Raw genomic sequence first — 72,089 nt, forward strand, 5'->3', positions numbered from 1 at the left:
ATCCTCCTGCCCAACCAAGTGAACTTTCCCCACAACGTCCTGTCCGCCGCGACCGGATTAATCTTCTCGGTCGCGAAGGCGGCATCATCCTCCACACGAATGGGCTCATTGATCCGCCGCATCAATGACTCCATGGTTGTAGGCTGATGCATCGTGAGTGAATCTCGCAGCCTATGTCCGACTGGGAGACCCCGTTTGTACTGAGTGATCGCCAGATTGGTGGGGCAGCCGAGGATCTCATTGTAAGTTTCCTAGTATTTCGTATTGTATGCCTTCAATGAACACCCAGACTCCATCTTGACGCCCAAGAGATGGTCGACCTCCTTCGGCGTTCGTGTGTTGGTTTTGAATCTGGTGACGAAGGCTTCCGCTAGTTGCTGCCACCCCTCAATACTCCCCTCCGGGAGCCTCTCGAACCATTTCAAACCCAGCTCTCCCAAGCTTGCTGGGAATATGAGGCACATCAAGGCGTCATTCCGCCGGTGTCCAGCCATTACTTGCCGGTAATGGCTCACATGCATGTATGGATCCGTCCTTCCATCGTACAAAGTGAACTTTGGCAGGTGGAATCCGGCGGGGAGTGGCGTACTCTAAATCTCTGGAGACAGCGGCGTGGCTGTAAGTCGCGCCAGCTCTTTGTCCACCAGCACTGGGGCCATCACTTTGGGGGCTGGCATCGCCACTTCCTCACTGTAACGCACTGGAGCGCTTAACCTCTGCAATGTCGGCACTCTCCGAGCCTCCCGACAGCGCGCCCTCTCTTCCAATACATCCCTTAAGTCCCTGGAACGTGTGGAGAAAGAGGATCCCGACGTCGGCGTCGGGCGTGAGGGGCGGTATGTGTTGTCGCGAGAGAGGGACCTACCCTCCCCTTGGTTGGAGCCTCCAACCCCATAGTTCCTGGTGATGGAGAGAGAGTGGGTCCTCCCCTGGCGGCGACTGCTACAACGAGGGGACGGGGTGCGCTCACTGAGGTTGCCCTCTCCAGCAACACCCTTCCCTTTAATCTGGCATTTCAGCAGCTCCATCTCCGCCGCCATCTTGCGAATGACGGCGTCTTGGTCCTTGAGTTTATGCTCCAGGCGCTGCACATGGGACTCCCCCCGGCGTCTGCGGCCCCTAGGACTCTGCAAGCGATCAGCACTCCTTCCGCGTTTGTCTCGCGCACTTCGCGAAGGAGTCTCTAGGCCCACCATGGCTGGAATATTCAGAGGACCTTCTCTCAAGCGGACGTATTCAGGTGTGACGCCATCGACGATGGACAGTGGGGCTTCGCCGTTGTTGGCCATGGAAATGGTTGAAGAAGCTCTGAGAACAAGGGTTGAATGTCAAAAAACTTCCCACAGACGGCGCCAATTGTACGGGGGTGAAATATCCTTTGCTTTCCGTACTCCTTGCACTCCAAGCTGCTCTTGACGACGTCTACCTGGTAACAGAGAAACGGTGAGCTGCCCGGCAGTGGTGTGCCAGATAGACCCTCCGACGATCAAGTCAGTCCACTTGTGGAAGGAGAAGACAGATAGAGAGAGAATATTTTCTTTCGGGGAGAAGTTGCATACCTCTAACGTTCATCCTCCTTCCTCCTTTAAAGCTGGCCATGCAGCCTCAAGATTATGCGCATACTACCTCTGCTGTCCTTTCCAAGACAAGTGGCAGTGCTCGCCTCTCACCACCTTACGCGTGTAAAGGCTTAGTGCTCCCACCAGTACATGCAGAATTGCTTAACGGTATTGAGGCACGTGTGAAGCAGAGGTCCCTTCCCTTGTGCCATTGGCCCAGGTGGCGCACTAACTGTAGTACCACGACCGGCCTATCTCCCACGAAGAACTATCACTACAGGCGCTCAACCGCACTATGCCCCACCGGACTGCCCCTTGGCAAAGGGGCGGCGGGGTGATGCTCATGGGCCGGGCAGGTATTGACCGGCGTATCGTGGCATACTGGTCGCGAGGCATGCTGGCCTCCGTCTGTTCTACCTTCATCCGAGGTTATGTTGAATCTTCCCATCTCGGCTCACCGGTCAGAGACGCGCCATCCCTCCCTGGTCCACAGTTTAGCCCGAGCTATCCGTAGCCCGGTCTCGCCATTTAGCCGTGTGCGCTGCCGAATGTTCGCTAGTCGCAGCTCGGCCAGGCTTGGTTTCCGCCCGGTCAGCCGATCCTCGAGACCGAGCAAAACAGACCCGTCCAATCTCTGCTCGGCCGTACTAACGGCGCAAATCTCCCCTCTCAGGCATTAACACCTTTACCCAACTCACATTAACAATAGAGATTTATAACATAGGTTAACTACCCTCTATTTTAATTTACCAAATCAAAATATAATTTAGGGCTTTTTCTTCTTTCAACTATAACATACTAATTTACACTCCAATTAGCCCAAAACAACCATCAATGATAAAATAACCATTTTCAAACAACCAATCCTAGGTTCCTTCTCATGATTTCAAACAAATCCAACGTGGATATGATTTTCATGCAATACAAAACTACCACATGTCTATCTATAGACGAAGTATTGAAAAAGAATAAGGAAATCCCTACCTCAAATGTAGAACCCAAGGAGAAGAAGAGCAAAACTCGGAAGTGCTCCAAATCCTAAATTTCTTGGATCAAAACGAAGCCCTCGACGATCAACACACTTCTTACAAAGGCCCAAGGTGAGGAAAACACTCCTACTAGATCAAACCCTAGAGAGAAGTTAGGTTTTAGAGTGAGGAGCTCTCAAAAATCGGTTTTGGGAAAGTAAGAAAGAGAAAAGAAAAGTCAAAAGTGATTCAAAAAGTGATTTCACGGACTGATATAAAACATGTCCGCTCGAGCGTACAACACCCCGCTCGAGCGTCAGACACAGGTTCATGCTCAAGCATCCAAAGATTCGCTCGAGCGCCGGATGCACCCTCCCAGAATTTTCTGCAGACGACCAAAATGCTGAGAGAAGGAAATTCACGCTAGAGCGTCCAAACTGCCGCTCGAGTAGAGAGGCAATAAAAAATGCCCGCTGGAGCGTCAAAGAGCCGCTCGAGCGGAGAGACCAAAACCTGGGCAAAATTCTAAGTTTTAAAACACAACCAACTTATTCCCAACTTGCCCAACACAACCCAAAACTCTAAAACAAAGAGTAAGGGATAGGAATGAGGATAAGACAACAGCAAATCTACGGAACCGAGTCCGGATTACAGTTAAACAACAATAGGGAATACAGGAATCGCTATAACCTCCCCTCCTTAAAGAATTTCGTCCCCGAAATTAAGGATATGCCAAAACACAAGGCCAACGGATCACACAACACCAACACCCGAGTACTAGGAGAGGAACTATTCTCCCTACAAACCTTCGATTCACTCTTACCAAGGAAGGGATTAACCAAGGGAACACGTTCCAAATGACAACACTCAAGCACGAAAAACTACAATAAAACCAAACCTTCCCGAAACAATTTACCAACATCTGACTAGTGCTTCAAGCTAAGTCACTACTCAATAGCCATAATTTCCAATAAAAGGGTAATCAAAGCAAATCTTTTGCATTAATATAAGGAAAACATTTTCTTGTTCATGAGGCGTTTCACAAAGATAGTCGAATTTTCAATGTTGACATTCCGAAATAAACCTTGCATTTTCCATGTGAAACTCAGAAGTTTTGTAAACATTTTTCACAAATATGGTGTTATCCAAAACACAAACCATCCACAGTTTATTTGCCAAAAAGATTCATTTGGAATTCCTCAAAACCCTTGAATTAAATCATTTTCTCAACAACGCTTTTAGGTGGCCCAAACACTAGGAAAATTTTGTTTTCCATATCCTTTCAAAATAATACTAGCAATGTCCATCACTCACACAGTGAGGCCAAAACGAACACAAAACCTAACATTTCTATAATGATAGTTAATAGAAATAACAGCAGTGCTATCAACACACAAGGCATAAGAAATTCATGATTTTACAATTTCATTCCACCTTCTTTTACTTAACCAATTTAAAATCATAAACATGGCTCAGAACTTGGCCAACAATTAAAAGAGACCACATCTCACATCAACAATACGTCCTTAATACACAAATGATACACATTTTGGTTTTGTATCAATGTAACATAGAGACACTTCTATACTTCACAATTGATAACGATATACATTTTAGTGCTATATCAAATCAAACCGTGGAGTACATCCCTCATCTCCTCCCACACAATACAATGTATATAAGCAATTATCATATACAAGTTCAATCAATCAATACAAAACTTGATGTATTATTCCAACCGTCAGATTCAATGACATAACATGTTCGATTAGTTTCTGTTTTCCCTAATCAACATACAAGTCTACAACAAATGAGACTAACCTCAAGGTGACAGATGTCAACTTAAAACCCGATACCAACAAGCTGACTAATCAACTCAATAAACTCCACACTCAGTAATCCACACACTGATGTGCCACTAACCCCAAACACGGAGTTCCCCACACTAACCTCCAAATTTTGGAATCTCAACGGATCTCCTAAAATCGAACCACATCAACACTGTGTCTAAGGGAATCACTATCCCCCCCCATGGCTACATAGCAAGCCTGCTCATCTCCTCGACCGAAGACCGACATGGTAAACCTCAATTACAACAACCCAATCACGAAGGACAATTTGACCAACGCTATTCTCGTCACCCTAGAACACAACCTGTTCTTCCTCTTAAGAATGCTGCCAGAATCCACTCAAACCATACCCAACAATTGATAGCCAATCACAATACGAACACTACCCCTATACAACCGATGGGGTCACCACGGACTCATTAACTAGTAAAGCCCAAAACACTAATCAACATACAAATACCATTCCCGCTAACCCAAGATACAAATCTCACATTCCCTCGAACATTCTCAGATAACTTATCAATACTACACAGCTCCCGAAACCATCACATCAGTCACATTCACCCACGGGTTCCCGATCTCAAAAAATAATCTCTAAAAGTGAACAAGGCCCACAGGCCGTCACCAGACTATCTCAACATACAGTACCAAGCATACAACAACATCAGGATCATTGATCCCATTAACAACTTCTCAATAGATATTGTAGGTGTAGACACCCCATTTTTGACCGTCCTCAAGACTTGGACGTCACCGTTTGAACACTCGGTGATTATCCATGTTTGTGTTCGTTTGGAGTTCCCAGAAGTCCCGGCTCGCGCGCCCTGCCTCAGGATCTCCGAACTTGACCGTTTAGTGTCTGGTTTCACACCGAACACTTATGTTTTGCCTTGGAGGGGCAGGGAAGGCCTTGTAAGGCATCCCCACACACTGCCGGCAGTGGCTAGAGGCCACCGGCTGGTCTTTTTCTTCCACCGGCACTATTTGTTGCCGGTCGGCACATTTTATTGCCGGTCGGCATAGTTTGTTGCCGGTCGGCACTCTTTTTTGTCGAAATGACATTTTTGCGCAGCCGGCCACTGTTCATCTACTTTATGGAGATATTTTGTGCCAGCTGTGATAGTTGGCACCAACTCTGCCTCCCTCCATACACGTGTGTGGAGGGATCCCCCTTTAAGCAAGCTTGTTGTATAAGCTTTGCAAGAGGGAGTCTTATAAGAGGAAGGGCTTTCCTCTTTGATCTAGGTTAGAAACTTAGAAGCAAAAACCAGAGCTTAGAGATATAGATACATTCTATCTCTATATCTCCCTCTCTCTCCTCCTTTGTGTGTGTTTCCTTGGCCTAAAGGTGGATTTTACCTTACTTTTGCACCATTACACACACTATTACACCTTACTTCGAGATTGAGAGACTTGGGGGGTTGATTCTTGAGTTTTTGGACTGATTTTGATCAAAAGAAGAGGGATAGACCATTTGTTCTTCAAGGGTTCTTCAAGGGTGAGCATCTTGCTTTATATTCCCCAAACTTGCAATAGTCGTTTACCTATCTTGCTTGTTGATTTAGCTTTTGTGTATAACATAAAAAAGGCTTATATTTTCATGCTTTAGAACTTTCATTAAGGTTGTTTTGTGTTTTGAGTGCAAACTCACCCTATTAGGCCTTGTTTGGCCCCTTTTGTTGCCTTTTTGGTAGGGTTTTGTTTAATTCAGTGTTTTGATCTCTTTACCACTAAAAACCAGTGTATTTTTAGTAGTAAATAAGGTGGTTTGAAGTCTTGCATAGGGGAGGGACACCCCTCTCCCTTCATTGTCTTGTTTCCTTACATTTTGGCCTAAAAGGGTAGCACGTATGCTTGATCATCTTGAGCCTTATTTCATAAGATTTTTGGATGTTTTAGGTCATATGTAACCTCTGTTTTTGGCCGGATTTGTGCCTCCTTGTATGCTTGTAGTACTTGATTTGCATTGCTCTATTTAGCTTAGAAATACATCTCATGATTAGGCCATGATTCTTGCATGTGTTGGCTTAGGTCCATGAAGATTTTGGCATTGTTTTACCATGTTTAAGGTCTGTTGGACATCCATTTTAGTCATGCTTGTCTTGTTTGATGTAATCTCTTTGTGTTTTGGCTTGTAGGCTTTGAGCATTTTGACCTCTAGCATGTGTAGTTTGACCATCCTTATGATTTGGCATCATTTAGGATCCTATTTCAGCCCAAGAATCATGTTTGCATGCTTGCATTTATGATCTCTTTTGTGCCTTGAGGGTGTGCCCTTTTATGCCTACATTTGAGCCTTGGTGCATACACTCCTTTGGAGTCATTTTAGTTGCCATGTTAGGAGGGTTTGGGGTCCTATTTTGTCTGCAAAAACTCTGTTTTTACTTGTCTAAACCATGCCATGATTTGGTCTTGTTGTTGGAAATGAAGTGACCCTTTTGGTGCCTTAGCCTTGGGTCTATTGGCTTGCATGTTGACATGAGAGCTTGCCCATCATTTTGAGCACTTTTTGGTGTTGTTTTGAGATGAATTAAGGCCTGCACCTTTATCACTTTAAGGCCCTCTTGCATGCTTGTCTCATGTTTGCTACATAATCGTTTCATAAATGTGTAGTCCCATGCTATCTTTATGGTAAATTGGTCCATGTTTGCATCACATTTGCACCTTGCATGCTTAGCATTGCATATTTGTCATGATAGTTCCATAACATTTGCCATGACTTGAATATTTGGCACCATGTTGCATTTGAATCATGTTTACATAACATGCATTGCATTGCTTGGTTTGGGGTGTCAAACCAAGCATGAGAATCAAGGAACATTCATACTACAAGTGATGTAATGTGCTTTGATTCTCGGTCACCGAGGCCTTTGACTCCGACTTGATAAGGCTTTGGTTCTCATTTTGTTTGTTGCATGCATCCTTACATCAAGTGGCAAATTTGATCCCTTGGGCTATCATGCACCATTGATGGCTCGAGGATCGAAGGTCATACTTCCTTGAGTTCAAAGCATGATAGGATGTATGACCATGCTCACATGTGCCTGAAAACCCCATGCCATGCACTATCTGTTCTCTGTTTGCTGTCAAAACTGTCTTCTGCAGGAAGTTTCTGCCGACCGGCAGAATTTAGTGCCGACCGGCAATCACTGAAGTGCCGATGAGTCCAAGAACAGCCGGTGGAAATTGTAGAGTGCCGGTGGGAATTCTGTCTGGCCGGTGGTGCTCTGCAGTGTGTAAGGAACCTGCTCCAGGACTTTGGCAACTTTCAAAGAGACAAGGCAGTACAAACAGAGGTGGCAGGGGTACGGTACGGGTTTTTCGGGCGAGCCGAGTTCCGAGCATGCATCATTTGCGCATCCCGAGGCAGAGGCTGCGGCCACCCTCTTCTTTCTTTTGCATTCTTTCTTTTAATTAATTAGAAATTCTGTAATAATTTTATTTGCTTATTATTTGGGACTGTAATATTTATTTGTACCCTCCGAGGGAGGGCAATTATGTAATAAGTGTGCGTGAGTGTGTGTATGTCTTCCAACCTCACGTCTTTCTTCCCTTTTATTTACCTGCTTATGATGGTAGATTAGGGCATGTTTAATTTAGCATACCTTATGCTATGCATGCGTGCATTCATGCATTTGTACTGCATGCATTAGGCTCGGTACATCACGCTAACTGCATTTGTACTTCAATTTACAAATCAAATATGTGATAATTGATCGCATCACATATGCCATGCTTAGGTTAACCGAGCCTATCTAAATTGCATCCTGTATGTGTTGCATTAGGCAATTTAACATGAACTAGGACACGCACGTTTTGCTACCTAGTTTACTGTTTTGGCATGGAGTACGATGTAAGTATTTATGCTTTAGCATCTCGCATGTGTGTGAATGTTAACATGACAGTATGCTTGCCATGCGGCTAAATGCTTATGTGTTAAACTGTTTGAATGCCTGTGGGTGGAGGTTGGATTGTTTGAGTTGGAAAAACTCATTAAAATCCGTGTTTTAGCCTACTTGCGAGTAGCAAAATCTAAAGTATTTCCAAAGCAAATGGATATGCAATGTTTATTCCCAAATTAGGCAATCCAGTCTATACTTGTTTGTTGTGCGCACAACATAGTAATTCTAGGCTAATAACCGGAGTAAGAACACATAAACATTTTCAAAACAGAATATCACGGTTAGTAGAGGCCGGTCTTTGGACCGGGCGAGAGGGGGTGCTCATAGCTGACCTTCCCCGATCGTACCCAAGTTCCCGAGCCGAGGCAACTTTGGTGATGACGGACACGTGGCCTTTGGCACCGAGTCAGGGTTTCCTAAATCCCCCCTTAATAAAATATTTAGGTGGTGACTCTGTATCTGGCAAAGCAGTCCATGTTTGGCACTTCTTTAAAAATTTGTTTTCTCTAAACAATTTGCCGGATTTGGACTCTTTGGTTCAGATATAGAACCGTAACAAAATTGAGTCCGACCTGTAGCGAGGCCCCTTCGCGGACTTGTTAAAGTTTCTGGCGACTCTGCTGGGGATGTTTAGAGAGCTTGACTCGAACTCATGATATCCTGTTTTGATTTCATTTATGTGTTTCTTTGCATTGCATGTGCATTGGTGCACCTAGGAACACAGTGTTTGCCATCTGCCATTCTTGAACGGTTTGCCGGAGGCTTGTCTTGTCAAGGCATGTCCGTAAGGCTGACCGGTTATGGGCTCTGACAGCATGGGAACACAAACCCCGGTTTACCGGGGCACCCTTTTCGACCATTCGACCTAGTGCATATTCGGATCCATAGTGACCATTCCAAATTAGGACAGGCTGCTTACCCAATGTTAGGTTGTTTGAAAACTGCTGCGTGCGTAGTGAAGCCCTAGCTCCTGACAGAATAGGACAGGGAAACCCTACCCCAACATAGGGGTGTTTTGGCTCTATCTTACTTGCTATGTGCTTTTAGGGGGTGCATCCCTACAGGAATGTGCATACCAGTTTGCAAGTCTGGGGCATCAGGCCTAAGGGCATTGATATCAGAATTCGAGAATCAGTTGTATCCGCGGGTATCAGATTCAGTATTTTGGGAACAGAAATTCAGGAAACAGTGATCAGTATCGGGGAACAGTGTGTTCGGCTTATCAAACTGTGCATTGTGAATACCCAACTGCATGTTGTATGTCTTTATTTTAAGCAGTTATGCCGTCCGATTGCTTGTTTATTTACTGCTTTATTTATGTTTTGGCTAGGTAGTTTAGCACCATTGCTTCTAACCCGGTAGACATTCCCCAAGCACTCTGGATCAGAGGTCGCCGACTCCATCGATCTGAGGATCTGATAGCAGGACAACCGGTGTACCACTCTCTACCCCCAATTACTAAACGGAAGGCAACTAGGCAGAGGGCATCGGTTCAACAGTCAGTTCAGAGAGCCTTTTCTACCCCGCCTGAGTTCAGTAGGGATCAGGGTCCTGTCTCACCTACAGAAAGATAACATATACCAGTAATCCAACCAGAGCAGAATAGTATGGCTAGCTTAGAAGAGATGGTGCACCAACTCCAAGACAGCATGAAAATGATGTAGCAGGATGCTGTCCAACAGGCAGAATTCAGCAAACAACAAGCCACAGTTATGGGTGAGCAAGCAGAGTTAATTGTGAGATTGCAGCAGCAAACTGGGACGTCAGCTTCACAGCAAGTCCCTCCCCCACTAAGGGTTCCGATACCCGAAGAGACTCCAAACGCCCGGAACGTCCAAGAAGATACGGACATCCCAACGGGGCCAGCTCCACCCCCGATTCTGCCTCAACAATCCAAGGCACCCACTCCTATCAATCTATTGGATTCTCCTTTTGAGTCCGAAGTAGACCCCGTGGCATTGAAAATGCACAAGCTTGAAAAGCTGTTCAAGAAATCTCAGGATGCGAAGTCCATTCCGGACATTGGAGACGGATATACTGACACAGCCGTGAGGCTGCCAGATCGGTTTAAGATGCCGCAAATCGATCGTTTTGACGGATCTGAGGATCCCATGGTGCACTTGCGACTATTTTCAGACGTCCTAAGGCCAATGGGCCTCACCAGATTACAGAAGCTGTCTTTATTTGGCCGGACCCTGTCGGGTGTAGCGGCCGCATGGTATGCAAAATTGGAAGATGACGTCAAGAGAAGTTGGGACGAGATGGCTGAGGCCTTCATCCTGCAGTACTCGTATAACACACAAATCGAGATCACGACCCGGGATCTCGAGACGACGAGACAAGAAACCAAGGAGAGTTTCTCAGAATTAGTAACCAGATGGCGGGCTAAGGCTTCGATGATGACCTTAAGACCCACGGACAAGGACCAGATTCGGATGATTGTGCGCAATCTTCAGCCGAAGCTAATGCAGAAGATGATTGTAATCCCCTTCCCTACTTTTGCTGATCTACATGAAATGGGGGTGCAGATCGAGGATGCCTTAAAACAAGTCTTGATTGATAATGACCGGGAGCAACCCTGCAGAACTTTCAATCGAAATACTACTGCAGGCCCGAGTGGCGCTACAACTACCAGGACCTCCGAAGTAAGTATGGTCACCACCAACCCTTCCCCAAGAACTACGGCAGCCATACCATTCTCCAGTGCGTCCGGAAGCAACCCTCAAACAACCAAATACCCTCCCAGAAATACCAGAACCTTCGCTCCGCTTTATATGCCCTTATCCAAAGCTTTGGGGGTTTTGATCAGAAAAGGGCATCTGAAGCCCCTAGAGCTGCGGCCCTTACCCGAAAGACTCCCCGCCGCCCACAATCCAACCAAGTATTGTGCGTTCCACCAGCAGCACGGTCACGACACCGACCTGTGCTTTCGATTGCGTCATGAAATCCAAGATCTTATTGATAACGGGGTGATTTTACCCCCTGAAAAACCCAATGTCACTACAAATCCTCTCTCCACACATAACCAAGCTCCACCACCCAAAAGAATCAATTTCATCCACACTGGGGTCGTGCTCTACGATCCTAGTGTCTATATCACACCTTCCTACATGCCTAAGCCAGAAGTTTTCCTTCCTGATTGCACCAATTTGTGCATGATGGACGTCTCCATAACCCAACCCAAGCCAGCGGTGGTGACCGTCAAGAGTAAGAAGGGGGTTGTTGAGCCAGAGTCTGTGAAGTCTGGGAGTGATGTTGGAAATGCCTATAGTCCGAGTGACTACATTTCACCGATGGGCCAGAATGGACTAGATGTGAAGTTTCTAGTAGAGGGAGAGTTGTGTGCAATCCGAGGGGATAGTCCAGGACAGGGAACGGATGATTTGACAGCTGTGGAAGAGGATCTTGCCAAGTTCCAGTTTTACGATAACCAAGATCCAGAAGACCCAACCGTCAACTGGTTCGATTATGAGGAATCGGCTGAGGCCACGGGATGGTTGGACGATCAGCCAGATGTGGTAGGAGGGTTTCAGTCAGAACAAGGCCCGGCAGGGGCAGAAGCGTCAATAACAGCTGGAAAGGTCGAAGAACAGAATACATCGCCGGAGAGCGCCGGTGTCGAGAATTTCGCTCAGGAATGGAGCATTTTGAGTACAAGGGTCATTGAACAATCTACTGCATTGACACAGTCAGAACAGGAAAGATTCGAAGATTCTGAGAGGGTCAGGAAGGCAAAAGGCCACGCGAGGGTTGAGACTGTCACAAGCACAGAAATGGAGAATGCCGCGAACATAGGGATAAAAGGTACTGCAAATATCGGGACAGTTATGCTAGAACCAGACAGATGCCTGTCGGCTGCAGATGGTATGTGGTGGGAAGACGACGATCTATGTCTAGCCCACACGGACGAAGATTGGGAAGATAACCAACCAGATGATACCTGGTATATCAGCGAGGTCGATCACATGACCAGGAGTGGACGGTACTTCAAGCCTCCACACCTGGATCAACCGGAAGCGTCGGGAAAAGATAAGGAGGCAGAGAAGCAAAAGGAAAAGCAACTTGAAGATGAGGCCGTATTGAGACAATTGAAAAAGATACAAGCAGACATCTCTATCTGGGGACTGCTTATGGCTTCTCGAGTACATAGACAAGCCGTCCTTACAGCCATGGACAAAGCCAAGCTTTCCATAGACACCACGCCCGAACAGCTGGTGGGCTTAGTCTTTTCGGGAGGAAGTTCCCCAGCATTGAGTTTTTCTGACAAAGAATTGCCACCCGAGGGTGCGAACCATAACAAGCCACTCTACATCTCTGTGGAGTGCAGGGATAAATGGATACATGTGGTGCTTGTCGACACGGGGTCCGCCATCAACGTCTGCCCGGCAAGGAAAGCTTATGCGATTGGTTTGAAAGTCGCGGATTTCGAGCCAACGGCCCAGGTAATTCGGGCGTATGACAACACAAGCCGGGAAGTAATGGGAACAGTTAAGATTCAAACAAAGGTTGGGCCGGGACAGCACGAGATAGATTTCCATGTCTTGGAGGTTCCTGCAACGTTCAATCTGCTTTTGGGGCGGCCGTGGCTGCATCAGGTAAAGGCGGTCTCCTCTACCCTGCATCAAGTGGTGAAATACCCCTATGGAAAGGGAGTAGCCATTGTCTTCGGAAATTCATCAATTCATCCGCCGCCAGAAGTATCCACGCCAGTTCTAGAAATTGAACATGGCATGGAAGATGTGTTCATATCAGGTTTTACCTTGGCTGAGGCTCAGGTTGTACAGGACATCATGGCAGCTAATGAATGGGTATATGTCAGTGCCCAAGTAGTCTATCTCATGAACAAACTCCAGCACATCCCCGGGATGGGATTGGGCAAGAGCGGCCGAAAAGGTGTCGCAACATTGGCCGAAGTGCCGCATAACCCTCATACCTTTGGTTTGGGCTACCTACCCACCAAAGAGGATTGGATAAGGAAAGGAAAGGAAATGGCCGGAAGGGCCAGAGCGAAACAAATGGGGAAGCCCTTTGACTTAATGCACCAGCCCATTCGGGGGACCCTAAACGGACGCTTCGTCCGGGGGGAGAGGACTTTCCGTTCTATGGCTTCCCAGAGCCGTGGCTCAACGCGGAGAAGAAGCACGTACCGGGGTTTGAGATCTTCTTTGATTTACAGTTACCTGAGGATGACATCGCCGAAGGGCAGGCAGATCTATCGGTTGAGGCTGAGAAAAGTAAGGAAGTGCAGTCTGAGGACGCTGAAAATGAAATGGGGGCAGCGCTGGCGTGTCTGCTTTCAGATCCTCCGATCGAACAGAGGTGCTTGGGGAATAGCTCCTCGGTATGTGTGATTGGGAATGAAGCGGCTGCGGGCCTACCATCAGCTATTTTGGATGCGTCCATCGCACCTTCTCTCATCTGGCAATATGAAGAAGGCTTTTTATCTAGCAGCACTGGGTCAGGTAGTGAGCCGGAATCTGAGTCCACCGAATCTTGTGCGTCAGAATCAGGTTCCAGCTCAGCTGAGTCTGAGTCCGGTATTCCTGGGGGTGATAACCCGGATGCCACAGTCCTGTCTAGGTCGTCATTTTCATTTTCTTTTGAGTCTGTTGTAACAGAGGAATCCGACGGCTCGGAAGTATTTAATGAGAACGACGTGAATGTGGTTTCGGAGTATTTTTCTGTGCCTTTGATTTATTGCTTAAATCAGGATTTTCAAAATTTTGATGAAAACGACGAGGAAGAAATTCCTCCGGTTTTGCAACGATTAATTGATCAAGAGCAGGAAAGATTTGTTAAACCCTTAATGGATGAAATCACTACTGTGAATGTTGGTACTGAGAAGGACCCGCGGCTGGTCCAGATCGGGTCCATGTTGTCTTCTGAGGAACGCGAGCGTTTAGTCGCTTTGTTAAAAGATTTCAAAGATATTTTCGCGTGGTCCTACGAAGACATGCCTGGAATCGATCCTGAGATTGTACAGCACTGGATCCCTCTTGATCCCGAGGCCCGACCTGTCAAACAGAAGCTCAGAAGGATCCGCCCTGATTGGGCCATTAAGATCAAGGAAGAGGTCACCAAGCAAATTGATGCAGGCTTCCTGCTGGTATCCAAATACCCAACTTGGTTGGCCAACATTGTTCCGGTGCCGAAGAAGGACAGCAGAATTCGGGTCTGTGTAGACTTCAGAGATTTGAACAGGGCCAGTCCGAAGGACGACTTTCCCTTTCCGCACATTGATGAATTGGTAGATTTCACGGCAGGACACGCCTTACTTTCGTTTATGGATGGCTTCTCAGGCTATAATCAGATAGTAATGGCACCCGAAGACCGGGAGAAGACTGCATTCACTACCCCGTGGGGTACATATTGTTATAGAGTGATGCCATTTGGGTTGAAGAACGCTGGAGCTACTTATCAATGGGCAGCAACCACGATCTTGCATGATATGATCCATAAAGAGGTCGAGGTGTATGTGGACGACATGATTGTCAAGTCCAAAGAAAGAGAAGGCCACTACACCGCCTTACAAGAATTGTTCCAAAGGATCAGAGAGTTTCGGCTGCGGTTGAATCCCCAGAAGTGTACTTTTGGTGTTACAACAGGGAAGATGCTAGGGTTTCTGATTACACAAAGGGGCATCGAGGTCGACCCTTCTAAAATCAAGGTCATCTTAGAAATGCCACCACCGAGGACTGAAAAGGAGGTGCGAGGCTTTCTAGGTAAAGTGCAATTCATAAGACGGTTTATCTCTAAATTAACCTTGACTTGTGAACCACTTTTTGGTCTCCTGAAGAAAGGAAAGAAATTCCAATGGGACGGCCGATGTCAAGCAGCTTTTGAACAGATCAAAGAGTATCTACAGAACCCGCCCGTGTTGTCACCACCAGAGCCGGGGAGACCGTTGATATTGTATCTTTCGGTAACTGCGACTGCCATGGGCTGCATGCTCGCGCAAGAGTCAGAGGACAGAGTGGAAAGGGCCATCTACTATCTGAGCAAGAAGATGCTGGATTACGAGACCCGCTATACACCACTGGAGAAGGCTTGTTTGGCCTTGGTATGGGCTACCAGGAAGCTGTGGCACTACCTGTTAGCTCACTCTGTAATGTTGGTTTCACGTTTGGATCCCATCAAATATCTTTTCGAGAAACCAGCACTTACGGGTAGGCTAGCCCGTTGGCTGCTATTGCTTTCTGAATTTGACTTGAAATATGTAACACGCAAGTCAGTGAAAGGAAGAGCGGTAGCGGAGTTCCTTGCCGACCACCTGGTTGAGGGGGATGAAGCGGTTGAGTACCTATTCCCAGATGAAGCCATTATGCACATCGAGGATGAAACTTGGACGATGTACTTTGACGGAGCGTCAAACCAGTATGGGTATGGGATAGGGGTGTTGCTGATAGCGCCTGGCGATTCCCGTATCCCTTTAGCATTCAAGCTCCAGTTCAATGTCTCGAACAATGAGGCAGAGTATGAGGCATATATCGCTGGTCTGGAAGCAGCCCTAGAACTAGGAGCAAGACAGTTGGACGTCATTGGGGACTCGAACCTTGTTGTGTCTCAAGCAAAAGGAGACTGGAAAGTCAAGGAGGAAAGGATGATAATTTACCACCAAACCTTGGATTTGTTAATTCCTCGGTTTGAGAAGCTAAATTTCACCCACCTCGTAAGAGAGAACAACAGGTTCGCAGATTCACTAGCAACTCTATCTTCCATGATAGACATCCCGTCCGGAGTCCGGATGCGTCCAGTCATCATTGATCAGAAGTTTGCAACAGCATACGAGTCGATTTCCGCCATAGATGAGGCTCAAGACGACAACCCCTGGTATTACGACATTTGGAACTTCTTAGAAAAGGAGACGTATCCACCAGGGGCAAGTGCCAAGGATAAGAGGGCCATTAGAAGAATGGCTGTTCAGTTCATCATCTGCGGGGGTAAGCTGTACAAAAGGGGTCATCTGGGAATGCATAAGCTCTGTGTAGAAGCTGAAGAGTCGAAGCGCCTAATGGAGGCCATCCATGGAGGGGAGTGCGGTGCGCACATGAATGGAGTAATGCTGGCCAGAAAGATCCTCAGACAGGGTTACTACTGGTCAACCATGGAGGAGGATTGTATCGGCTTTGTTCGGCGATGCCACAAATGCCAGATCCATGCAAACCGTATTAACATCCCACCGTCCAAGCTATACAACATGACGTCCCCATGGCCATTTTCCGTTTGGGGAATTGATTTGATCGGAGCTGTTACCCCGAAGGGGTCGAACGGACATGAGTATATCCTAGTAGCGATAGATTATTTCACAAAGTGGGTCGAGGCCCAATCATACGCGGTGTTGAAGGCATCACACGTCGCAAAGTTCATCAGAAACAACATCATTTGTCGCTACGGGGTGCCAAACGAGATTATTTCGGATAATGGATCCCAGTTTAAGAAAGAAGTGGTCGACTTGTTGGAAAAGTATAACGTGGCTTTTCATAAGTCATCTACGTACCGGCCGCAAACCAATGGGGCAGTTGAGGCCGCCAACAAGAACATCAAGCACGTACTGCGGAAGATGGTGGAGACCTACCGAGATTGGCCAGACAAGTTGCCGTTTGCTCTGTGGGGCTACAGGACTTCAATTAGAACTTCTACCGGAGCGACTCCGTATTCGTTAGTTTATGGAATGGAGGCCGTTCTACCTATTCAAATTGAAGTTCCGTCTTTACGGGTATTGGCTAAGTGTCAGATAGCTGAGGCAGATTGGCAACAGAGCAGGTTTGAGGAACTCATGCTCTTCGACGAGAGAAGGCTGAAAGCACTGTACCACGTCCAGAGTTATCAACGCAGAATTGCGCAGGCTTTTAACAAGAAGGTTAAGTCCAGAAATCTAAAGGAAGGGGATTTGCTGCTCAAGGACAACCGAGCTCCCATCCACGACCCGAGGGGCAAGTTCAGACCCAATTGGACTGGTCCCTACATCATCAAAGCTATCTGGTCAGGTGGAGCTATGGTTCTGATGGACTTAGATGGCTTGGAATTCTCCCAACCGATCAACATGGACAAGTTGAAGAAATACTACCCTTGAGAGGCTCGCTAGGCCGAAAACCCGAAAGGGCGATCTAGGCAAAAGTCAGAGCACAAAAAATTAGAAAATATAAAAACTGAGCTCGCAAGGCTGAAAACCCGCAAAGGGCGGCCTTGGCAAAAGTTACAGCGCAAAAGGAGAGTGAAAATACTCGAGCGAACCTAAACCGGAACTACGTAAGGCTTGATTCCCATCCTTGGGATACGTAGGCAGCTTCATCCTGAAGTTCAGCCATAACACTTCCCTGATCAACTTTGTCCATTTGATCATCTCAGTCATCTTTGTCTATCAGCATTCGTTGGAATCCCCAGTACCGTGCTACTCAAACTAGGGGCAACTTTTCGTTGCTGTGCAGTGCTGCGGCGCTCTTCAGACTAGGGGCAACTTTCCAGTTACGGGGATCTGGGGTTGTGCATCTCAGTGACAGATCTCAGACGTGTCCAGTTCTGATCCACATCAAAAATGTTTTTGGGAAGTTTTAATAAAGCCGATTTCGTTCAAATAATCTTTTTACAACTTTGACCATTTTTGGACCAAAAACGGAAAATTTTCAGTACCACAACTTTCAATTTCATTGATTTCAAAATAGAGTTCTCCTGCTCTTGCATACAATTGAAGTTGCTTTTTTTATTACATCCATAAAGAAAACTTGAAAGTACTAATAAAGCAATAAATCTGGGGCATAGTCAAGTCAGGTGTTCCTGCGCCCCCTCCCAGAGCTGGTCGAAGCCTCTGATGCCAAGCTGGGCCCAATCTGTGCTTCTTCGTTAAGCCAATCCACGCACTCGTCAGACAAAGTGCAACTGAAAGTAAGAGCGGGGGCCAGGAGTTCTCTCATCCTCCACGCGGTGGCCTGCCAAGCAAGCTGTGCGCCTCGGGCTGAGAATGCAGCAGGATACTCTATCCCCTCTGGCGGGCAGGTCTGATCATGGCCAAATTGGCGTCGAATCCGAAATGGGAAATAGAATACACAGTGAGTGAGACCAACCAATTGAATCCCAGTCTGCCGGGGCATGTTGTAACTCATTGCCGGAAGATTCAGCCAAGGGCACCGCCAAGCAACACGGTCTGCGGACAAGCAGCACATCCAAGCGAACCACCATCCCTCATCCAAGGCATTGACTAGACGGTGCCGGAAGAAGTAGCCGCGAGCTGAATATGCTGGGCAAGAGTCCACAACCTGCAGTTTGTCCATCAACCATACCTGGGAAGGGATGAAAAATGAGAGAGTAAAGAATAGAGAGATGTACGATGAGAGAAAAGTGAGGATGGGGTTTTGTGAGAAAAGACCGAGCTTGAGGGCCGAGTGATGTAAGCAAAACATAAATGCGAGACTGGGTGGGAAACATTACCTGTAGTAGTAGTGGACTTCCTGCTAATCTGGTCGTCTCATGGCGATAAAAGGCGTCTAAGCCCATTAACGTTTCGGCCAGAGTCATAGTAATACAGCTCTTGCCCTCCCTCAAGCCTTGGGCAACCTCGATCAGCCGGACACTAACCCCTCCAGAGCCTGAGACAAATAGAAAATGAGATAGCATGCACAAATAGAGGGCGTGTTGCCGGAAGCCTTGCCAGTGATGGTTGTTGCGATCGCCAGCATCAGAAAATCGATTGGCCAAACTCGGAATGTCCAGCATCCCGTCACAAATTAGGGACCGAGCGTCACGCATACTGAGTCCGCACATGCGCCCTAAGGATTGGGCATGACCAAAATTAAGTTGGGGCAGGAGCTCCTCTTCGCGCTCGGACTCCATTAAGGCTCGGAAATCTTCAAAGGTAGGACATATTTCTTGCCCGGCGAAGCTAAAGACATGCGTCACCGGATTCTAGAACCTTGCCGCGGCATGAAGAAACGGGAGGTGCAATGGGGTGCGGCCCAGAGTGAATAGTGCATTTATGCCAAAACCCCGGAAATTCACTTTTTCCGAACCATCCAAGCTAACAATCGAAGATGTGAGATTTTGAGCAAAAAACTCCTCCATTGGAGCAAATCAGTGTGAAAATGAGAAAAACTACGAAGTTGGGATCTTTTGTAGGAGATAAGGTTGAGTGGGGGACAGGTGTCAACATTCTGGTGATCCCCTCATTAAGTGCCGGCCGGCCAAAACTTTTTGCCGACCAGCCGTAATAGTTTGCCGACCAAACAATTTTATGGCCGGTAGCCATTCTTTGCAGCCGGTGGTCTCTACCCCAAGCCGATGGACTTCCTTCTGGTTTCCTAAGCTGTTTATGCTAGGCATCGGGGAATTTCACCACCTCCAACCCCTCCCCGGCGATCGATTCTTGCGAAGGCACGCCTGTCCGATTGACAAGTTATTATGCATTTGCTTATCGAGTTGTATTCCACTCTTCTTGAGTTTTTGATTTGTTTATCGAGTTGTACTCACGCTTGTTTGGTCCTATTATGCCTTTGTACATTTGCTTATCGAGTTGTAAGTCGATTCACTACCTGATTATTACGATGCAAATTTCCAAAGTAAAATTCGTTCACATTGTGGTGTGATACCTTGCGATGCAATGCACAGAAAGTCCACAAATGCAACATCTTTTGAACAAAATGGATTGTTTCATTCCCATCACGTGTTTTGCAAAATGTGTAACTTTGAAAAAGAATAAAACCTGCCCGAGGCAGTGCAATGTGCTTAAACTACTAGTAAAAAGGAAAGTAAAGCATAGAATGACAAGGAAGCAAAGTATCAGAATTGATACCAGTAAAACTCCCCTTGCGGTTAACGCACCTTCCGCACCTCTATTCGGGTCGACCACGTCATTGGACGCCTTCACAATGCAGGAAAGCACACCTTTAAAACGTAAACCTTCGAGTTGACCTCAGGCCACAACTTCTGCGAGCAATGCTCGATGCGTGCGAAGAATGTCCCGCCTCGTATCCTTTTCATCCCTTGAGAATTCCACACATTGTTTCAATTATGCTGTGTAACAGTACATTTCATTACCTACGTAGCCCGTATGTTTTGATTGCGTAGACCGCATATTTATTAATTTCATTACCTGCATAGACCGCATGTTTTGAGTGCGTAGACCGCATCTTTATTAATTTCGTTACCTGCGTAGACCGCATGTTTTGATTGCATAGACCGCATATTTATTAATTTCATTACCTGCGTAGACCGCATGTTTTGATTGCGTAGACCGCATATTAATTTCATTACCTCCGTAGACCGCATGTTTTGATTGCGTAGACCGCATGTTTGTAATCATTTCTTTACTTGCGTAGACCGCATGTTCATTACATTACCTGCGTAGACCGCATGTTTGTAATCATTTCTTTACTTACGTAGACCGCATGTTCATTTCATTACCTGCGTAGACCGCATGTTTGTAATCATTTCTTTACTTGCGTAGACCGCATGTTAATTACATTACCTGCGTAGACCGCATGTTTGTAATCATTTCTTTACTTGCGTAGACCGCATGTTAGTTGCATTACCTGCGTAGACCGTATGTTTGTAATCATTTCTTTACTTGCGTAGACCGCATGATAGTTACATTGCCTGCGTAGACCGCATGTATTGCTTGCGTAGACCGCATAATTGTTCAATTTCTTTCCTTGCGTAGGCCGCATATTTATTGTTCAATTTCTTTACCTGCGTAGACCGCATGTATTGCTTGCGTAGACAGCATAATTGATCAATTTCTTTACTTGCGTAGACCGCATGTATTGCTTGCGTAGACCGCATTATTATTTTCATTACCTGCGTAGACCGCATGTTTTGATTCTGTAGGCCGCATTATATCATTACCTGCGTAGACCGCATGTTTCGTTTGGGTAGACCCCATATTAATTTCATTGCTTGCGTAGACCGCATGTATTGCTTGCGTAGACCGCATAATTTGTTGATTTCATTACCTGCGTAGACCGCATGCTTATGATCAACTTCGTTACCGGCGTAGACCGCATGCTCCACTTACATGTTTGTATTTCCACAACATTGTTATGCTCCCCACTTGCTTTGCGCTGTCACGCATTTCGAGTATACTACTATGCATGTTTCTAACGATATTGTACCTGTTAAGTTTGTTTTCTTTTCAGGCACGATATTGTATGTACTGTTCATTTAAGGCTGGTGCAACCAGACGAGCCGCACAGGTATTGTATCTCCCGAGTGAGACGTATTGAGAATTGCATAATTCTCTTACATCCTTTCTACATTGTAGTGTAGTTCGGTGTATGCTAGCTTAAAACTGTCGCATGTATGCTTCGTTACTGCTTTCTTTGCATGATCATAAGTTATGCTCGGCTTCGTGCATTGTCTTGCATTTTGCCCCTGCCTTCAGGCGCATATCTTGTTTGTCTCGCATGTTTGCCTAAGTCTTCGGCCTTGTCAAAAATGGGTCGTCTCTGGGCTTTGACATTCACTCCCGTCATTGTTATGATTTTCGAGTTCTGTCAAAGAGGGGCAACTATAGACACCCCATTTTTCACCGTCCTCAAGACTTGGACGTCACCGTTTGAACACTCGGTGATTATCCATGTTTGTGTTCGTTTGGAGTTCCCAGAAGTCCCGGCTCGCGCGCCCTGCCTCAGGATCTTCGAACTTGACCGTTTAGTGTCTGGTTTCACACAGAACACTTATGTTTTGCCTTGGAGGGGCAGGGAAGGCCTTGTAAGGCATCCCCACACACTACCGGCAGTGGCTAGAGGCCACCGGTTGGTCTTTTTCTTCCACCGGCACTATTTGTTGCCGGTCGGCACATTTTATTGCCGGTCGGCACTCTTTTTTGTCGAAATGACATTTTTGGGCAGCCGGCCACTGTTCATCTACTTTATGGAGATATTTTGTGCCAGCTGTGATAGCTGGCACCAACTCTGCCTCCCTCCATACACGTGTATGGAGGGATCTCCCTCTAAGCAAGCTTGTTGTATAAGCTTTGCAAGAGGGAGTCTTATAAGAGGAAGGGCTTTCCTCTTTGATCTAGGTTAGAAACTTAGAAGCAAAAACCAGAGCTTAGAGATATAGATACATTCTATCTCTATATCTCCCTCCCTCTCCTCCTTTGTGTGTGTTTCCTTGGCCTAAATGTGGATTTTACCTTACTTTTGCACCATTACACACACTATTACACCTTACTTCGAGATTGAGAGACTTGGGGGGTTGATTCTTGAGTTTTTGGACTGATTTTGATCAAAAGAAGAGGGCTAGACCATTTGTTCTTCAAGGGTTCTTCAAGGGTGAGCATCTTGCTTTATATTCCCCAAACTTGCAATAGTCTTTTACCTATCTTGCTTGTTGATTTAGCTTTTGTGTATAACATAAAAAAGGCTTATATTTTCATGCTTTAGAACTTTCATTAAGGTTGTTTTGTGTTTTGAGTGCAAACTCACCCTATTAGGCCTTGTTTGGCCCCTTTTGTTGCCTTTTTGGTAGGGTTTTGTTTACTTCAGTGTTTTGATCTCTTTACCACTGAAAACCAGTGTATTTTTAGTAGTAAAGAAGGTGGTTTGAAGTCTTGCATAGGGGAGGGACACCCCTCTCCCTTCATTGTCTTGTTTCCTTACATTTTGGCCTAAAAGGGTAGCACGTATGCTTGATCATCTTGAGCTTTATTTCAGAAGATTTTTGGATGTTTTAGGTCATATGTAACCTCTGTTTTTGGCCAGATTTGTGCCCCCTTGTATGCTTGTAGTACTTGCTTTGCATTGCTCCATTTAGCTTAGAAATACATCTCATGATTAGGCCATGATTCTTGCATGTGTTGGCTTAGTTCCATGAAGATTTTGGCACTGTTTTACCATGTTTAAGGTCTGTTGGACATCCATTTCAGTCATGCTTGTCTTGTTTGATGTCATCTCTTTGTGTTTTGGCTTGTAGGCTTTGAGCATTTTGACCTCTAGCATGTGTAGTTTGACCATCCTTATGATTTGGCATCATTTAGGATCCTATTTCAGCCCAAGAATCATGTTTGCATGCTTGCATTTATGATCTCTTTTGTGCCTTGAGGGTGTGCCCTTTTATGCCTACATTTGAGCCTTGGTGCATACACTCCTTTGGAGTCATTTTAGCTGCCATGTTAGGAGGGTTTGGGGTCCTATTTTGTCTGCAAAAACTCTGTTTTTACTTGTCTAAACCATGCCATGATTTGGTCTTGTTGTTGGAAATGAAGTGACCCTTTTGGTGCCTTAGCCTTGGGTCTATTGGCTTGCATGTTGACATGAGAGCTTGCCCATCATTTTGAGCACTTTTTGGTGCTGTTTTGAGACGAATTAAGGCCTGCACCTTTATCACTTTAAGGCCCTCTTGCATGCTTGTCTCATGTTTGCTACATAATTGTTTCATAAATGTGTAGTCCCATGCTATCTTTATGGTAAATTGGTCCATGTTTGCATCACATTTGCACCTTGCATGCGTAGCATTGCATATTTGTCATGATAGTTCCATAACATTTGCCATGACTTGAATATTTGGCACCATGTTGCATTTGAATCATGTTTACATAACATGCATTGCATTGCTTGGTTTGGGGTGTCAAACCAAGCGTGAGAATCAAGGAACATTCATACTACAAGTGCTGTAATGTGCTTTGATTCTCGGTCACCGAGGCCTTTGACTCCGACTTGATAAGGCTTTGGTTCTCATTTTTTTTGTTGCATGCATCCTTACATCAAGTGGCAAATTTGATCCCTTGGGCTATCATGCACCATTGATGGCTCGAGGATCGAAGGTCATACTTCCTTGAGTTCAAAGCATGATAGGATGTATGACCATGCTCACATGTGCCTGAAAACCCCATGCCATGCACTATCTGTTCTCTGTTTGCTGTCAAAACTGTCTTCTGCAGGAAGTTTCTGCCGACCGGCAGAATTTAGTGCCGACCAGCAATCACTGAAGTGCCGATGAGTCCAAGAACAGCCGGTGGAAATTGTAGAGTGCCGGTGGGAATTTTGTCTGGCCGGTGGTGCTCTGCAGTGTGTAAGGAACCTGCTCCAGGACTTTGGCAACTTTCAAAGAGACAAGGCAGTACAAACAGAGGTGGCAAGGGTACGGTACGGGTTTTTCGGGCGAGCCGAGTTCCGAGCATGCATCATTTGCGCATCCCGAGGCAGAGGCTGCGGCCACCCTCTTCTTTCTTTTGCATTCTTTCTTTTAATTAATTAGAAATTCTGTAATAATTTTATTTGCTTATTATTTGGGACTGTAATATTTATTTGTACCCTCCGAGGGAGGGCAATTATGTAATAAGTGTGCGTGAGTGTGTGTATGTCTTCCAACCTCACGTCTTTCTTCCCTTTTATTTACCTGCTTATGATGGTAGATTAGGGCATGTTTAATTTAGCATACCTTATGCTATGCATGTGTGCATTCATGCATTTGTACTGCATGCATTAGGCTCGGTACATCACGCTAACTGCATTTGTACTTCAATTTACAAATCGAATATGTGATAATTGATCGCATCACATATGCCATCCTTAGGGTAACCGAGCCTATCTAAATTGCATCCTGTATATGTTGCATTAGGCAATTTAACATGAACTAGGACACGCACGTTTTGCTAACTAGTTTACTGTTTTGGCACGGAGTACGATGTAAGTATTTATGCTTTAGCATCTCGCATGTGTGTGAATGTTAACATGACAGTATGCTTGCCATGCGGCTAAATGCTTATGTGTTAAACTGTTTGAATGCCTGTGGGTGGAGGTTGGATTGTTTGAGTTGGAAAAACTCATTGAAATCCGTGTTTTAGCCTACTTGCGAGTAGCAAAATCTAAAGTATTTCCAAAGCAAACGGATATGCAATGTTTATTCCCAAATTAGGCAATCCAGTCTGTACTTGTTTGTTGTGCGCACAACATAGTAATTCTAGGCTAATAACCAGAGTAAGAACACATAAACATTTTCAAAACAGAATATCACGGTTAGTAGAGGCCGGTCTTTGGACCGGGCGAGAGGGGGTGCTCATAGCTGACCTTCCCCGATCGTACCCAAGTTCCCGAGCCGAGGCAACTTTGGTGATGACGGACACGTGGCCTTTGGCACCGAGTCAGGGTTTCCTAAATCCCCTCTTAATAAAATATTTAGGTGGCGACTCTGTATTTGGCAAAGCAGTCCCTGTTTGGCACTTCTTTAAAAATCTGTTTTCTCAAAACGATTTGCCGGATTTGGACTCTTTGGTTCAGATATAGAACCGTAACAAAATTGAGTCCGACCTGTAGCAAGGCCCCTTCGCGGACTTGTTACAGTAGGGGTTTCGAAATTCCATACATACTCCCCAATACATGAGGATTAAACAAACAACACTATGCATACATATGCGATACATAAACATGGTGCCTCTGCATCCAACAGTACACCGGTCAACAACAGAATGATTCATATAATACATCACCGATCAACAACACAAAAGTTCCCTCTGCAGGGTAATAATACAGGGCTAGCTAATAAGTCACCCCTCGCGAGGCTCTCGAAGCCTGGCCTGCCCGTTTCTGGTACCGATAGCGTCCTTGACTGGATGGGTACAACTGAGTCTGACTGGGTTTTGAAACACCCAAAGAATTTACACGCAAAGGACAAAAACGTCTACCATGGCCCAGCTGACCACAAACAAAACAACCACCAGACCCCCTACTCTGAGACTGGTCTGAAATCTGCATCTCCCCGGACCCCCCAACAGAAGAGTGCGAAACCCCAGGCGAAGGAAAGGAATTAGCCCCTGACTGAGCATGTTTCCGCCTCCACCCCTTACTGAGCCTAGAGCGCTTAGGAACCGAAGGACTTACCGAGATGGTCTCTTCCCTATCCCGACCATCACTCACAACCATGGCCTCCACATGGGCCGCTGCCTCGACTAAATTATAATAATCCTTCCAAAAGGATCCAGCTATCTTCTCCCGAATATCGAAACACAACTGCCTTTCAAACTCATAACAACAACGCTCCTCTGTTGCCACCAACTCTGGAGCAAACCTCGACAAACTAGTAAACCGCATCTCAAATTGTGCCACAAGAGTATCACCCTGACGCAACTCCAAAAACTGATCCCTCAACCTTTCCCGAGTAGAAGGAGGGAAATACTTGGCCCAAAAGGCCTCGGCAAAAGCAACCCACGTGCTACCTACGGTATTCTTAGCATACTTCCACTAATAACTCGCATCCCCCTTTAATTGAAAGGTCGCCAAAGAAACCCTCGACTCCTCCTCTTCGACTCTGAGCATATCAAGAGTCTTGGTAATCTGCTCCAACCAACTCTCTGCCTCCAATGGTTTAGCCTCCCCCATAAACTCTGGTGGACCAAAGCGAAAAAACTCCTTAGTAAGCTTGAGAGCATGCCCGCTGCCGCCCTCAGTGCAAGCTAGGGCATCTTGCACTGCTCTCACAATCTCATGTGCGACATCCTCGCCGACAACCGATGCTGCAACGGCGGGTGCTAAAGGAACTGTTGTGCCCCTACCGACACTCCTACTACTCAACCGTTCTCTACTTCCTCGTGTAGACATCCTATAAAGCATAAAAGCAAATACCATGCTTAGTGCACAACACAATAGCCTTCTCTGAGGCACACACCACTACTATTAAGTCACAAGACTCACTTAGTCACAAAATATACATCTCTATTGCATATAATCATCTAAACATGTAAACGCATAATTGAATCAAGTCCACAAAGATAGCCACTCATCCCGAAACTCTCAAGGAATTCCTATCAGAAACCACGTTGATCAGGCATGTTTCCGAAAGGACCTCAAAGCAAGTTCACCGGCTATGAATACTACCCAAGTGGCTGAATCCCATGCTCACATAAATGCAACACACAAGTCCTAACTTTCATGATATCTATATGCAACGTCTTCACTATACGTAGTAAACCCACTGTGGTAAAAACCACTTCCCACAAGCCCAAAGTATTCAAACCCGGCTCGCTCTGTTACCAAGTTGTCACGCCCCACTTTTTATTACTCGAAGTATTACCAATTTCATTTACTTAATTCCATTTCAGAGATAACATGCGGACATAAACTCGTATATTCAACTCGTAGAAGTGAATAACATTGCTCTCATTCGTATACAAGTAAGTACAACATGAGTATAATAAATAAATTACCCTTGGGCTTACATCATTAACGAATCAAGAAGAAAGGTGCAACCCTTTTACACATATGGCATTCCGCCAATACAAGAGAGGCTCCGTGGCCAACAAATAAGAAGATCCAAATCTTGCAGTACAATCAGCTCAACACCTGAAAAAGATTCAACAACGTGGGATGAACATATAGTCCAGTAGGGATCTCAACATGGCCCTCAACAATAACAAGTTACAGATAGCTATGATCATGAATGCCCAATCTCATAGTAGAATAGTAATGTTACAGTTTATACAAAATATACATAAGTATGAACTTTCTCAAAAACAACCATTTCATTAAACGCTATAAGCGATCCATCCTTCCTTTTTCTTTCATTAACTCCAATCCTTCATAACATTTACAATTACTTAGGAAATAATCTCACTAAGCCCATTACTCTCTTCCATTTTCCAAATGACAAATTGACATTTTCGTTCGTTTCCAATACAATCATAACTATACATGCATATCTTTATAAAAAGGGAGATAACAACTCACTAACATGTATACAATCAACCAATGAGGTAACTTGGCCCTTCGAGACTGTAACCAACCAAATTCATGATATCCTCAGATACAATGGAACAACAACAACAAAACTTTGCTCTACCAGCTATGTGCATAGTAAGCCAAAGATACACCTCTCACAACAACATACCAGTTTACCAGGCGCTAGCTGGAAGGGTGTGGTACCTTAGATTCTCAGCGCAGTCAGTTCTCCAGGCGCTAGCTGGAAGGTCACGGTACCTCTGATTTTTAGTGCAAGGTATAACACCACCAACCAAAATACAACAGGGCATAACTAATAGGTATAACACATATACATAAACCATCAAAATACGAGCAATGTGTTAAAGTATATGAACACATAATTAATTTCTCCCAAGCAAGTATATATATACAATGTATCTCAGCACTTCCTCACATACAATGTTCAATCAACAATGGTATAATGCATACACGACAATTCAACACGACCATGTCATCCTCCACCGATGACCAAGGACAAAACCTCTAGATGCAAGTATTTAGTACATCTATTAAAGACTCAATTACTATGAGACCACAAACCCAATAACAACACTAACACGGTAGTTAAAGATACAACCCCCACGTGTGTGCATTTAACACTCAAGAAACAACAATCCAATTTTCATACTTATGTTGGAGATACTTTTCTCATTTCACAAAACAAATTCCATTTCCTTTCGTTTTCACAAAACCAACTCCATCCGTTTTGTTTCCACAAAACCAATTTTGGTGATAATAAATCCATAACTCACATTAGCCCACTACATTCATTTCAAAACCATCCTAAAGCCAAAGTTAACCCCTTAGGCATTAACACCTTTATCCAACTCACATTAACAATAGAGATTTATAACATAGGTTAACTACCCTCCATTTTAATTTACCAAATCAAAATATAATTTAGGGCTTTTTCTTCTTTCAACTATAACATGCTAATTTACACTCCAATTAGCCCAAAACAACCATCAATGATAAAATAACCACTTTCAAACAACCAACCCTAGGTTCCTTCTTATGATTTCAAACAAATCCAACGTGGATATGATTTTCATGCAATACAAAACTACCACATGTTTATCTATAGACGAAGTATTGAAAAAGAACAAGGAAATCCCTACCTCAAATGTAGAACCCAAGGAGAAGAAGAGCAAAACTCAGAAGTGCTCCAAATCCTAAATTTCTTGGATCAAAACGAAGCCCTCGACGATCAACACACTTCTTAAAAAGGCCCAAGGTGAGGAAAACACTCCTACTAGATCAAACCCTAGAGAGAAGTTAGGTTTTAGAGTGAGGAGCTCTCAAAAATCGGTTTTGGGAAAGTAAGAGAGAGGAAGAAAAGTCAAAAGTGATTCAAAAAGTGATTTGACGGACTGATATAAAACATGTCCGCTCGAGCGTACAACACCCCGCGCGAGTGTCAGACACAGGTTCATGCTCGAGCGTCCAAAGATCCCCTCGAGCGCCGGATGCACCCTCCCAGAATTTTCTGCAAATGACCAAAATGCTGAGAGAAGGAAATTCACGCTCGAGCGTCCAAACTGCCGCTCGAGCGGAGAGGCAACAACAAATGCCCGCTCGAGCATCAAAGAGCCGCTCGAGCGGAGAGACCAAAACCTGGGCAAAATTCGAAGTTTTAAAACACAACCAACTTATTCCCAACTTGCCCAACACAACCCAAAACTCTAAAACAAAGAGTAAGGGATATGAATGAGGATAAGACAACAGCAAATCTATGGAACCGAGTCCGGATTACGGTTAAACAACAACAGGGAATACCGGAATTGCTATACACACACAAAGATTGTTATTCAATGCAAGAATATCAAGAACCCTAAACCTCCAAAAAAATCAGAACCAATAATAAATCCTCAAAATTGGAATAATTTTAACATTCAAATCCTGCAAGCTTAGATTGGAATTATGATGGTTCTGTTATTAATAACACGCACAGTACAAAAATTGATGCATAATTGAAAGCAACCAAAGCACAACAAAGGCCACAGAGAGAGAGAGAGAGAGAGAGAGAGAGAGAGAGAGCGAGAGAGAGAGATCATATCTTGGAAACAAACTCTTCGGTCAATGCAAGGTGGGTTCTGCATTGGTGGCAGAGGTAGAAAATGTCATATGGGTCTTGATACATTCGTATTGAAAGCATCAACTCTTCAGCCAGAGCAACAAGTAAATCAAATTCAAGAAAAGTATTATTATTAGGACTATATGAAGAACTAAACAGTTTAAATTATAAGAAGAATGAATACGAAACAGAGCAGCTGGGTCATCTGGGTCTAGATCCATTCTCAAAACAGCTTCCAAAGTACCAAATCTTCAGCCAGAGCAAGTAAATCAAATTCAAGAAACTAATTGTTTGGACTATGAAGAACTAAACAGTTAACATTTTATGAGAATGAATACGAAACAGAGCATCTAGGTCATCTGGGTCTGGATCCATCCTCAAAGCAGCTTCGAAAGAACCAATTCTTCAGCCAGAAAAAGTAAATCACATTCAAAAAAGTCATTATTGAGACTATGAAGAAACTAAACTGTTTTTTTTTATTATTATTATTCATGAAAATGGATATGCAGATAGGCTACTCCAACATATCCGTTATGGAGTATTGCCCCTTAGCATCTACAGCATATCTGTTTAAATTGCAATAGAATGAATACGAAACAGAGCATGGGGGTTGGACTAAAATGAGAGGTTGTATAGCGATCCCGGTTTTCCCTTCATTGTTTAATTGTATTTCAGACTCGGTTCCGTGGATGTATTGTTGTCTTTTTCCTATTTCCATCCTTTACTCTTTGTATATGAGTCTTTGGTCGTGTTGGGTAGGTTTAAAACAGGTTAGTTGTGTTTGGAAACCAAGGGTTGATGTCTATTTAATTCCAACTAGTGTCTATTAAATTTTCATAATGGTTCATTCAATTCGAATTAGTGATCCATTCATATTCCATTAGTGGGATTTTATGACAAACTTGTCCATTCATATTTCTAACTAGTGTTCATTTAATTCTAGTTAGTGTTCATTTAATGCTAGTTAGTGTTCATTTCATTCTAACTTGTCCTTTCATTTTCCAATTAATGGGCTTTAATAACAACCTTTCAATATCACTTGTTCATCTCCCTTTTGATTTCAAAACCCTAGAACCATCTTCTCTCTCTCCCTACACACCTTCTCTCTAGGTTTTCATCTCCCTCTAGTGTAAATCTATACTAAGTCCTTTGTAAGAAAGGTAGAGTGGGTTGAGGGCTTCATTTTTAATCTGAAAGTTTGGCGATTTGGAGCACTTTGGTTTTTGGCCTTCATCTTCTCCATTTGGTCTCTCCATTTGAGGTAGGGATTTCTTTGTTCCTTTTCAATACTCTGTCTATAGATAGACATGTGGTAGTTTTGTATTGCATGAAAATCATATCCGTGTTGGATTTGTTTGAAAATCATGAACGGAACCTAGGGTTGGTTGTTTGAGAATGGTTTTGCTATCACTGACTGTGGTTTGGACTAATTAGAGAGTAAAATTAGCATGTTATTGTTGAAAGAAGAGAAAGCCCTAAATTATATTTTGATTTGGTAAAATAAAAAGGATTTACGGTTGAACAATGTTGGTTAATTTCTATTGTTAATATGAGTTGTGTAGAAGGTGTTAACAGTTAAGGGATTAATTATGGTATTGGGGTTATTTTGAAATGAACGTATTGAATCAAGTTGGGTTATGGCTTATTATCCATGGAATTGATTTTGTAAAATGAAGAGAATGTAATTGGTTTTGTGAAAAGGGAAAAGTATTTTTGGAATAAGTGATGGAACATGTTGACTTAAGAAAATTATGAAGTCGATCTTGAAAATGGTAAATGAAATGTTAACTCTATGTGAGTCTCGGAAAATAAATTTGAGAATTAAACTATTGTATCATGAGTGTCGAATACACATATTTGGGGGTTTTATCCTTACCTATCGTACTAGTGTCGTTGTTGGGTTTAAGGTTTGCTTGAGAGTTGAGTCTCTTTTATTAGGTGTACTGAACACATGCATCTAGAGGTTTTGTCCTTGGTCATCGGTGGAGGATGACATTGGTGTGTTGAATTGTGATGTATGCGTTACACTTGTGTTGGTTAAACATTATTGAATAGTTTATGTCTATGTATTACACTTGTTATTGATGCTTTGTTGTATTGAGGAATTTGTATATGATAATTGTTTATATACATTGTGTTGTGTGGGAGGAGATAGGGGATGTACTCCACGGTTTAGGGGAAGCTAGGGGATGGACCTCTAAACCGGAAACTGTTTGACATTGATACAGCACTACAATGTGTATCATTTGTGAAGTATAGAAGTGTTTTTGTTTGATATTGATACAACACCAAAATGTGTATCATTTGTGAAGTATGGAAGTGTTTTTGTCTGAGATTGATACAGGACTAAAATGTGTATCTATTATGAGGTATGAAATGTTTAAAATGAGTTATTATCTCGCTTATCGCTTTGGCATATCCTTAGCTACTGCGCATATAGCCCGTAGAACAGAGTTTTAATTGTTATCGTCAGTGTATCTGAGTATGTTATGGGTTGTGATGGTTATAGTTTTGAAAGGCTGAGCTGCCTCATTTGTGGATTATATACATGTTGATGATTTGTTATTTCCCTTTTATTTAAAGCATGCATGTATTGATATGAATGTATTAGGAACAAACCAAAATGCCATTTTGAGATTTTGGAAAGTGTGAAGGAAAGTGGGGTATTTGTGAACATGTTTTCAAAAATGGTCATTTTGTTGTAAGTACGGAAAATGGGGGAAGAGTAATGGGCTTGGTGAAATTGTTTTTTTTAAAAAAAAAAAAAACTGTTATAGTCATGAAAGTTTGGAAAAATGGGTAATTAAAAGGAAAGAAGGTGAACCGCTTATAGCGTTGAATGAAATGGCTGTTTTCGAGAAAAGTTCATACTTATGTATATTTTGTATAAACTGCCACATTACTATTCTAGTATGAGATTGAACATTCATGATCATAGCTATCTGTAAGTTGTTATTGTTGAGGATCATGTTGAGATCTCTACTGGACTATATGTTCATCCCACGTTGTTGAATCTTTTTCAGGTGATAGCCAGGATGTGCTACGAGGTTTTGGATCTTCTTATTTGTTGGCCACGGGGCCTCTTTTGTGTTGGCGGAATGCCATTTATGTAAAAGGGTTGTACCCTTCTTCTTGACTTTTAATGATGTAAGCCCAAGGGCAATTTATTTAGTGTTCTCATGTTGTATTTACTTGCATACGAATGAGAGCAATGTTATTCACTTCTACAAGTTGAATATACGAGTTTATTTCCGCATGTTATCTCTGAAATGGAATTAAGTAAATGAAATTGGTAATACTTCGAGTAATAAAAAGTGGGGCGTGACAGGTTGAATGGTGCTTACCAAAACAGAGTAAAAAATGTGGGCGGTGAATCAGGTTCTTGATCAGAGAGAGAGATAGATATATTGAAGTGGCTAGCTCTGAATGGGGTTTGTAAAGCCTGAAGTACAAGTATATATAGATAGGCTGATAAGAACTGACGTTAGAGAGAGAGAGAGAGAGAGAGAGAGAAAACAGAAAGATCAGGTTTCAGTTAACCGCATGACAGTTTGAGATGTAGAGCATGTGGTGCAGTGCGCACCACAATTAATGAGATGTACCCTCAATTCTTCATCTTTTTCATTATTACTTTTTTAATTTTTTTTTTTTAAAAAAAATTTCCATTGTTTTTCCCTCCACTTTGTTACTTTTTTTAAGCACAGCTCCTATCCAGCAAGCTTGGCCCAGGCCAATGGGCTGATGGTCTAAATTTGGACGTTTTAGAATATTTATTTATTTTTTAAAAAAAAATATATGTATAAAATCATACTATAAGATTGAATAAAATTTACTGGCACATAACACATTTTATAATTAAAGAGAACCACTATAAAAAAATAACATAATTTTAATTTTCTAAAGGATAATTTAAAAAAAAAATTGTCATAACCAAATATAACATAATACATAATTAAATAACTCATGAGTCATAATTAAATATTGTCGTAATTAAAGAAGAAAATTGATCATATTTAAAGAAAAAAAATGACATAATTGGGAGTGCATATGGTACACCCTTTTTAAAAGGGTGTATATTAAATTTTCCAAAATAGCTTGTTTGGTTTTACTTTTTAGAAATTCACTTTTTAGAAAATTGATTTTTTTTTACTGATTTTTTTAATATTTTAAGTAATTTTTAAAAATTTTCGACACACCTAACATAAATATGCTTAAGAACTATAATATTTGTGAAAAAAAATCTTTAAAAAATTTACTAAATACCAAAAATATATAAATATATATATATATATGAAAATTCATTATATATTTGTAGACTAAGGTGCATCTAAAAGTATTAATTTTTACTTTTTAAACACGTCTAAATAAGGTGCATCTAAAAAAATAATAAAAATGTTTAAAATTTTAAAAATATTCACTGAAAAAAAAAACCTCAATTTTTAGAAAAGTAAATTCAAAAAATTGAAACCAAACATATAAAATGACGTGAGAAATTCTATCATTGCATGTATATATTTTACAATTTTTGTGGGCCAATGTGTAGGTTTATGGACAGGTTTGTTAAGTGGCCTCTTCCATGTTAACATATCGGGCTTCAATGTCTTTATAGAACGAATTATAACATAGGAGTGAACATCGAATATGTTGATCTGTCCAAATCAATCGAATCGAACCGATTCGTCGCATTTTGGACGAATGCGTGATGACGAGCGGACGATTGCGGATTGATTTTTTCTAATCTACCTAATTTTGGACAAATGGCGGATTTGAGATTCCTTTGGCCACAACCGAACCGCCAAACCGCGAGCACTCCTAGTAATTTGTAAGATTTTGTGTTTTCAATTTGTTTAGATATTCTGTTTATATTTTCTATTGAAAAAGAGTTTAAATATATAGCGATCCCGGTTTTCCCTTCATTGTTTAATTGTATTCCGGACTTGGTTCCGTGGATGTGTTGTTGTCTTATTCCCGTTTCCGTCCTTTACTCTTTGTATATGAGTCTTGAGTCGTGTTGGGCAGGTTTGAAACAGGTTGGTTGTGTTTGGAAACCAAGGGTTGATTTCCAGATTTTGGGCTTGACACTCGAGCGGACCTGTTTGTATATCAATCCGAAAAATAGCTTTTTGGATCACTTTTTCAGGCCATTCTCTCTCTCTAACTTTTCAAAGCTTATGCATGATTATACTAGATTCATCTCATTAGTAAGATACATGTACATCAATTAGATGGTGACTAATCATTGATGAATGCACCTATATATACAATGTATAGAAGACTAATGCTAATACATTGAATGTGATGGATTTACTATGAATGAATCTTAGAGATGCATTATGTATCTATTATGAATATGTAAGATACATTAATTTATCTAATGAATTCATTAATATAGAAGATGCATTATGTATCATGAATGTATGAGATACATTAATCTATTTAATGAAGTTCATTGAATGAATAACTTGAGAGTTTCTCTCCCTAGGCTACATCTTCTCTCTATAAATACATCTAGTTCTAGTGATCTTCTACCCTAGTTCCTTTGTATTAAGTGTGAAGCTTCCCTTGATCTTCGTTTTGATCTGAAAAATTATGGGTTTGGAGCACGTCCGAGTTTCTTCATCATCTTCTTTGAGTCTCTCCATTTGAGGCAGGGATAACTACTCATTTTTATGATCTTTGACATAAACTTTTGGTCATTTTGATTTAATGTTGGAGTTGAGTAGTTTTGGGTGTTAGGGTTTCAAGATGTAAAAGAGGGGTTTTGTTATTATGACTCATTCATGTGTATTTTGGGTCTTAAAATGATGGTATTGATGATTAGTAATGATATTTGAGCCTTTGGGTCAATATGGGAAAATGGGGGAGAAAAGCCCTAATTTTTGATAAATTAATTTATATAATAAATTTTGGAAAGTTATGGAAATATGAAATTGAGTTGGAAATAATGAAATTGGGTAGTTATGAGATGAAATGGTGTAGTTGGATTGATTAATCACTCACCTTTGAAATTATTGATAAATTATCTGTTTAATGCATTTATTATCTGTTTAGAAATAATTGCTCTGGGCTATCGATGGAGGATAGTCTTGATTGCTGTAGACACTGCATGATGATTAGGTGAATTAAAACTAATCGGTTGAATATGTCATTGAATATGACGGTTGGAATAATACATCGAATTTTTGTATTGATTTATCGTGTATATGATAATTGTTTATATACATTGTATTGTGTGGGAGGAGATAGGGGATGTACTCCACGGTTTAGGAGGAGATAGGGATGGACTCCTAAACTGGATTTTATTTGGGAGGAGATATGGGGTGGACTCCATTGATACAGTAAATCTGTGTATCATTTATGAAGTATGAAGTGTTTTAATATGAGTTGTTATCTCATGTGAATTGTGAAGTATGGAAGTGTTTTATTATGAGTTATAATCTCATTGAAATTGTTGATATTGGAAAGGATCATGGACATACTTGTCATGGATTTGGATTGTGCTGTATGTTGGTTTATATGAGTTAAACATTTATCAAATGCTAATGTTTTAGTTATTGCTCATATTATGTTTAGCATATCTCTACTGGGCATTGGCTCACCCTATATGGGACATCATTTTCAGGTCCAGGTGATATGCCGCCTCCAAGGATGTAGCTTGGAAGGATGTAGCTTGGAAGGTTGTAGAAGCTAAAGGCTTCCTTTTTGTGATTATTTTGTGTGTTACATGTAAATCAAGCCAAGGGCTTATTTTGTGTAAAGAGTTAGAACTCTATTTTTGTTGAACCCGTTGACTTGGAAAGTTGGAAGCCTATAGGGCATTTATTTTTGTTGTCAACATGTAATATCTCTTGTAAGAATACTCTAATGTTGGGAATATGATATCTTTTTCTTGTATCCTGAATGTATGATTATGGGTTTATTTTGAGGGCGTTACAAAATATTTTATCGAATATATTCCGTTGAAAAAGAGTTTTCAACTTGAATATATTTTTTTAATTGAAAAAAATAAATGTATTATTTATCTATATTTTTTGGTTTTTAAATCTAACTCTAAAAATAATAAATAAAAAATATGATAGATACTGGTTGATTTTTATTTTCAAAAACAGAAATAGATGTAATAATACAGAGACATAACAATCTCTACTACTACTCTGTTCATGATTTTGATGGTTTGAATTGTTTTTATATTTTAAGAACCACAGATTGTAATACCTTATATGGATGAGGCATGCTGTGATTGTAATATGTGAATAAGACATGCAGTAATTGTAATATTCTAGAGTTTCAAACTTTTTTTCTTTGGATAAGGCATGCAGTATTGTAATACTTTTTTAAGTCATTGACTGTAATACTCTTTTTTTTTTCTTTTTTTTTTTGTTGAGGAAGTGCACAAATTGAATTATGTTGAAAATTTATAAAATTTTAAACCACCAAACAGATTCGCATCCATCCACCAATCCGTCAATCTGCTCAATTCAAATCTGCCAGATTGGCGAACGGATACAGATTGATTTTCTTCAATCCGCCAATCTGGCGGACGGATGGTGGATTGAAGATTCTGTGGTCGCAACCAACCCACGCCCACCCCTATAATTACATATATTTGGATATCGTCTTCACCGACCACAAAACAAAAAAACAAAAACAAAAACAAAAACAAAAACAAAAACCTACAAATTGGTTAAGTTGTAGAGTTTTAAATGAGTTGAATTGAGAAAGGACTTTTAAGCAAACACAACAAAAAATTGTTCCAATTTGAAGTTGCGAATGACAATGGAGTAGTGAGAGATGGATAATTTTTTGGTCATAGGCATGCTTCTTATTATATGTTTGGATCCCAAATTTGCGAGGAAAGAAAAAGGAAGGGAAAATAAAATAAAATAAAAATTTGCTTTTACTTTATTCACATTTCTTTTTTTTAACCTTTCCACAAATCTAAGTCCCAAATAGAGGCTTAAGATCTTGGGCTATGCAAATAAGGTCTTGAATAAAGAACAGAAGCAAGCTAACCAAAGATATGTTACAAGCAAAGTACATAACCATCCCAAGTAGTAAATCCCAACAAAACGTAGCATCAAATGCAATGACGAAACCCCAAGAAACAGCTAAAAGGGCATTTCTGAAATCCCCAGACTGAAAAAATAAAAATAAAAAAAAGCAATACCCAAACCACCATAACCAGTGCCTATGGCAACAAGGCAAACTAAGCCTACACCACACACACATATTTGCTCATATGTTGCCTCATTTGCGTCTTTTTTTTTTTATTTTTAATTTTCACTTTCAAGTTGAATAAATGCCTCTTCTAGAACTTTTGAATTGATTTTGTTAAGCTCAATTCAATATGTGATTCTTCTAGAAAATCAAATAAAAACCTCAAAATTGTAAAAGCTCAATTCAATAATAAAAATTTCTTTGCACTCTTTATTTCGAAGTTGTTATACAAATGTTTCATGCTATATGACCTCAAGAGCTGTATACTTCATTTGAAGCTATGAAGTTTAATCTTTTAGTCTGCAACTTTGTCACTAACATTCCCCTAACTTCTCTGTCCAAACACTTATGCTCAAAATCCTTATTTCAAATGGCATAGAAAAGAAAATAGAACAAATAATAGAAAGTAAATCTAATTACAAAATATGTTCAGATAAACAACTACAAACATGGCACAAAATCTGCTGTCATTGTCACAGCAACAGAAAAAATTTCATCATAGATCATCATAAGAAGATAGAAATAAAATTGTAGTAAATTCATAGAAAACGCCCATATAGCGTATTGCATGCTTATCGTAAACCGTGAAACAATCATACACCTAACAAGCCCTTTTGTTCTAACAACTAATAGCTCTATGCCTTTTGCTCCGTATGTAGAGTATTGCTTGAACCAGAGAAAACACCAAATCAGAATTTTAAGAGTGAGAAAAAAGAAAAAAAATGGATGAATTGGATATATGAGTCCTCCATCAGCTGTCATTTCAAATGTCTTCTCGACCATCAATTCAAGCATTTTCAACAGGTTCATTTGTATTTGCATACATCATATTGTTTCCATTCCACAGCATTAGCTTTTGCCTATTCACAGATGTTGAATCAAATCCATAAGAAACTCAAAATTAAACAAATTAAAAGGAAAAAAAAAAACCTTTTACAGAATTAGTGGTATTTTATTTGTTTCAAAGCATACAAATGCAGTAGGAATCTTCCGGTCTTAAGTACATTAGTTCCCTCTGGCACTTCAACCTAAACTTATAATAGTATAATTTTGTTAGAAGATTTTTAGTCAATATGCAAGAATATATATATAGGGAATCTCAAAAATGGTAAATACTTTATGTTCCCTATATATTTCCAACCCAAAAGCTTCATGCAACGGCTACAGTTAACGTTAGTAACCGTGTTAGTACCCTCCATTTGATAATGTGCTTGGCGAGCAACATCCACACTGACACTACAAAATAAAGGATTAAAGTTTCCATTGAAGCAAATGCAATATATGTTAGCAAGAAGATGATCAAATCGGTCATTGACTTTTAAAATTCTTGATAACAAAAATACAAATTGATTTGTTGTGTTGATCACTAATCATTAATCAGAATTCACAACGATCTCTGCCCGCCAAAGTAGTTGCATAGATTTGTATTAATGATGATAACTCACACATTTGAAAACAAAATTTACATGAATACATGATCAGATGATGATTGGCACTTTGAGAAATTATATTGGTTCAAAACACACACACAAATTGCTCTTCAATGTAAGAATACCAAGAACCCTAACCTTCAAAAAATTCAAAATCAATATCAAGAATATCAAGAAACCACCAACCATTGCTCATAATACCATAACCAACAAGCCTTATACTAAACATCTATTGATAACATCATAAACAGATTATGATGGTTCTGTTATTATTAACACTCACAGTACAGAAATTGATGCATAATTCAAAGGAGAGAGAGAGAGAGAGAGAGATCATACATTGGAAACAAACTCTTCGGTTAATGCAAGGTAGGTCGTGCTCTGGCAGCAGAGGTAGAAATGGGCATCCATCTTCAAACAGCTTCGAAAGCACCAACTCTTTTTCAGACATAGAAAGTATTTAAATTCAAGAAAGATAAGTTATTGAGACTATATGAAAAACTAGTAACAGTTTAAATTGTAGAATGAATGAATTCGAAACAAAGCATAGCCTGGTTGAATGATACTCATGAAAACAAAGGAAAGAATGTGGGCAGTGAGTCAGGTTCTTGAGAGAGAGAGAGAGAGAGAGAGAGAGAGAGAGCAGGGTTCAGTTAACTGCTAGAATACAGTGTGTAACCGCCAGAATGGCAATTTGAGTTGTGGAGTATATGTCCTGTCCAGAGAGCTTGGCCCAGGCGGACGGGCTGATGGTCTAAATTTGGACTTTTCCAGATTTTTTTTCAAAAATATGTATAAAAGTCTACTCTAAAATTGAATAAAAGTCTAATATAAATTGTCACATAACCCATTTTTAAATTGCAAAAATAATATTTTGTCATAAACAATGAGGTGAGAGATTCCATCATTAGTATATATTTTTTGATTTTGGTACTTCAATGCCCTTATGAAATGAATAATTACAAATATTCATATATGGTCTTTAACCCAAAAAATAAAATGGCAATATAGTTGAAGTCATAGGATTTCAAACTAGTCAAGTTGAGCAGGGTCTTCGAAGCAAACACAATAAAAATTGTTCAGATTGAAGTTGCTAATGCGATGGAGCAGTGAGAGAGATGATATCCATTCAATATTAGTTTTTTTTCCCTCATAGCCATTGATGATGTTTGTGGCAAAAGTTTGTACACATTTCAAATTGGTTGCTCTGTACTTCCATCAACAATCTTTCATTCTAAGAACAACTAATCATTCTATGCCTCTTGCTCCGTATATATAGAGTACTTGAACTAGAGAAAACACCAAATCAGAATTTTAAGAGAAACAAAAAGAAAAAGAAATGGCTGAATTTGATATTACATGTATATATGAGTCCTCCATCAGCTGTCATTGGGAATTTCTTCTACCATCAGTTACAATCATTTTCAACAGGTTCATTTGTATCTGCATATAGCATATTGTTTCCATTCCACAACAATACCTTTTGCCTATTCATAGATTTTGAATCAAATCCATAAGAAACTCAAAATTAAAGTATTTTTTTTTAAATACTATATGAACAGAATTAGTGGTATTATTTGTTTCAAAGCTTACAAATGCTCTGATCAAGAAAAAAAAAAAAAAACTTACAAATGCAGTAGGAATTTTTCGATCTCAAGTACATCAATTTCATTTAGCACTTCAACCTAAACATATAGAAGATTTTTAGTCAATATGCAAGAATATATTTCCAACCCAAAAGCTTCCTGCAACGGTTATAGTTAACGTCAGTAACCATGTTAGTACCCTCTATTTGATAATGTGCTTGGCCAGCAACATCCACCTTGACACTACAAAACACAAGATTCAAGTTTCCACCAAAGCAAATGCAATACAGTTTAGCAAGAAGGCGATCAAATCGGTCATTGAATTTTAAAATTCTTGATAACAAAAATACAAATTGATTTGTTGTGCTGATCACTAATCATTAATTAGAATTCAGAATAATCTTTTCACACTAAAGAAGTTACATAGATTTGTATTAAGGATGATAACTTACACATTTTCAAAGATGCGGCGTTGTCTTGGAAAGCATATTGAAAACAGCAATAAGAACACAGACTTGCTTTTAAAAATAAAAAAATAAAAAAATGTAGATAATAACAAATAGTAACTGTTTTGTAAAAAGGATTGTAGCCATTGTAATCTTACATTAGTTCAATCGATGCATTCAACTGTAACATGAATCACCATATGCAATTCAAATAATTTTTCATCATTTTTTTTATAAATAAAATGGATTAAAACTATTTTCTTATATAATTTTTATAATCCTACGAAATTCTTATTTTGATTAATTTTTTTAAAATGATGTAGGAACTATGCAAGTATTATTCAAATTATGGAGAAGGATTTATACTTTGATATGATATGCGTGTATCATTAATAGAGGAAATCAAAGATAGAGAGTTGCTACCATAATCAATTAATGATTTGTCTGAGAAGTTCTTTTTATGAGCAAGGCAAGAAACTTAGATTAAAATTTTTTAAAACTACTTATAAATTAAAATTAAAATTGATATTTATTCATAATTTGATCCCACAATAATAACACACACCACTAATTTAAAAGTCCAAGTAAATTTATGATAACTTTTTTGAGTTTATAGAATTTCTCTTTTTTAATGCTCTATTTAGTTTGATATAAGTTATTTATGTTATCAAGTGATTGTAATACTATTATGCTTGACAATTTTTATAATTAATAATTTTTTATGCATATCAAATTTTATTGTGAAATTTTCTGAGTTAATTATTGTTAACATCTACCTAGATGGCTTAACATCATGGCTTGTCGCTATTAAGACATAATTTAATATTAAGATGATTTATTTATCACACAAAATATATATAGTCTATTTTTCTGTGCATTGCACGGGTTACCGCTAGTTAGGTTGGATGAGATTGTTAGTAAGATGATGGTTAGTGAAGAGATTGTTAATGTGAGAATTGTTAGTGAGGGGATTAAATAAAAATGTGTTTGTTTTAATAGTAGTATGAGAGATGGTTAATGATGAGATTGTTAAATTATTTTTATATAAAAAAAAACTAAAGCAAATATGAAAATAAACAGGTGCACTTGGTAAAAAAAAATAATAATTAATTAATTTTTTTATAAAATAGAGTCAACCCTCTCACTATTTTCCTAATCTCCACCCAAAAACCCAGTCAAGCTAATCCTCCTATTGCGGGGGATTACTAATCTCCTTGGACTATCAATCCATCCTCCCATTTCACTACCAAACATGCTGTGGGTGGGACCCACAGCCATGATAGTTCAATCTGGTCACTCAAGCTGCGAACAAACATGGCCATAGAGTGTTTGGTTAGAGTCATGAGTTGGGGAATTAACTATCCATTTGGACTAGCAATCCCTCGTATTGGTAGGACTATCAATCCTATGGTGGTGTTGGAAATAGAAATTGAGTGGGGAGATTAGTGAATTTTTAAATAATTTTAATGCAAATTTTATGTTTTTTAGAACAAAAAAAAATTAAAATATTAAAAAATACTAAAAATTAAAATATATTAATTTTATATTTTAATACTATTTATAGTATTACTAATTTGATGGTGTATAAACAAACACTATTTATCATACATCTCTAACCTAATACTACCAGATTAATAATCTTCTCACTCTCACCGTACTTTTAATCCCCTCCATCCTATGGAACCAAACAAACATGGCTTAAATGATTTATTGGGTGTAAATAGAATCCTCCATGATGTCTCGCCAAAACAATAAAGGGTAAATTACACTTACCTTCTCTGAAATTTAGAAAAAATATAGTTAATTATATATTTTTGACATAATTACATTAATCTCCCTATTAGTAAGACTAAAACGATTAAAACTAATGTAGATGGTGGGTAAGTAGACACTAAAACAAATAAAGATAAAAATATATATATATTAGTAGAAAAAAGAATGATAACATTATTATTATTTTTTATTCATACGACTAATGAATTATTAATAGAAAAAAAGACTAATTGTTATATAAATTAAAATCTCAAGAAAGACTAATATAATTGTATCAAAACTGTGAGACGAATTATATTTTCCCCAGATTTTAAGGGAGGTGAGTATAATTTATCCAAAGATAAAATCATATAAATTTGGGAACCTGATGAAAAGCCAAAAGCTAACATTTAATCTATTTTGGGTGTCACGACCCCATTCCGCTCCTAGTAGAATGGTGCCATGATGGCCAGTAATCCGAGATTACCGAAGGCCAACTTTCAAAATTCACACACAATCAAAGTGTTACGTATGGGGCTAACATGTACGGAAGCGATATATACAAATTTAATTAGTCCATAAGAGCTGTGCATAAGTTAAATGGAATGGCATACATTCGTACATAACTTTAATACAACAAAAAGAAGTACAAAAATATATCTTGACCAAAAGGCTTCTCAGCTATCTAATACAAAATACAACTAAGAAGCATAATCTTCAAGATGCGGCAAAAGTGCGTAATCCAAAACAAGTAGCAAATACATCTCGGCGTCACCGCCGTCCTGCTTGTCACCTACATATATATAGAGAGGGGTGAGCTTGGATACTCAGTGAATGGTATAAATAATAAAGGGGTTTACATGGATGATATCCGAAATCTTTATCAAATCAAAGCATAACACATCTTGTACAAAATCCAAGGGCAAATCAAGTTTATCTAACAAATCTTTCAAGTCTCGACAATTAAAGTCTTTCCAGGCTTTCAAGTTCCAAGGGATGACATTAACAAAGGTTGTGCTACAAATTCTTATAGTCCCCTAGCACGTACGGACTTTCAAAGATTGTGCTACAAATGCTTATAGTCCCCTAGCACGTACAAACTTTTCAAGATTGTGCTACAAATGCTTATAGTCCCCTAGCACGTACGGACTTTTCAAGATTGTGCTACAAATGCTTATAGTCCCCTAGCACGTATGGACTTTTCAAGATTTGTCATTCAAAACAAGGCTAATATTTGGTATACAAAATAGGGATCATCATTCATGCTTCACAAAATACTTTTCCAAAACAAGCAAGGCAAAACTTTATCAAAACTTAATAACATAACTTTATTAAAATACCACTCACATAGTTCTTCAAACGTCGGGGCTACAGGCAAGGATCCAAGTCCTATAAGCACATAACAAATCCCATTGAATGCACTATCAAACAAGCTCTATATGAATGCAAGTGACCTCGGCATTCTTTCAAAAACTAAGGCGAATCAAAACAAAACACTGTTCCTCATCTCGGGAAAGCATAATGGGCACCAACCAGATCTTGGCCGAGGTCCCACACCTCCTTGCCGAGGTGTGGTCCCGATGGCCACATCCAAGGAAATGAAGTCGGGAAAAACTGGGTTTCCTTTTTCTTGAAGAATATGAACATGAAGAACATGAACATGAGGAAGATGAATGCAAAGATCAAAACTTGCTATTACAAAAGCTGAGATTTCATGGTATGAATTCAAAAACATGGACCTGGGTACCCACGCTCAAGGATCTTGTCAAAACAAACACAAAAACATGAGCCTCAATGCAAACTTTCGGATCAAACGGGGCTTTTCTTCAAAAACACATGAACACTATCTTCTCTTTCTAAAACCAACTTTAAACCAATGCATAACATGCAGAACAGGTTCGATCGTGCAATGCAGCTAGATAAACATAAGGAACAACAAAAGTAAATTAAGAATCTAACCTCAATATGCGAATCTAACGGTTTGATCCCTAGGAATCAAGCTCAAAAGCCCACTCTCTCACTCTAAAACTTCTTCTTCTTTCTAGAGCCTCCCTCTCTACAAGGCAAAGATGTAATACAAAAATGTATATTTTCTGGGTCTGTCTGCCGACTTAACCCTCTGTAGGGGCACGTGGCACTACCAGGTTGGTTCTCCTCAAAAGGTGGCTGAGTGAAAAGACAAGACTATGACAAAGTGTGTTCGACAAGCAAGATGGCATGGGCACTCCGGCGGGTAATTATCTCGGCTAAGAACAAGACATCGGCAAGCAGGGGAACAATGATCTTGGCTAGGAAGGACAACACTTGACTTGCTGTGCCACAACTTGGCCTAGATGTGCCACACCTCGGTCTAGGTCATACCACTCCAGGACAAGATCACTTAGGTAAAAAGGTAACATCTCAGCCTAGATAATACACATCTCGGCCTTGGTGATGAACACCTCGGCCTAGATAATGACATCTCGGCCAATATGTCAGGGCGAAGGTAGAGGTCAAATGTAACGCCCTCAAAATAATAACATTAAACCCATCAAATAAGACATGCATTGATATGTAAAAGTTCCACATTCTTCCATTTAACAGAATTCCATTACATAAGTATTACATGTTAACAACAAAAGCAAATGCCCTATGGGCTTACAGCTTTCCAAGTTAACACTTGGTTACAACAAAAGAGTACTAACTCATTTACACATTAAGCCCTTGGCTTGAATTTACATGTAATACATCAAAAAGTAAAACGACAAAAGTATGTCCGCCTCTAGCCTCCCAAGCTATGTCCTTGGAGGTGGCATGCTACCTGTACCTGAAAATGATATTCCCATATAGGGTGAGTCACAGCCCAGTAGAAATACACTAAACCAACCATGAACAATGACTAAAAGATTAGCAATTGATAGATAGCCAACACTGATACATTCACATAAATCACATATTTATGTCATACGACTTATGAGTCCAAGTTACTTTTCATTTTCCCTTTTTCAACAGATAAGCATATTAGCTCTATCATCCTCTCAACAGATATGTATAAAAACTATATCCCACATTCACAGATAAGCATATAAGCTATATCCACATTCTCAACAGATATGTATAACAACAATATCCCACATTCACAGATAAGCATATAAGCTATATCCACACTTCACAAAGATAAGCATATAAGCTCTATCTTCACTTCTCTAGACAAGCATAAGAGCTGTATCTACGGAGTTCATCCCCTATCTCCTCCCAACAATATCCGGTTTAGAGGTACATCCCCTATCTTCCCCTAAACCGCGGAGTACATCCCTCATCTCCTCCTCTACACATAACGTATACAAACACATTGGTTCTATATACAATCACTCGATACATATAGTTAATGTATTCTATCAATCGTCAAATTCCATGACACATTCCATTGATTAGTTTCCGTTTGCCTAATCATCATTATAGCGACCCCGGTCTTTTCCCATTTGATTATTGTATCCGGACTTAGGTTCCGTAGATTCTGTCATTGTATAATTGTTGTTGTTGTCCCTTATTTTCTCATTTGGAATTATAGGATGTGTTGGGCAGGTTTGTTTCAGGTTGGTTGGGTTTAGAAACCAAGTGTTGCTGTCCAGGTTTTTGGTTCTTCGCTCGAGCGAGGAGTTGTTCACTCGAGCGAGAGGTTGCGTCCGTTTTGGACCTGTAGTTGTGCATTCTTGGCTCGAGCGAGCTTTTCTTCGCTCGAGCGAGTTAGTTTGTTCTTCGCTCGAGCAATAGTTCCTTCGCTCGAGCGTGAGTCTGTTTACAGACCTGAGGATTTGAGTTCTTCGCTCGATCGAGTTTCTTTCGCTCGAGCGAGCTTTTGGGTTGTTGGCTCGAGCAAGGTTTCCTTGGCTCGAGCGTAGTTTCTTTGTGTCTGGTCGCTCGAGCGACCATGTCTTCGCTCGAGCGAGCCTGTCCAGTTTATATACACAGCAGCGGGTTTTGATCAGTCCTTTTGATCTTCTTTTGATTCCAAACCCTAGGTCCGACCTCTCTCTCTCCCTACTCACCTTCTCTCTTAGATTTGATCCACTTAGGGAGTGTTTCTACCCTAGATCCTTCATTAAAAAGATAGAGTGAGGCAAGGGCTTCCATTTAATCAGAGCATTTGGCGATTTGGAGCACTTTGGTATTTGGGCACTCATCTCTTTCTTCACCATTTGGGTTGTTTTCTTTGAGGTAGGGATTTCCTACTCCATTTTATAGGTTTTGTTCTAAGCTTTGGTAATTTGATATGTTGGGGATACTTTGGTAATTTTGGGAAAAACCCTAGTTGTGTTATTGAATTAATTTGTATAAGTAATTCATGGAATTGGGAAAAGATGATTAAATTCATGGAATTGGGGAATTTATTGATTAAATAGCGTAATTGGGTAATTGGAATCATTTGTCTATTTAATTGTTGATATAGTTATTTCCAGTTTAGAAATAACTGTTTTGGGCTATCGGTGGAGGATAGTCGTGATTGTTGTAGACATTGCATGTGGATTAGGAATAACTGAAACTAATCATATTGGTTAAGTCATTAATTTTGACTATGGCATTGATACAGAAAATACGTGTATTGATTGAGCATTGCATTTGCATACATTGTTTTGTGTGTGGGAGGAGATAGGGGATGTACTCCACGGTTTAGGGGAAGATAGGGGATGGACCTCTAAATCGGATTTTGTTTGGGAGGAGATAGGGGATGGACTCCATTAGCATCACTTTTGTGTATGCTTATTTATATAGAAGTGTTTTATTGATACAGCACTAAAATGTGTATCAATCTGGAAGTATGAAGTGCTTGATTTGAGCTTGAGTCTCATTTGTTTGTTGATATTGGAAGGATGTGAATATGATATATGTGATTCACTGTTGTAAGTTTGGCCAGGTTCTGAGCCATGTTGATAAAATTGGAAAGAAAAACGTATCTTTGGCAAAAGTGTCATGAGACTGTGAAATGAAGTAATTGATTATTTTGATTAACCATCTGTTGAATGCTATTGCTTTATTCATTGCTTATACGTGATTTAGTATGTTTCTATTGGGCTGTGGCTCACCCTTTATGGGAACATCATTTTCAGGTTCAGGTGATAAACTACCTCCAAGGACTTAGCTTGGGAGGGTTTGGCTTCTGGATTGAAAAAGGCTACCTTTAGTTATTAGTTTTTATCTATTAGTACATGTTAACATTCAAGCCTAGGGCTTTTCTTGTATTGAGATTAGAACTCATATTTTTGAATCCAAGTGTTGGCTTGGAAAGATGTAAGCCTGTGGGGCATTTTATTCGATGTTACATGTAATGCTTATTTAGTAATACTCTGATGATTGAATTAATAAATTGTCTTCTTTAAATAATACATGTCAATGATATATATATAATGGGTTAATTTTGAGGGCGTTACAACTTGGTATCAGAGCGTACCGGGTTTGAATACTTTGGGTACGGGGAAGTGATTAGTATCACATTGGGTTCGTCTCGTTTGATAGAGACTTAGTGTAATGTTATATGCTTATGTGATAACATGTTTATGTGATTATGTGGGTATGGAATGTAGTTTCTAGGATGTTGATTGGACCCTTGAGTTTCTAGTAGTCTTGTTGGAAAGGCACTTGATCACTGCTGCTTCCAACCGGAACTATAGTAACGCATTGGGACTATCATTATCCGGGAATGAAATTCGTAGGTGCTTATGTGATTATGTGCTTACGTGGAATGTATTATTGTTGTCCATTGCATTAGGAACACTTAAGCAAGACAAATCAAGGTTTGCAAAGATGCAATATATCAAGACAAGATCATGTAATATATGCAAGCATGACTAGGGTAGAGTGAGGGTTGTTACATTGGGTCACATCACCTCTCTATTTTTTTTATATATTTTTTCAAATTTTTTTTTTAACAAAATAAAAAAAAAATTAACCAACTTCCCAAAACTAAACATATAATAAGTCTTCATTTGAGCATTTTAAAAGTGTGTTTGGGAAGAAGCAAAAAAGATAGTAAAAAATATTTTTAAAAAATCACTAAAAAAGTTTTAAAAATCATATAAAAAAAGTTAAAAATTCCCTCCATTCTCTCTATTATTTATTTATTTATTTGTTATACAAAGTCAAAAATTTATTTTCAAACAGTTTAATTTTTTTACCTCATATTTTAGTTAAAATATCAAAAAATCATTAAAAAAATCACTTCCCAAATCACTCCTAAACCATGATTAAATTCAAGTGAGTTTATTTGTCTGAAAGATGGTACATTTTAACACATTTCAATAAAATTCTTAAAATTTGTCCATAGTTTTTAAAAATATTGGAGACATGTGAGCGATGCGCCATGAAAAATCTCGTTACGGTTTTAAGAATTATTTATTTCCAAAGTAATAATTAATGACATATGTTAGGTTATTATGTGATGTCAACATTTTTGTTTTAAAATATTATTCAATTTATTTGGTTTTAATTTTTTGAATTTAATATTTTAAAAATTGAGTTTTTTATTTTTCATATTTTCTTTCATTTTTGGTGAATATTTTTAAAATTTCAAATATATTTTTTTTAATTTTTTAGATGTAACTCACTTAGATATATCTAAATAGTAAAATATTTGTGAAAAAATATTTTAAAAAATTAATAAATATACAAAAATATGAAAAATGTTATAATTAATAAATATACAAAATTTACTTTTTTGTATTTTTGATATTTAGTGAATTTTTTAAGGATTTTTTTCACAAATATTATAATTTTTAAGTGTATTTATATTAGGTATGTCTAAAAATTAAAAAAATGCTTAAAATATTAAAAAAATTAATGAAAATAAAAAAATACAAAGAATGAAAAAGTAGAATCTTTGAAATGTGAATTTTGAAAATAAAAACCAGTAATAATTTTTTTTTCTTTCTTGTTTTTAGGTGTGTTTATTCAATAAATAGAACTAGCTCACCTTCCGTGTCCTTTCTCTCCCATCATCAACTTGGATTGCCCTATAACCCTTTTTCCTAGGGTGTTCACGGTTCGGATTTGGATAGTTTGCAGATTGATTTGGACCTGTCCACATCTATGCAGTTTGGGGAAAAGGCAACCCGCAACTGCCGCAGTGCGGTTTGCGATTTGTGCGGATACGGTTTGCGGATATGCGGGCGGTTGTAGGCGATTTGCAGATTAGATTTTTTTCTTCAAAAATTTATTTTTGAGCCTTATTCTCTCCATTTTTGTTTCAAAGCATACAAATGCAGTAGGAATCTTCTGGTCTTAAGTACATTAGTTTCCGCTGGCACTTCAACCTAAACTTATAATAGTATAATTTTGTTAGAAGATTTTTAGTCAATATGTAAGAATATATATATATATATATATAGGGAATCTCAAAAATGGTAAATACTTTATGTTCCCAATATATTTCCAACCCAAAAGCTTCATGCAATGGCTACAGTTAACGTCAGTAACCGTGTTAGTACCCTCCATTTGATAATGTGCTTAGCGAGCAACATCCACACTGGCACTACAAAACAAAGGATTAAAGTTTCCATTGAAGCAAATGCAATATATGTTAGCAAGAAGATGATCAAATCGATCATTGACTTTTAAAATTCTTGGTAACAAATATACAAATTGATTTGTTGTGTTGATCACTAATCATTAATCAGAATTCACAACGATCTCTGCCCGCCAAAGTAGTTACATAGATTTGTATTAATGATGATAACTCACACATTTGAAAACAAAATTTACATGAATACATGATCAGATGATGATTGGCACTTTGAGAAATTATATTGGTTCAAAACACACACACAAATTGTTCTTCAATGTAAGAATACCAAGAACCCTAACCTTCAAAAAATTCAAAATCAATATCAAGAATATCAAGAAACCACCAACCATTGCTCATAATACCATAACCAACAAGCCTTATACTAAACATCTATTGATAACATCATAAACAGATTATGATGGTTCTGTTATTATTAACACTCACAGTACAGAAATTGATGCATAATTCAAAGGAGAGAGAGAGAGAGAGAGATCATACATTGGAAACAAACTCTTCGGTTAATGCAAGGTAGGTCGTGCTCTGGCAACAGAGGTAGAAATGGGCATCCATCTTCAAACAGCTTCGAAAGCACGAACTCTTTTTCAAACATAGAAAGTATTTAAATTCAAGAAAGATAAGTTATTGAGACTATATGAAAAACTAATAACAGTTTAAATTGTAGAATGAATGAATTCGAAATAGAGCATAGCCTGGTTGAATGAGACTCATCAAAACAAAGGAAAGAATGTGGGCAGTGAGTCAGGTTCTTGAGAGAGAGAGAGAGAGAGAGCAGGGTTCAGTTAACTGCCAAATACAGTGTGTAACCGCCAGAATGGCAGTTTGAGTTGTGGAGTATATGTCCTGCCCAGAGAGCTTGGCTCAGGAGGACGGGCTGATGGTCTAAATTTGGACTTTTCCAGATTTTTTTTCAAAAATATGTATAAAAGTCTACTCTAAAATTGAATAAAAGTCTAATATAAATTGTCACATAACCCATTTTAAAATTTCAAAAATAATATTATGTCATAAACAATGAGATGAGAGATTCCATCGTTAGTATATATTTTTTGATTTTGGTACTTCAATGCCCTTATGAAATGAATAATTACAAATATTCATATATGGTCTTTAACCCAAAAAATAAAATGGCAATATAGTTGAAGTTATAGGATTTCAAACTAGTCAAGTTGAGCAGGGTCTTCTAAGCAAACACAATAAAAATTGTTCAGACTGAAGTTGCTAATGCGATGGAGCAGTGAGAGAGATGATATCCATTCAATATTAGTTTTTTTCCCTCATAGCCATTGATGATGTTTGTGGCAAAAGTTTGTACACATTTCAAATTGTTTGCTCTGTACTTCCATCAACAATCTTTCATTCTAAGAACAACTAATCATTCTATGCCTCTTGCTCCGTATATATAGAGTACTTGAACTAGAGAAAACACCAAATCGGAATTTTAAGAGAAACAAAAAGAAAAAAGAAATGGATGAATTTGATATTACATGTATATATGAGTCCTCCATCAGCTGTCATTGGGAATTTCTTCTACCATCAGTTACAATCATTTTCAACAGGTTCAGTTGTATCTGCATATAGCATATTGTTTCCATTCCACAACAGTACCTTTTGCCTATTCATAGATTTTGAATCAAATCCATAAGAAACTCAAAATTAAAGTATTTTTTTTAAAAAAATACTATATGAACAGAATTAGTGGTATTATTTGTTTCAAAGCTTACAAATGCTCTGATCAAGAAAAAAAAAAACTTACAAATGCAGTAGGAATTTTTCGATCTCAAGTACATCAATTTCATTTAGCACTTCAACCTAAACATATAGAAGATTTTTAGTCAATATGCAAGAATATATTTCCAACCCAAAAGCTTCCTGCAATGATTATAGTTAACGTCAGTAACCATGTTAGTACCCTCCATTTGATAATGTGCTTGGCCAGCAACATCCACATTGACACTACAAAACACAAGATTCAAGTTTCCACCAAAGCAAATGCAATACAGGTTAGCAAGAAGGCGATCAAATCAGTCATTGAATTTTAAAATTCTTGATAACAAAAATACAATTGATTTGTTGTGCTGATCACTAATCATTAATTAGAATTCAAAATAATCTTTGCCCGCTAAAGAAGTTACATAGATTTGTGTTAATGATGATAACTTACACATTTTCAAAGATGCGGCGTTGTCTTGGAAAGCGTATTGAAAACAGCAATAAGAACACAAACTTGCTTTTAAAAATAAAAAAATAAAAAATGTAGATAATAACAAATAGTAACTGTTTGGTAAAAAGGATTGTAGCCATTGTAATCTTACATTAGTTCAACCGATGCATTCAACTGTAACATGAATCACCATATGCTTAAAGCAATATATATGTTTATATGTACAAATATACAGATTTTTCTTAGTTTAAAATGCTCACACTGAACTTATATATAGATTTTTCTTAGTTCAAAATGCTCACACTGAACTTTGTTTGTCATGCTTTAGGTTGTGTTAGGATCTTGAATTTGAGAAGCGATTTGCAGATGGAAATCACTTTCCTTTTCTTTTTACTCTATAAATCCTTCCACAAATCATACCTCCAAAAACACAACCCTTTGATATAAGTATCAAGAACTGTAACCTACAAAAAATTTGCAGAATGAGAGGATCCTAAGAACTTTTGCTCATATAAACACAAGATTAGATTTAGATGATCTTTGAGAAATTATATATTATTGGTTCAAAACGCACAGAGACTCATCTTGGTCTCCAAAAAATTCAGATTCAGTATATGAGTCTACAATTGTTATTTAATGTAGTTGCAACAAACAAGAACTTTTGATAATTCCATAATCAAACAAAGCCTTGTACTACAACAAAGAATTAAACCCTCAAAATTGAAACAACTTTGACAACAAATGTGAAACCTCGTATTTTTATATAATAATAATAATAAATAATATATATATTTTTAATTTTCTTAAATAATTATTCACAATATTTTGAATTTAATAGTCTGTATATTTTTATACTAAAAATTTATTCAAAATAAAATAAAATATATTTTGACTTTATATTGTTACTCAATATTAATTTCTAAATCTTATGATATTTTTATTATATTTTTCTCTATATTTTTTTCTAATCAAATTACACTGAAATCTAGTATTTTCTGTACTAAAATCCAATCAAAAACCATGGGTTTGCTCCCCAGGTTTTCTCACATGCCACCTTCCACGTGCAATCATTTTCTGCATCAAAAATGTGGTGGACATGCAATACCACCAGGTGTTCCATTCCTTTTATCCTTTCTTTTAATTTCTTTTCAATTTTATCTTCTTTTACTCTCCCTCATCTTTCCCATAAATTGAGCTTCTCTTCCAGTTTCATATATCTCTCTCTCTCGGTTCTCCCTCTCCCTCCACCTCTCATTCTCAAAACTCTATTTCTCCTTCCTTATCTATGTTTTTCCTCCTCCCCCCACCCTCCATAGCCATGGCCTCAACCCATACTATCACCATCCGAACCACCAACTCGCGAACTTCACCACCATTGGCACACCGTCGAACCGCCACCACCACCATCACCTATTTCCATTATCATCTAGAACCACCATTCACAAAGTGTTGTAGGTGAAGAAAGAGAAGAAGAAGGAAGATGGAGGAGAAAGAAACACAGTTGGAGAAGTTTATTTTGAAGTTCAAAAGTTAGTTTTCAGCTAATTTTCGGCATGCCAAAACCATCCATTCCACAAAGAAGTGAGAAAAATAGGCCATGTAAATGAAGTACAAAGTAAGTTGAAGAGATTGGCGAAAGAATGAAGTAAAACCATTAAGAATTAAGAAAGTTATGGGGTCCGAAAGATGGTTCGAAAAAAATGTCCGAGACGGTAGGAAAATAATCTTATTTTTCGTCAAATTTTGAAGATCCGATGGCATGCAAAAGAGACAAAACAAGGCGTGTGAGTAGTGAACCAAAAACTAGGCCGTGAGGTAAATCCAATGACAAAAAAATAAGATAAAACGGAGTTACGATGAAGAAGATATAAGCATTTGAACTGGTGACATTGAAACTAAATTTCTGGGTCTTCTGTTCGTGCATGCTACGGCTGTTGGAGAAGATGAAATGAATTTTATCCAGTGTTTCTCGGCCCATGGTGCTACGGTGCATCCTAGTACCTTTGGATTAATCGAGTGGTCCTATGACTTTGGGGATGACCACTCTTAGGTTTTTCGACGTGTAGAATCCATTTTTGGGGTTAGATCTTTTAAATTCTAAGTCTAAGATGATGATCAACAACTAAAAGTTCTAAGAGAATCCAATGGAAGATCAACGGTGAGATTGCGTCCGATTAATGTGAAATTTCAGCAAGACGATCATGGAGCCAGGATAGTCATATCTTACGATCAGAATCATAAATCAAATTCGGACGATAAATCGTTAGCAACCTAACATAGTAAGAAAACCCTCTCAACCCTCTCATTTTTTTTATATTTGAAATTTTCAGATTATAAAATGTCTAAACTTGTAGATAGAATTTTATTTATAATTGTATTAAAATTTATGATGGTATATTAAATATTGGTAATCTGAAAATGATGATAATATTGTGAAATTTGAACTTGCATGTGTAGTTTATGCCATTAAAAAGATTATTGAAGATGTTATTTGGCCCTTTAAATCTGCCAGAAAGTTGTACAAATTTTTAGAAACTTTTATGCTCAAAATTTTAAGATTATTTCTTCTAAAATGTTGTTGATAATGATGTCTAGTTCATCCACAAAATTTTTCAACAATTATTGAGTTTTGTACGAATTTATACAAATTTTTAACCAAATCTGGAGCTATAGGCAGATTTCACTATGTGTTTGAAAAATCATTAAAAAATTTATATTAAACCAAATCTGGTAATTTCTAAGCAAAAAAATGAAATTTGAGAAGTCTAGTTTCATAATAAAATTTTAGATTATGGAATTGATTTATAAATTTAAGTATGGAATTAATTTAAGAAAATGTGATAAATCTATGTCATGAACATTCTTGGAATTTTTAAGAATTATTTATAATTTATTTTTGGAAAATGCTTTTTGAAAAATGACCATAACATGTTTATTGAGTATTCTGTAGATTTATATGAATTTTAGAGTTGTATAAGTAATTTATTTATAATTTTATTTGCAAGATATACATTCTGAAAACTTTGGCGGATTAAGGAGGAATCAAAAATTATCTCTTCAATTGTTTATTTGCACTGAAATTTAATATTTTGCTAATCTAATCTTGTAGATTAAAAATCCATGCATGTGTATGATTATGATTTATTTCTTCCTTTTGGTATCTACATTATTATTTGATATCATGGTTTAAATAAATTATTTATTTAAATTTTGTACATTTGTTTACTATTGTGTGACATGTGTAATATTTTATGTTGGGAATTTTAATGAGTTGGTATAACATTATTGGTAATTAAATGTTGAATTATTGTGAATATCTCAATAAGTAAAGAAACACGAAATTTAACCAATGATACATTAAATTTTAAAAGTGATGGGGTGAGCCCAGTTTAAAATTTTGCGTAAGTGAGTTGCGAACTATAGCGATCCCGGGTTTACCCTTGTTGTACAGTGATCCGGACATGTGTCCATGGATGTTGGTAGTTGTTTATTATCTTGTTTGCATCCTCTTTACTTTGTATATTGAGTTATAGGATGTGCTGGGCAGGTTTGTTACAGGTTGGTTGTGTTTGGGAGCCTAGTGCTGCTGCCCAGATTTTTGGACCTTCGCTCGAGCGAGGAGTTGGTCGCTCGAGCGAGAGTTGAGTTCGTGCCTGGTGGATCGAGCCAGAGTGGCTTCGCTCGAGCGAGCGATTGCGTCTGGTTCTGGACCTGAGAGCTGCACTTCTTGGCTCGAGCGAGTTTTCTTCGCTCGAGCGGTCTGGTTTGTTCTTCGCTCGAGCGAGAAGTCTGTCGCTCGAGCGTGCTTCTGGTTGCAGACCTGAGGGTTTGAGTTATTAGCTCGAGCGAGCATTCTTTCGCTCGAGCGCACTTTTGAGTTTTCGGCTCGAGCGAGAACTTCTTGGCTCGAGCGAGAGTTTTCTGTGTCTGGTCGCTCGAGCGACAAAGGCTTCGCTCGAGCGAGCGTGTTTTATATCAGCGGTCAGTAGCGTTTTTGAACATCAATTTTTTCACTTTCTTTTTCTTTCAAACCCTAGATCCGAGACTCTCTCTCTCTAAACCTACACTCTCTCTAAGATTTGATCTCCCTAGAGTGTGAATCTAGCCTAGGGCCTTTGTTAAAAAGATTGAGGGCGTTGAGAGCTTCGACTTAATTTGAAAAAGTTTAGATTTAGAGCACGTTGATCTTCGAGTCTTCATCTCCTTTTTCGCTCAAACTTCGAGGTAGGGATATCCTACTCCTCTCTATGGATTTTGTCTTTAAATTTTAGTATTTTGAGATGTTGGGGTTGGTTTGGTAATTTGGTGAAAGTTTGGGGCTTTTGTGTTATTTTACAAAATTTGGGGTTTTATTCATAATAAACCTAGATGCGTGTTTGGCATAGAGAAATGGAATAAATGTTGAATCATTGGTGAAAATGGGACCTAAGGGTTGAAATGTCAATTATGGATAATGACCTAATTACATTGTTTGATTAATTGGGATAATTAATTGTGAGAAATGAGGAAATGAAATGTTGATTGAATTTCCATTGTGCATTTATTTTCTGTTTAGAGATAACTGCTTTGGGCTATAGGTGGAGGATAGTCGTGATTGTTGTAGACAATGCATGATGATTAGGCAAACGGAAACTAATCAATGGAATGTGTCATGGAATTTGACGGTTGATAGAATACATTAACTGTATGTATTGAGTGATTGTATATAGAACCAATTTGTTTGTATACGTTATGTGTAGAGGAGGAGATGGGGGATGTACTCCGCGGTTTAGGGGAAGATGGGGGATGTACCTCTAAACCCGATAGTGTTGGGAGGAGATAGGGGATGAACTCCGTAGATACAGCTCATATGCTTGTCTAGAGAAGTGAAGATAGAGCTCATATGCTTATCTTTGTGAAATGTGGATACAGCTTATATGCTTGTCTGTGAATGTGGGATATAGTTTTTATACATATCTGTTGAGAATGTGGATAGAGCTTATATGCCTATCTGTTAAAAAAGGGAAAATGAAAAGTAACTTGGACTCATAAGTCGTATGACATAAATATGTGATTTATGTGAATGTATCAGTGTTGGCCATCTATCAATTGCTAATCTTTTAGTCATTGTTCATGGTTGGTTTAGTGTATTTCTACTGGGCTGTGGCTCACCCTATATGAGAATATCATTTTCAGGTACAGGTAGCATGCCACCTCCAAGGACATAGCTTGGGAGGCTAGAGGCGGACATACTTTTGTCGTTTTACTTTTTGATGTATTACATGTAAATTCAAGCCAAGGGCTTAATGTGTAAATGAGTTAGTACTCTTTTGTTGTAACCAAGTGTTAACTTGGAAAGCTGTAAGCCCATAGGGCATTTGCTTTTGTTGTTAACATGTAATACTTTTGTAATGGAACTCTGATAAATGGAAGAATGTGAAACTTTTACATATCAATGCATATCTTTATTGATGGGTTTAATGTTGTTATTTTGAGGGCGTTACACGAACTCTAACATGGCACGGGAAGGTATTTCGGCTCTTATCGGTGTAGGTAATATAAGGTTGGTGGTGCGGGTGTCACAACATAGACCGTTCCCTTGGGGCAGACCGTGATGTCGCGACTCGGGTATGTAACCTTGGTGCGTGGTCATCATTAGTAGTTACAGTAAGTAACATTTGAATATTTGACCAAGGGGGACTCAGAATTACTCGTGGCCATTGCTTAGCGGTTGAGTGGAAATAGTGCTCCGCGGGGAGTTGCTTAAACTTATCTGATAAACTAAATCTATGAGAATTTAAAAAGAAAAGTGGGCATTTTCCTTTTGATGAAATACTGCCTCTGTTTGTCATTTTTATTTATTTATTATCTATTGTTATTATTTCAACCGATGGCATTCCTATTATGCTTATTAAATGCTACATGTTATTCTGTTACTATGCATTATTCATTGTGGGTATTATTATCGGGGTGGGTATTTCGGGTTGTAGTATCTTATTGAGCTCGTCGCTCATTGGCATCCTCGTTGCCCTGGCGTTTCATGCCAGGTACCGAAGAAACCAAAGGAAACACCGAGGTGTTGGAAGGCAACATTCAGCCCCGATTAGCTTGAAGCGTGCCAAAGTTCCATGAACCATTTTTCTGAGTTTTCTAGTTTTTCTCTAGTTTTTTTTTTATTTTATTTGTGTACTAAGACAAAGTTTTAAGTTTGACTGGAGTTGTAATTTAAGAACTTTTAGTTTTGATGTTGTTAATTAATAGATGATGGTAAATTTAGTGGCATCATTGATGAGGATTCTTAATTAAGAAAATTGATTTTAAGTTTTAAAACTTATTATGATGTCTCCAAATTTTGGGGCATCACAACAAAGATAGGCCAATCTTGCAAGTTTAGAATGGAATTATGATGGTTTTGTTCTGTTCTTACTAACACGCACAGTAGAGAAATTGATGCATAATTTAAAGCAACAAAAGCACAACAAACAAAGAAGAGAAAGAGAAAAGAGAGAGAGAGAGAGAGAGAGAGAGAGAGAGAGAGAGAGAGAGAGGAATTTAAGTAGCTCCGAATGGGATTTGTAAAGCCAGAAGTATATATATATAATAGAGTGAGTAAGAACTGATGTTAGAGAGAGAAAGGAATTTAAGTAGCTCCAAATGGGATTTGTAAAGCTAGAAGTATATATATATATATATAATGGACTGAGTAAGAACTGAGGTTAGAGAGAGAGAGAGAGAGAGTAGGGTTTAGTTAACCGCCGAAATGAGTGTTTGAGGTGTGGACTATATGGTACAATGCGCACCATAATTTCTTAGCTGTACCCTCAGAATTATAACCCCAAATTTTCTTGGGATAATTCTATTTTCTTACACTAATTTTTCTTAGTATACACACTTAATATTCTTAATATACCCATCAAAAAAATATAAAATCTCAAGTACACATCTTCATCTTTAATTTCAAAATCGTAACTATCTTTTATTCACTCACACCTTCTACACCATCTTTGCTGTCACTCTTAGTTTCCATCGCCATTACCATCGCCGCTGCCGCCACTCCCAACTTATTCTTTCCATTGTAGACATCTATGGTCAATCTTGAAAATTGGGTGGTTTGCTGTGGGGGTTATGTGTGAGAGTATATGGTTCATTGTGAAAGGTGGTGGCAGACGAAGGGGTAAAGAGGCGATGAGAAGGGATGATGTAGGAGAGAGGTGGAGCTAGCGATGGAGGATGATTGTGATACTTTAAAATTAGGGTTTGAATGGAAGAAGAAAAGGGTATTATGGTATTTTTATTCTAAGACAAAATTATATTAGAGTATTGCTATTAGCACCCCATAAATTATTTTGGACATGTTATTTTTAACCTTTTTTTATTACAATAATAATCTCAAATAAAATTACTAAAATGAACATCATTAATTTTGTGACACCTCATTTCACAATTAAAGCTACACACTCGCTACATCATGAATTAGGATTTATGAGAGCACCCACCTCCTTCACCACCCATCTATCTTTCCAAATCCAACCTTCAAAATCTACCCACCCTCAGAACCTTGAAAGCCCTTCGGCGGCAATATTCCGGCAGTAACAGTGGCAACCATTTGACTACCTACACTTCTCCTGCAATGACAATGAATGGAAGTTTTTTTTGGTAACCACAACTCTATAAGACGAGAGAAGTACAACAATAAAATCTTAGAGGATATTCCTAGCTCTGATGTTGTTCTTAGCTCAGAGGAGATTGGCCTTGTAAGGGTAAGTTTCTTGAAAAAATAGCAAAAATAATAAAATTTGTTTGTCATTTTTTCGGGACTGAACTCCCGAACATATGATTGAAATTCGGGAACACAAGCCCTAACATTGTTTATTTGTTAGGGAAGACATTCCCGAACAAATAAGTAATGTTCGGGAATGCAGGTTCGAATATGAGAATTTCTTAACACATTGAACAGCCAAAATTGTTAATACTTGCAAAAATTTTCATTTTTTCAAGTTTGGGAATATAGGCCCGAACATTACTTATTTGTTCGGGAACATTCCTGAACAAATAAGTAATGTTTGGGAACGCAGGTCTGAACATGAAAATTTCTTAATATATTGAACCGTCAAAATTGTTAACGCTTGTTGAAGTTTTCATTTTTTCAAGTTCGAGAATACAGGAAATTTCTTAACACATTTAATAGTCAAAATTTTTAACACTTGCAGAAGTTATAGAAAGTAGCCCAAATCTATTATTAGGTTCAAAAGTTATTCCTTCATCACGTAGTTTTAATAATATTGTTGTGTAGTTCTCTACTGAACTCACAATTTTATAATATCTATCAACAAAACCAACCAAACCAATTATTATAATTTTGTTTCTACAAGAGAAGAAATTATTATGAGAAAACTAAGAAATTATGTATGTGTATATATATGTATACATATATATATATATATATATAGAGAGAGAGAGAGAGCATACCAACTATGACAATGGTAAATGAGGCAGTCGAGACAGTATTTACATTGACTCTTCTTTTTCTTGGTGGATTTTGTTAGGTATTTTAGAAGAAGGATTTTTTTGGGGCGTGGAAGTGTGGGAGGTGTGCATTCAATGGGTGAAATATTTTCACAAGGACAATTTTGGTATTATTTGGAGAGGAAATTTTTTTTGAGGGTTTCAAAATCTATAAGTGGGGGTCCAAAGAAATGAGGGATCTAAAATAATTTATCGGATGCTAATATATTAAGGAAGAATATCATTAAATGTGTAAATTTAGAAGAATTGATGTGTGGAAATAGAATTATCTATTTTTTTGGGGGTTTTTTTTGCGTTCTTTTTTTTTTCTACTTTTTTCCACTCCAATTTTTTGCCCAAGTGCGTCAGCTGGCCTTGGGCCTAAAATGTAAGCCCAGATCCTGTCCAGAAATCTTGGCCTTGGGCCTACGTAGTGGGAGCCCATGATTTGCGAAAACCATGAAGTCTCGTTCGTTGATTTTATTTGCACTCAAATAACAACTTAATATGTTCAATTAAAATTTTAAAATTTCATTTCTTATTATATTTCAATGTAAATTTATTAATAAGAACATACGCATTAAATTTTAAAATAATTTTTTTTTCTCATGGTACACCCGAATAATTTATACGTATTCTTCATATTCATGTCTGTTCATCTTTTTTTTCCAAAATTTCAATTATTTTTTCTTTGTTTTCTTCATCCCACTAAAACTCCAATTCACACCACTAAAACTCACCATTATCATCAACAACGTTATTTTCTTAACAACTTGCAAATAAAATAAAATTTAAACAAAATCAAACAATAGATTAAATAATAATCAAAAGTACTTTCTAAAATAATCCATCAAAAAACAAATACATATTCACATAAATATTAAAATATAATTTTTAATTTCTAAAGATTTGCCGACATCATTCTCCAGGTTGTTCTCCATAGCTGCCCATGGTTGCAACTTCAAAGAAGGCTAAAATGTGATAGTGCCAACTTGAAAGTCTTTCTTTCCATCAAATATTTATTCTTAAATTCTTATAATTTTACAACTCTCTTTTTTTATGTGGCAATCTTCTTTGATTGTCTTTCATGTTTTCTATTTTTCTTCATTCAAATATTTATTCTTATATTCTCATAATTTTAAAACTCTCTTTTTCTTAAGTGGCAACTTTCTTTGATTGCCTTTCCTGTTTTCTTTTTTTTCTTCATTCAAATATTTATTCCTAAATTCTCATAATTTTAAAACTCTCTCTTTCCAATGTAACAACCTTCTTTGATTACGTTTCACGTTTTCTATTTTTCTTCATTTTCTATTTGTTTGATTAATGAAAATTAAAATTAATTTCATTGCTTTTGGATAAAGATTTGAATTTCAAAATTCCTCCATATAGATAAACATATAAAATTGAAAATTAATTTTATAGTCTACAAATAAAGATAAAAATTAAACAATTAATTTAAAAAAATTAATTTCATAACTTATATATAAACATATAAAAGTTGATAAATTATAAAAATTAATTTCATGGCCTACAAATAAAGATAAAGATTAAATAATTAATTTAAAAAAATGAAATTACTCCTTTTTTTTCCCCCTTCATTTTGTACTTTAATCAATTTCATTATAGATAAACATACAAAATTCATAAATAATTTATGAAAACTTATTTCATGACCTATAGATAAAGATAAAAATTTTAAAAATTATTTAAAAAAATTAATTTCATGACTTATAGATAAATAAACATATAAAATTTATAAATACTTTATAAAGATTAATTTCGTAGCCTACAGATAAAGATAAAGATTAAATAATTGATTTACAAAAAATTAAAATAAGAAAATTTAGAAATAGATATGATTTGTTAATCTATATATCTATCAAAAACATATATATCTAAATCTTTATTTTGATTTACTCATTTTTTTTCCTCTTTCTATCACATATTATCTTTTTTTATTTTAAATTTTTTATCTTATGTGTGGGGATATATTTTCTGAGTACCAACACGTGGCAAGGTGACGCCGACGTGTCAGCCGAGGTGCCACGTGTCTTGGTCGTTGTGCCGAGGTTTCCTCCGAAGATATCGGAATCCGGGATAAGCGGATAAGGGGCAAGAGTCCTAGAATAAAGAGGGAACTCAACTTGGATAAGGACAAGAGTCCTAGATTGAGAGAAGACTTCAGTTTGGGTAAAGATAAGACTCTTAGAGAGTTTATCCTGATCCCACTGGGAGTTCCAGATTAGCAGTAATCCTAAGTCCATTAGGGCCAGGCTCCTATTGGGACTAGGATTGTATTGGCTATAAAAGAGAGGCACCCCCATGGGTCTAAGGTATGTTTTTGATACTCAAGCTTGTGAGTTTAATACTTGATTTATCTTTGAGAGATATACTGACTTGATCGTCGGAGTGCCCCCGGGTGGTCGAAACCACCGCGGGATTCTTATATTTCTGTTACAGGTCAGTCAGGTGCCATCTATTCTGCCAGTGCTTTCCAGCTGGTTACTAAGCGGGCAGTGTGGTCGAAAAATCACCCACACAATTTGGCGCCGTCTGTGGGAAAGAAAGAAGAATAGATGGCTAATGACGAACAGAAGGATCAGATTAGAGACAACGCTCCTGCTGGGAGTCAGAGACCTATCGATCTCGATGTTGAAGGGGACAATAGCAACACAGAAACTCGTGACCAGAGTCACGGAGTGAAAGAAGCCGGCCAAGAAGGTGACGCACCAAAGACAACAGATCGAAGCAACGAAGAAGACCTCCAGGTATGGAAGGATAGATACCTGCGGAGGAACGAAGACCCTTCCAGAAGGGATGCAAAGACAGGGGGCATGAGCGCTCCCAAGGAGATAACATTCAAGTATAGAAGAACTCATCCTGAGTGAGCAGATCCCGGATTTCAGATCCTGGATCCCGAATCCGAGAAGACATGATCTCAGCCTAGACAAGTAGGCTCGAGAAGACGAGAGCTCAACCTAAGTGAGCAGATCCCGAATTCCAGATCCCGGATTCTAGAAGACATGATTTCGGCCTAGATGAGTAGGTCCGAGAAGAGAAAAACTCAACCTAAGTGAGCAAATCCAAGATTCCAGAAGACAAGATCTCGGCACTTGAGTCCGAGAAGAGAAGAGCACAATGAGCAGATCTCAGATCCCAGAAGATAAAAAAGAAACACACAAGATCAGACTAAAGTTGGCCAGAATTGAGAAGTATGCTAAGGCCGAGGAAGACATGCCGGGAACAAAGGCGTCGAAACAAGAAAAGAGAAACGGCTCGCCGATGCGAGGCCAAAAATCAAACTCAGGTTGGAGCCAAGTAAGATCAATAGAGAAACCAAGGCCGACAACCTCAGCGACAAGGTCAAAGCTACATGTATGATGAGAACCCAAGTGGATTTTAAGTTCACACTGGGGGCAAGGAGAAGAAGAATGCGTTTACCACTTGTTGAAATTTGTAGCAATTTACAAGTTGGTTAAACCAATATGATGCTTAACCGAAGTTAAGCCGATATGATACTTAACCAAAGTTAAGCCGAGATAATGCTTAACCGAAGTTAAGCCCAGATGATGTTTAACCGAAGTTAAACCGAGACGATGCTTAACTGAAGTTAAGCCGAGATAATGCTTAACCGAAGTTAAGCCGAAGATGATGTTTAACCGAAGTTAAACCGAGATAATGCTTAACCGAAGTTAAGCCGAGATGATACTTAACTGAAGTTAATCCGAGATAATGCTTAACCGAAGTTAAGCTGAAGATGATACTTAACCGAAGTTAAGCCGAGATAATGCTTAACCGAAGTTAAGCCGAAGATGATGTTTAACCGAAGTTAAACCGAGATGATGCTTAACCGAAGTTAAGCCGAAGATGATGTTTAACCGAAGTTAAACCGAGATGATGCTTAACCGAAGTTAAGCCGAAGATGATGTTTAACTGAAGTTAAACTGAGATGGTTCCTTATCTTCACTTGTTGAAATTTGTAGCAATTTACAAGTTGGAATTAAGCTGATTCCTTATCTTCACTTGTTGAAATTTGTAGCAATTTACAAGTTGGAGTTAAGCTGATTCCTTATCTTCACTTGTTGAAATTTGTAGCAATTTACAAGTCGAAGTTAAGCCGAGATTATTCCTTAATTCACTTGTTGAAATTTGTAGCAATTTACAAGTTGGAATTAAGCTGATTCCTTATCTTCACTTGTTGAAATTTGTAGCAATTTACAAGTCGAAGTTAAGCCGAGATTATTCCTTAATTCACTTGTTGAAATTTGTAGCAATTTACAAGTTGGAATTAAGCTGATTCCTTATCTTCACTTGTTGAAATTTGTAGCAATTTACAAGTTGAAATTAAGCCGAGATTACTGGTTCTCTTCACTTGTTGAAATTTGTAGCAATTTACAAGTCGAAATGAAACCGAGGTTATACTTTGCACACTTATAGCAATCTACAGGTTAGTCCAACCAAAGAAGATGCTTAACACTTTTTGAAATTTGTAGCAATTTACAAGATAATGTTGAGCCGACATGTGATCATCTGTTGAAATTCGCAGCAATTTACAGGTTGAGGTAAAAGCTAAGTATATTGTTTAAACACTTGTTGAAATTTGTAGTAATTTACAAGTAGATCATTGTTATAACTTGAGAAAATTTACAATATATGTTAACACTTGTTGAAATTTGCAGCAATTTACAAGTAGGCTAGACCGAGATCACCGTTTAAACACTTGTTGAAACTTGAAAAAAAGTTTGCAAAAGTTAACATTGAGTAGTATATGTTCCACACTTGTTAGAATTTATAAAAAGTTTGCAGGTCAGTATCTTGCCGAAGTAAAAGTTTTGTAGCTATTATACCCGAGGTATGTAACCCCGAGAAAATTGCACAAAGGAGGCAAAGTATGAAAGGCATGCAAAATATTCTAAGTATAGAATCATGCAAGAGCAGTTAGAAGAAGATCAAGGTAGAATTCATGGTGATTGACACGCCTTCACCTTACAACATCATCTTGGGAAGGCCATGGTTGCATGCAATGGGGGCAGTTCCCTCAACGTTGCATCAACTATTGCGGTTCTCCACAGTACATGAGATTGAAGAAGTCAGAGGAGACCAACTGCAGGCAAAGAATTGCTCCATGGCAGCAATGAAAACTACCTGCAACATTCGGGAACCAGGGAAGACAGAGATTAAAGACGAGGACATGGAGGTCCTAGATGATGACGGCAAGAAGCCAGCCAAAAAGAGTGAAGAGACACTGAAGAAAATCCTCGTCTAGGAGAGCGACCAAGAGCGCTTCATTCAGAGAAGGAAAGTTGAATTAGACATTGAAGAACAAGGAGGCACATCGGCCATATGCAGAGTTTACATTATCTAAAGAACAAAAAGGTACAAGAGTACAAGCGACAAAAAAAGGAAAAAACTTCAAAAACTGAGATGATGCTTAACCGAAGTTAAGCCGAGATGATGTTTAACCGAAGTTAAACTGAGGTGAGGTTTAACTGAAGTTAAACTGAGATGATACTTAACCGAAGTTAAACTGAAATGATGCTTAACACTTGTTGAAATTCTGAGCGAATTTACAAGTTAAAGAGTGCACAAAGTTAAATGTCAGCAAAAGATTCGCCGGAGTCAAACGTCGTTTTGATTAGAACCACTAAAGTGCACGCCAGAAGTGGTGACCAGAATTGTGAAAGGAATAAATGCTTCAGGAAATAGCGATGATAGTTTGCAAAGGCCAAGAGAAAGAGGGTCTAAAGGGGGTGAATTAAATACCAGAAGTTTTAATACATTGGCGAAAGAAGAACACATCAGGTCTGTGACTACAGCACGAAGCCCACTTCCCTAATGTGATCCTAACGTTCACATTAGGGGGCAGGGAGAAGGTGCAGGGGGAAGGAGTGATAATTAAGGAGCAAGGAATGTTAACACTTGTTGAAATTTTTGAGCAAATTACAAAATTAGTTAACCGAAGATTATGAAGTCTACCACTTGTTAAAATTTGTAGCAATTTACAAGTTTGGTATAGCCGAGATAAACACTGAAAGACGTTTCCGAGATATGATCAACCGAGATAACCAACTAGCTTGTTAAGAGCTGAGAAGGTTGGCAAGTAGAAAAATGAAGACCTTAAAGAACTAGGGACTGAAAGCAAGAACGTCGGACTAATCTGCTTCGACGGACGACAATGGTTCAGCCTCAGCAGTCAGTTGGAGGAGCTTCTCTACCGCTACCTCGGCATCAATTTCAAGAAGGAAGCAAACTACTCGGCATCAGCGGCAGGTAGTGTCTCACCCCCAGAAGACAGTTGGAAAGAACTTCTCAACAGCTTTCTCAGCCACGAGCTCAGCATCGACCTCCTGAAGAGTTTGATCAAAGCTCTTCTTGGCGATTGGCACCTCGGAGTTTGAAGCCAAAGATTGAAAGCAAGAATCTAGAAAAAGACACAGAAAACAGAAACAAGAATGTAATTCGTAATGAAGAATGATGATGAAACTACCAAGAAATCAAGACAAAAAGATTGCACAAGTGAGTCAAGCCAAGAACAGTGGTAGAAATCAACAGATATGTGAACAGTGTGTAGTTAAGAAGAAGATTTGGAAATAACGGGTAAAACAACAATGGTGATTAAACAATGAAGCAGAGCTTCTTGGAAAGCAACAAGAAATAAAACCAGGAGGAACAATGGCTTACCAGAAAGAGGGAAGCCGGAATGAGATTTGCCGAAGTCTGACGACAATGACAGAATGACGTAAAGCTTCACCGGAGGAGAGAAACGAAGACAGTTGTAGAAGCTTGAAAGCTTGGAACAAATGGCGGATTCAAGCAAAAGAGCTAGAAAGCGAAGAAGCTAGAGGATTAAATGAAAAAACAGAAAAACAGAAGTCAAGAAGATGACAAAGTTCAAAGAATAAAGCCAAGTGCACAGGCACTAAGTAAGTATGTGAAGAACAAGAAAGTAATGAACCAGACATGATGCTCGCAACAGAAAGCGGATATGACAAAGAACAATTCCAGGCATTTTAGCAAATAAGAAATCAAAAACTTGAAGACAGACGAGAACAGAAGGCCACAGATGGCAAATAAACAGATTCAAAGTAAATCAGAAGAGTTATGAAAGATTGAGCTTAATAAAAAAAGTAAGAGTTTATGAACCTACAAAAGTGAAATGAACGCCGATATGAAAATCGCCGGAGTCAAATAGGTGACTGGAAATCGGGAACTCACCAGAGAGTGTGAGTGGAGCAGTTGCAAAGCTCTTGAAGTTAACGAATTAATGGAACCAGAACCTCGGCTAGGAGGTGTGATTTCAAGCGGCTTGGAAGGCATGAATCTTGATACTTGACAGAAGTGAACAGCAAAGTCCAGGGAACTTTGAGGTCGGCAAGTTTTCGGACAGAGGGGCATAGATGAACGAACAGTGTAGGTTCCATCACCTCAGAATGCCGAGGTAATAGAACCTAGGGGGCAGTTGTGGGGATATATTTTCTGAGTACCAACACGTGGCAAGGTGACGCCGACGTGTCAGCCGAGGTGCCACGTGTCTTGGTCGTTGTGCCGAGGTCATCTCGGCTAGGCCGAGGTTTCCTCCAAAGATATCGGAATCCGAGATAAGCGGATAAGGGGCAAGAGTCCTAGAATAAAGAGGGAACTCAACTTGGATAAGGACAAGAGTCCTAGATTGAGAGAAGACTTCAGTTTGGGTAAAGATAAGACTCTTAGAGAGTTTATCCTGATCCCACTGGGAGTTCCAGATTAGCAGTAATCCTAAGTCCATTAGGGCCAGGCTCCTATTGGGACTAGGATTGTATTGGCTATAAAAGAGAGGCACCCCCATGGGTCTAAGGTATGTTTTTGATACTCAAGCTTGTGAGTTTAATACTTGATTTATCTTTGAGAGATATACTGACTTGATCGTCGGAGTGCCCCCGGGTGGTCGAAACCACCGCGGGATTCTTATATTTCTGTTACAGGTCAGTCAGGTGCCATCTATTCTGCCAGTGCTTTCCAGCTGGTTACTAAGCGGGCAGTGTGGTCGGAAAATCACCCACACATTATGAAATGCCCTTATCTATAACTTTTTATCTCCTATTAAATTCTTAACATTCTCTTGATAATTTTTATTATTTGTTATTATCTACCAAGTGATAAAGATAAAAAAAATTAAAAAAAAAATTATTGACTCTGAATGAGAAGAGTATTAATAATGAAATAATGAAGGTTACATGGGAAAAGGCAGCACAAAAATCTCACAAAATTAATTTTCGTCACTATATTTATCCAAGGTAATAATTTGATATTCTTTCTATTAGTTATTAAAAATAGTTTGCATTAGAGAAATTTTTTTTTTTTAAAGGCTGTCATTCATTATAGTATTTCTTTAATCTCATCTCTAAATTCTCTCTTTGAAATTTTTGTTTTTTCAATAATAAAGTTTAGAATCAATTTCTTATCAAATTTGTATTATTTGTCCTTATTTTATTGAAAGATCGAGACAAGTGAAACTTTCATATGATATATGAACTTAATGAATATAATACAAATATGATATGGAAGCACTACATATTTGTCAATATTTCTATGTTATTAGTAGTTGATTAGCTAGATTATACTATCAATTTAGAGTCCATATGATTTAATTCAAAGTCCATGACTTTATTTGTATTCGACTATATTTTTGTTGAGTAACTTATATAATTTTTTTTTTTGATATATAATGATTAATGCTATCATTTGTTATGTTTCTTCAAGTACAATTCAAACAATTTTTCATCATTTTTTTTTATAAATAAAATGGATTAAAACTATTTTCTTATATAATTTTTATAATCCTACGAAATTCTTATTTTGATTAATTTTTTTAAAATGATGTAGGAACTATGCAAGTATTATTCAAACTATGGAGAAAGATTTATACTTTAATATGATATGCGTGTATCATTAATAGAGGAAATCAAAGATAGAGAGTTGCTAGCATAATCAATTAATGATTTGTCTGAGAAGTTCTTTTTATGATCAATGTAACGCCCTCAAAATAATAACATTAAACCCATCAAATAAGACATGCATTGATATGTAAAAGTTCCACATTCTTCCATTTAATAGAATTCCATTACATAAGTATTACATGTTAACAACAAAAGCAAATGCCCTATGGGCTTACAGCTTTCCAAGTTAACACTTGGTTACAATAAAAGAGTGCTAACTCATTTACACATTAAGCCCTTGGCTTGAATTTACATGTCATACATCAAAAAGTAAAACGACAAAAGTATGTCCGTCTCTAGCCTCCCAAGCTATGTCCTTGGAGGTGGCATGCTACCTGTACCTGAAAATGATATTCCCATATAGGGTGAGCCACAGCCCAGTAGAAATACACTAAACCAACCATGAACAATGACTAAAAGATTAGCAATTGATAGATGGCCAACACTGATAAATTCACATAAATCACATATTTATGTCATACGACTTATGAGTCCAAGTTACTTTTCATTTTCCCTTTTTCAACAGATAAGCATATTAGCTCTATCATCCTCTCAACAGATATGTATAAAAACTATATCCCACATTCACAGATAAGCATATAAGCTATATCCACATTCTCAACAGATATGTATAACAACAATATCCCACATTCACAGATAAGCATATAAGCTATATCCACACTTCACAAAGATAAGCATATAAGCTCTATCTTCACTTCTCTAGACAAGCATATGAGCTGTATCTACGGAGTTCATCCCCTATCTCCTCCCAACACTATCCGGTTTAGAGGTACATCCCCTATCTTCCCCTAAACCGCGGAGTACATCCCCCATCTCCTCCTCTACACATAACGTATACAAACACATTGGTTCTATATACAATCACTCAATACATATAGTTAATGTATTCTATCAACCGTCAAATTCCATGACACATTCCATTGATTAGTTTCCGTTTGCCTAATCATCATGCATTGTCTACAACAATCACGACTATCCTCCACCGATAGCCCAAAGCAGTTATCTCTAAACAGAAAATAAATGCACAATGGATATTCAATCAACATTCCATTTCCTCATTTTTCACAATTAATTATCCCAATTAATCAACCAATGTAATTAAGGTCATTTTCCATAATTAACATTTCAACCCTTAGGTCCCATTTTCACCAATGATTCAACATTTATTCAATTTCTCTCTACCAAGCATGCTTCTAGGTTTATTATAAATAAAACCCCAACTTTTGTAAAATAACACAAAAGCCCCAAACTTTCACAAAATTACCAAACCAACCCCAACATCTCAAAATACCAAAATTTAAAGACAAAATCCATAGAGAGGAGTAGGATATCCCTACCTCAAAGTTTGAGCTCCAAAGGAGATGAAGACCAAAATCAAAATGCTCCAAAGACCAAGATTCTCGGATGAAAACGACGCCCTC

This window comes from Camellia sinensis, chromosome 8 (genome assembly GCF_055761805.1).
Source record: "Camellia sinensis isolate YWXY chromosome 8, ASM5576180v1, whole genome shotgun sequence".
Classification (NCBI taxonomy): Eukaryota; Viridiplantae; Streptophyta; class Magnoliopsida; order Ericales; family Theaceae; genus Camellia; species Camellia sinensis.